The following is a 72,089-nucleotide window of genomic DNA, read 5'->3' as shown; positions in this document are numbered from 1 at the left end:
ATTTTGCTTTTGTGGCTGAATAAAACTTTTGCTATTACCGCTTAACGCAAATATAGTTTATTGTTGTTTTTTTGTCCTAATAACGATTAGATTCGGTGCCTCCGACTGCGCACCACAGTCAAAGCATATCATGCTTAATTACAATTGATATTTACCGTAACTGGTGCTTTACAAAACGACTTGTGTTTGATCAGTATGCGAAAGCGAATAGCTATGGAGCATTAGATTGCTGGAGCACAAAGATATCTGTTATTTTTAACCGAGTCCCGTTTTGTACTTTGTCATTCAAGCAAGCTGGTAAACGAGTTCCGATTCCCCGTTGGATAGTATGCAATTAAATTGTTCATTACTTAAAGAATAACAATGTAGCAACATGGGCTTATTATGAACCCTATCAGTATTAAACTACTTTCTGATTTCAGCCATTAATTACTGAATAATCCATTAGAGATTTCACCAAGGCTTCAACTGATGTCCCTGACTAATTGTCAGAGAAGATTATGTAAGAAGGAAGACGGAAACCAAAAGTTGCAGCTCGGGAGCACCTGATGATTTCATGAACGCAGGGAACGCGTGGCTGCAGGCTGAGGATGGGGAAAGAGATAAGGGCCCGCGTCGTACACTAATGCCACGTTTATGAAATGTCAGCCAGAATGTCAGGTACAGCCCTTCCGCTCCGAGGAGGACATGGCGATGAGGCGACGGGTTGCGATTCTGATTAGATTCTGTCAAAAAATAATTTCTAAAGAATAGAACGTCTGGAAAGCAGAACGCGGAGTTGTATAAACTAAGTCCTGGCTGTCAGATGGGGCACGGTGATCGCCGTATTACACTTACAGTTGTGTCATGTGCATCAGCCAAATAGATTATCTTCTCCTCCGCAGCCAGGTTTCAAATAAAATTTAATTTGTTTCTCAATGCCCCCCGTCTGCGCATCCGTAATTTACCATCCCTGTCCTCTTCTGCTGCCCATGAAGCTCCTGGGTGAGTGTGAGACCTGATAACTGAATGCGGAGGCAGAGTAAGGTCATACGGTGCCCAGGTTCTGCTTGTCCCAGTGCCCCCACATATGATCATGTGATGCTGTATGATAACTGCTGAGTGATGGGTGTAGCATTAAATCACATTGGGCCCTATTTACTACAATCCGCATATTGAATGCGGATTGTAGTGTGATATTACCGAGTGAATTCGCATTGCGAATTCAGGCAATATCACAGGGATTTACTATAAATCCCTTGCAGGGACAGAGCTTGCGATAAACCTCTGTCCCTGCGTATCCCATCCGCACTCTAGTCGCGGTACTTTCGGAAAAAATACCGCGACTAAGAGCCCGCGCATGCGCCGACCGACCACCACTACTACCCCCCCACCGACGCTAAGCCCCGCCCCCGTAATCGCGGACCCCCGCGACCCCCCCTCCCTTCATTAGACTTACCTGCATCCTCCTGGCCTCCGGTGATCTTCTCCGGGCTTCCCGATCAGGTGATCTCCCATACTGCACTGGGGCCCGATCACCTGATGACCGGGCCCCAGTGTACTATGGGAGACCAGCTGACCGGAGAGGAGCTATCACCGGAGGCCCGATCACCGGTCCCTGGATTCAGGTAAGTAAAAAAAAAATTTTTAATTTTTTTTTTCTTTTTTTTACAGTAATCAGCTTGCGGTCTGCTTAGACCACACAGCTGATTACTGGTACCGGCTCCCGCCTCTGCTCTCCCCGTTAGAGCAGAGTGGGAGCCCGGTAACCGGGGGAGACCCTGGATAACGCCACCTCCAGGTGGCGTTATTATCACAGGGCTTCCCCCGGTATTTTTTTACAATTTATTTTTAGTAACTTAGGTCGGATCACATTTCCTATTACAATTATGGGAAATGCAATCTGCTTTACTAAAAATAAGTGATACTTAGGGGTTGGAGTAGAATTTTACCAGTTCTACTCCAATTGCCCTGTAATAACTACAGGTGAAACTAAAATAATGTGAAAAGGGTGTGACAACACAAAACAGCCTTTATCACTTTATTTTAGTAAAAATAATGTTAATAAATAGAGCCCATTGTAACTTCCCACACAGTGTAAGCATCAGCCAGTGCTGTGGAGATTGCACAAGTGGAGATAAGTATTGACAGCTGCTCCACCTGTCACAGGTCACGGCTATTGGCAGAACCTATGGTGTTGATAGGTGTCAGCGCTGTGATGGAGGTTAGACCACATGATGAAGAGCTTAACCAGGGATTGGTTTGTTAACCAGGTAGTAGAACACAGGATGCCACTCAGCACATACAGTACAGTATGACAGATCCAGCCAGGAGCTGGTTAGTGCAGGTGGTGTGTGATATCTAAAGCAGAAACCAGCACACTTATATACTCACTGGTGGCAGTGGCATGTATAGTACACCCAGTGGCAGTGCCAGATTAAGGTCCTCATGGGCCTGGAGCTGAAATCTATGAAGGGCCTATTGTGTACTATGCAGGGGGTGTGACCAGTGATGTGGGGGTGTGGTTTGTGTCATGGTGCATAGCTACCCACCTACATTAAACCATCTTCATCTCCCTCCCCTCTTTGATTATATGAAGCATACACTACCTTTATTTTTTTTTATTATTGCACACACACACATATATATATATATACTGACAATAGTGTTACTAATACCCCTTTTAGACCAGAGCTAAAACCAGGGTTATTGCAGGGTTAACTTGGTGAAAAAGGGACAGGGTTGGATTCCTTGGTTGAGTGACCCGGCAATCCAACCCAGGTAACTGCAGGGTTTTACACGGGAATGACCCGTGAAACCCTGCAGTGTAAATGGTGCAATCCGGGTCACGATGACCTGGAGCGCGCTGCATGCCTGCCGATTGGCCAGCTTCAGTGGCAATTGGAGATTACATCAACTCCAAGCGTCCACTTTCACGCCGGAAGAGCCGGGTCTCTGCAGACCTGGCTCCGCTGTGAACGGCGCTGACTCGGAAATATCCTGGGTCGGCACCGGCTAAATTCTGGGTCTGATCCAGTTGGTAACCTCCGGGTCAGACCCGGAACATACAGTCAGGTCCATAAATATTGGGACATTGACAGAATTTTCATATTTTGGCCTCTATTCACCACCACAAAGGCTTTGAAATGAAACAAACAAGATGTGCTTTAACTGCAGACTTTCAGATATAATTTGAGGGTAATTACATCCAAATCAGGTGAACGGTGTAGGAATTACAACGGTTTCTATATGTGCCTCCCACTTTTTAAGGGGCCAAAAATAATGGGACAAACTAAACAATCCTAAATCTAACTTTCACTTTTTAATACTTTGTTGCAAATCCTTTGCAGGCAATTACAGCCTGAAGTCTGGAACGCATAGACATCACCAGACGCTGGGTTTCATCCCTGGTGATGCTCTGCCAGGCCTCTACTGCAAATGTCTTCAGTTCCTGCTTGTTGTTGGGGCATTTTACCTTCAGTTTTGTCTTCAGCAAGTGAAATGCATGCTCAATCGGATTCAGGTCAGGGGATTGACTTGGCCATTGCATAACATTCCACTTTTTAGCCTTAAAAACTCTTTGGTTGCTCTTGCAGTATGCTTTGGGTCATTGTCCATCTGCACTGTGAAGCGCTGTCCAATGAGTTCTGAAGTATTTGACTGAATATGAGCATATAATATTGCCCGAAACACTTCAGAATTCATTCTGCTGCCTTTGTCAGCAGTCACATCATCAATAAATACAAGGGAACCAGTTCCATTGGCAGCCATACATGCCCACGCCATGACACTACCACCACCATGCTTCACTGATGAGGTGGTATGTTTTGGATCATGAGCAGTTCCTTTCCTTCTCTTCTCTTCCCATCACTCTGGTACAAGTTGATCTTTGTCTCATCTGTCAATAGGATGTTGTTCCAGAACAGTAATGGCTTTTTTTAGATGTTGTTTGGCAAACTCTAATCTGGTCTTCCTATTTTTGTGGCTCACCAATGGTTTGCATCTTGTGGTGAACCCTCTATATTCACTCTTGTGAAGTCTTCTCTTGATTGTTGACTTTGACACATATACACCTACCTCCTGGAGAGTGTTATTGATTTGGCCAACTGTTGTGAAGGGGTTTTTCTTCACCAGGGAAATAATTCTTTTGTCATCCACCACAGTTGTTTTCCGTGGTCTTCCGGGTCTTTTGGTGTTGCTGAGCTCTCTGGTGCGTTCTTTCTTTTTAAGAATGTTCCAAACAGTTGATTTGGCCACACCTAATGTTTTTGCTATCTCTCTGACGGGTTTGTGTTGATATTTCAGCCTATGATGGCTTGCTTCACTGATAGTGACAGCTCTTTGGATCTCATATTGAGAGTCGACAGCAACTGATTCCAAATGCAAATGTCACACCTAGGATCAACTCCAGACCTTTTACCTGCTTAATTGATAATGAAATAACGAGGGAATAGCCCACACCTGTCCATGAAATAGCTTTTGAGTTGATAGTCCCATTACTTTTGGCCCCTTAAAAAGTGGGAGGCACATATTGAAACTTGTAATTCCTACACCGTTCACCCGATTTAGATGTAATTACCCTCAAATTAAATCTGAAAGTCTGCAGTTAAATCACATCTTGTTTGTTTCATTTCAAAACCATTGTGGTGGTGAATAGAGGCCAAAATCTGAAAATTCTGTCAATGTCCCAATATTTATGGACCTGACTGTAGGTGTAAAAGTAGTATCACACTGAAGCTTTCATTATAGCCGTTTGTCTATGCCTGTTATTGCACTGAGTGCTGCTCCTTACTCCGTGTTTTGTGTTTTGGTTTTGGATCTGGATCTTTCTTCGTGTTTTGGATCTGGATTGGTTTTGCCAAAACCACCCTTCCGTGTTTTGGGTTCTGGGTTTTGGATCTGTATTTTTTTTTTTTAAAAAGCATAAAAACAGCTAAAATCACAGAATGTGTGGGTTTTTCTGCTCCTATGCTATTATTAACTTCAATAACCTTAATTTCCACTCATTTCCAGTCTATTCTGAACACCTCACACCTCACAATAGTGTTTTTATGTCCAAAAGGTTGCACCAAGGTAGCTGGATGACTATGCTAAGCGACACGAGTGGGCGGCACAAACACATGGTCCATCTAGGAGTGACACTGCAGTGGCAGACAGGATGGCAGTTTGAAAAATTAGGCCCCAAACAGTACATACTGCAAATAAAAAATGAGGTGCAAGATGGAATTGTCCTTGGGCCCTCCCACCCACCCTTATGTTGTATAAACAGGACATGCACACTTTAACAAACCAAGCATTTCAGCACCAGGGTCTGCCACACGACTGTGGCTGAAATGATTGGTTCGTTTGGGCCCCCACAAAACAAGCTGGCAATTAATCTGTCCCTGCACAAACTGGCTCTACGGAGGCAAGATGTCGTCCTCATCCTCCTCATCCACCGATTCTTCACTCTCTTCAGTGTTGTGTACATCCTCATCCTCACAGAGTATTAATTCGTCCCCGCTGGAATCCACCACCACAGGTCCCTCTGTACGTTCTGGAGGCTGGTCTCCCTGGAAGAGTTGATAAATAATTTTTATGGACATCATCTTCTCCACATTTTGTGGAAGCAACCTCCTACGCCTTTCCCTAACAAGGTTCCCGGCTGCACTAAACACTCTTTCGGAGTACACACTGGAGGGGGGGCAACTCAGGTAAAATAGAGCCAGTTTGTACAGGGGCCTCCAAATTGCCTCTTTTTCCTGCCAGTACAGGTACGGACTGTCTGACATGCCTACTTGGATGCTGTCATCGATGTAATCCTTTAACAGACAGACGCACGCTTGTCGCTGCTGCATTGAGGATGCAGGTGCGGCTACAGCCCACACAATTCACAAAGACAGAAAAAAAAAGGAGAATTATTTATTTTTTGTGGAGCGCACTTTGAGGGTTACACCACCCTTTAATAGACAGACGCACGCTTGTCACTGCTGCTTTGAGGATGCAGGTGCGGCTACAGCCCACACAATTCACAAAGACAGAAAAAAAAATAAGAATTTATTTTTTTTTGGAGTGCACTTTGGGGGTTACAGCACCCTTTAACGGTCAAGCCAGCACCCCTGATGGAAAGAGCACCCCTTGGACAACACTACAGCACCCCTTTAGGACTGGGACACTGCACAGGACTTTGGAGTGGACACAGGCCCTATTGACAACTGACTACACAACACAGCCCAGCCATCCCCTATGGACTTTGGAGGAGTGGACACAGCCCCTATGGACAACAGCAGCACAGCACAGCACAGCACAGCACAACACTACACTGCACTACACTACACTACACAGCCCAGCCAGCTAACTCCCACCCTCCCTCTTCACTGTCCACAGCCGAGTGAGAAAATGGCGCCGACGCGGGTATCTTATATAGAATATATAGAATGTGTTGTTTGGATGCCTTGTGTCTTGACAAAGGTCCTACTGGACCGAAACGTTGACTATGACATATATTAAACATGTGAGCTAAATAAAACATTTCTATTTTTTGCATGGAGAGTGCCCATCCATTTGCATGTCCTATATATATAGACAAACACTGATGGCTGTCACTCCTATGAAGAAATGGCCATATGGCCCGGGTGCAAATCCTGGTAGCCCACAAGATGACCCCTTAAATCACACGCACTAAAAGGACAGCACTCCAGTATGTGTGTATATATATATATATATATATACACACATATACACATGCACTGGAATACATATGACAGCGTGAGCCCGGCAGGGGTGAAAATCCTGATCGTCCTAGGTAAGTATTTCCTAACCTAATTTTACCCCCTAACCCTCCATTAGAGGTGCCTAACTCTAACCTCCCCCCAACTGCCTAACTCTAATCCCCCATCTAAGTGCCTAAACCTAACCCCCCTTCCCCGCTGCCTCAACCTAAGTCCCCCAGGGGGGTGCCTAACCCTAACCCCCTCTTTCCTTAGCCTAAACCTAACCTCCCAGGGGGGTGCCTAACCCTAAGTCCCCCCGAGAACCCTAAACCTAACCCCCCCCCCGCGCGCGGCTGTCCGTGCCCAGCTTACCTTCGATCAGTAAGCCGGGTGTCGGGCAATTAGGCCACACCCCTCCCCTGGGCCCAGGCCGGCTGTCTACAGCTCTGCATACATATGGCAGTTAAACTTCAAACGTGGCACAAGGCTCACACTGCGTGGAGTCACAGGGCTTATATATGCACGTGAACAAAGCTCAGTAGGCTAAAACGCACCAAACAGTACAGACAATAGAAGAATATCTTTATTTTTCACTTTTTACTGTAGTTCAACTCTCATTGCGGCAATTCAAAGGGGTTTTATTATGTACGTGAATAATAACGCACAGGGGTACAGCGCACACAGTTTGTGCAAACTTAAAATAATCAATATTATTTTAAAAAAAAATCAAATTTTTCCGTACACAGCCACTTGTTATGAGTCTGGAATCTGGGCACAGCACAGCCAATACAGCAGAGTACAGCGCAGCATACAGAAGCAAGCCCCTATCTGACTATACAGAGCACAGCCACTTGTGAGTCTGGACACAGTGCAGCACACAGCAGCAGGGTAACAGTGATGAGCTGCTGCTGGCTTGGGTCCCGGCACCTGCTCAATGAATCTTGTAGTCGTCTGGACCGCCGCATGTGCATGAGTGGTGGTGGCACCGCGCATGCGCACACTTAACACCAGCTTCTCGGGGCTACATTGTTTGCTGCCCGGAGAAGCCCTGTAGGGCTGGCCGAAAGGCAGAGCAGTGCCTTCCACCGGAAGCCGCTCTCTCCTGATCGCTGCCCAGACTGGCAGTCCCAGGGGGAGGAGACACCACCCCCTAGCTGCCTGTCTTCAGCGTGGCTGGCAGGAGGCACCCGCCCAATAGGAAGCCACCTCCAGTCATAGTGAAGCCAGTGCGCTCACTAAAGTGGCGGATTTTATTGGGGGGGCTGCAGCTCGCTGCCCCTAGGTAAGATCCGCCACTGGTGATGAGAATGCGGCACCACGAACACCCCGCCCAACAGAGAGGGTTGCCCCTCCGGGCATTATTCTCTTAATACTAATTAAGCTTCATAGAAAAATACCACATCCAATCAGTATTTTTGCTGACCATGTGCCTCCCTTTAGGTCTCCCCATCCCGTATTGGCCGCATCCAGCAGGGTAGCTTATTTTTAATTCCTTCCTAAGAACAATTTCCATCTCTGCAGCTATATATTTTATGGTTGTTTCTATGGCACAAAACAACAAATGAAGCAGCTGCACCACTTCGTAGAAATTCATTTAAATCCCTGTGTAATCAGGACGTTATCACACTCTGAAAGCAAAAAGCAAATACAAAAACAAAGACAAATTAAAAGCAAACATTTTTTTTATATGTTCGTTTTACTTTGAGCATTTGAATATTTAGCAAACAGGTCACAGATGAGCTATTTCCATTTAACACCGACTTAAACGCACACAAGAGTGGAATATATAAGTGCTGCGTCTGTGCGTGGTGTATTTAGCGCCATACGTATCAGAGACAGCAAAGAATCAGCCGCTGCTCTTATAAGGCAAAGCGGGATCTCATCCATAGTCCTGATTTGTGCGGGACTGTCGTGAGGTTTCTGCGCAGAGTGGGCACGCAGCTGCAGTTCCGGATCCTCTGTTACACTTTCCCACCAGCATCCTCCTCTTTACTATCACCTGTTCCGGGATGTAGTCGGCAGCCCGGCGTGTAGGATGCTGACCGTCTAAATACTGGCACCGGAATCCTGACAGCGCCGGATCCAAGCTCATATATCCCGACCGCTGGCATCCCGAAGGTAAGTATGGGGGTGTTAAGGGAAGGGTTAGTTTAATGGATAAGGGTTAAGGTTAGGCACTAAGAGGGTTAGGGTTAGGCACTAAGGGGGGAGGGTTAGGTTTAGGGTGTGGGGAAGTTAGGTTTAGGCACCGGGGAGGGAGGGTTAGGATTAGAGGTACTATACTAACAGGGGCGTTTCTAGAGAGGAGGGGGCCCATGTGCAGTCTCCGACATGGGCCCCCTCCTCTCCGCCCGGCGACCAGCAGCAGAGCTGTGCGCTGCCACCGTCGGAGTTATAGACTCTAGGCACTAGAGTGTGCCCAGAGTCTATAGTGTATGCACAGGTCACCGGGAAAATGGCCACGGTGGCGATTTTCCCTGTACTGCGCATGTGCAAACGACGGGAAAATGTCCGCCGTGGCCATTTTCCAGTCGTTTTACAGCGCCGGATCCCCGCGCAGACGGGGGACTCCAGAGAGGTAAGTAATATTATGGGTGCAGGGTGTGCGGTGCGGGGCCCCCCTTGACCCAGGGGCCCGTGTTCCCCGCGCACCCTGCACCCATTCTAGATATACGCCCCTGTATACTTACCTATGGGAGTCGGGATTCTGACTCTCGGGGTACCGCTGTCGGGAACCCAACCCCCGGTTCCTCGTGACTTCTCTCTTTCCCTTTCCATCACATACTATTCCATACTTTCCTACTGCCCTGGCAACTGCAGGAGGCTCACAAATTTTCGGGTAGCATCCCACACCCCTGGAAGAGTAGGTACTCCTCCCGCATCTCACCCACTTCCTAGTGAAGTGGGCAGAATGGGTACATGCTTACCAGGAATCCGCTCTCAGTGAGGAGGGTGGCGAGACCTACTGACGCAATTTTATGATAATCGCGTCATTTCTCCTCGCCCTCTATTCAGATATGTGTGATTCACTGCATTTTGCAGCTAGGGGCGGTAAACGCCGGCTTTGCCTCCCTCACCGCTCACCTGTGTCTCCTCTTTGGGTTTCTCCCAGAGACGTAACTATAAAAGTCGACAGGTATGTACATCATTAGCCCTAATGAATTACTCCCAGCTAGTAAGGTACAGTAGGCAGCGAGATCAGTGACGCAGGTACCGGGAGGGGTGCCCAGGGCTCACACCGACTTTGCCAACCTTACACATTTCTATATTATTTTTTTATACGTGCATGTTCATTTTCTTGTATAGCTGTTCTATGTACCGCGCTCCAGAACGTTGGTGCTATATGTATAAGTAGCTGAAATCCTTCCTAGAGCCATCTGCCTATCCTGTATTTATAATGTGCTGTTTATTTATTTACCCGTTTCCACCTCATTCATTCACCTGGCAGTAACTTTGTGTGTTGTGAACATACAATTCTAAATATAACATTTATAACATTGGACACTTCATTCCAGCAGTGCATCAGGTTAGTGGCATATGGACATATATTACAGCAATCATTACCCTTGGGTAGAGTAAATGTAGCTTAATACGTGGTATTGATGCTATAGGGCAGAAACGGAAGTTTTCCCGGTGGGGGCGTTCATTTTTGATTAGCCTAATAAAATACAGAGGTTTACTGCCAGTTGCAAGAGCGCTGTGGCAAATCTGGCTGGGCTCCCGGCTCGGTCTTGCACCTTGGGCGGCGGCACAGATGGCACACCACTTGTTACAGCCGTGCCTCTCAGTTGTAGTGGCAATATGTTTTTTTTATTAAATTGCAGTGGTGAATGATATTTATCACCAACATAAAAATATATAAACATACAACACCAGGCACTATTTTAAATATAAAATAAAAGTTGTTGGTAAATAATGTATGTATAATAATAATAATAATTAATAATAATAATTATTAAAAAAATAATTTAATAATGCAATAGCAAGATAACAGCAGCATTTTGGACCAGCATTGCCCCTACAGACGTAAGGGAGAGGAGAGCTGGGTAAATATACCAAGACTGTACCACTAATACCCCTTTTACACCAGAGCTAAAACACGGGTTTTTGAAGGGTTAACCTGGGCAGCTCCCTGGTGTAAAAGGGGAGAGGGTTGGATCGCCGGGTCGAGTGACCCGGCAATCCAACCCAGGTAACTAGCAGGGTTTAACACGGGCGTAGCCCGTGAAACCCTGCTATGGGAACAGCGCACTCCGGGTCACGAAGACCTGGAGTGCGCTGCTAGCCGGCCGATTGGCCCGGCTTCAGTGGCGCTTGGAGATGACGTCATCTCCAAGCGTCCACTTTCACTCCGCAAAAGCCGGGTCTATGCAGACCCGACTGCGGTGTGAGCGGCGCTGACTCGGGAATATCCCGAGTCAGCGCCGGCAAAATTCCGGGTCTGATCCGGATAGGAACTTTGTTCCAACTCCGGGTCAGACCCGGAATTTAAGTGTAAAAGGGGTATAAATCTTCACCCTCTTTGAAATAGCTACCTTGAATCACCTGTTGGTTGGCTGCAGAGAGTGTTGATTGGCAAACTTCAGGTATTACTGGAGTGGACATTTAACAGCTGAAACTTGCTTTGGAAATCTCATTACCCCCCTAATAAGGAGCATAATTATTGACTGGACGTGAGTGCAATATTGCTCTATTTGGACATAATTACAACCTTAAAGGAGATCAATATACTTATTTATACATGTGGACATTTGATTGTTCACACATGCTATTATTGATCCATTATGATGAACATGTGAGAATGGCCATTTAGATGCTGATTTATAAATGTTTTTTATATGTTAATACTGTGTAATTTTAATAAAATATTTTATTGTATTACATGTATCCTTATGTCGATGTGAGCGCACCCTGAGGTGAATAATTTCAGATACCACCTCTTATTAATTTAACCAACATAAAAATGACTAACAAACTTATTGCATCGATAAATAGACCCCTATATCCAATAACATTTAGGGTCTGAGCACCGGAACATGGGGGCAAGGAGGCTGCTCATGTCAGTCTTCTGTGCAGGGCTGGGCCAATACTTACTGAGTGTTTTATTTATTTCCTGTGGGGGCCAATGTGATTTATTTATTTTTTTCTGTTGGAAACAGTGGGCCATATTCAATTTGAGGCGAAAAGTCCGAGGTCGGACTTTTCGCTATCATCATCACTGTTTTTTCCTGGAATAAAGTATCAGGCGCGTGCCAGCTTAACCCCGTGTTCAATTAGGATCCGGTGAAAATGGGACCTGGCGGAAAGGTAAGTATCATAAAGTCCTGTCACTTTAGGGGAAATCAGCCTGTCACCCCCAAAAGATGGTCTGACATGGGGGTCACTATGGGTACCCCCGATTTGGCCTGCGGAAGGTAATCAGGGTTTTTAATTAGCTGCGGCAGGTGCATAAATGTGCCTGTGAAGAAGTGGTGAAGAATAGCATTTAGCTTTTTTTTTTTTTTTTTTTAATAACTAGTCCCATCAAATTTGGGATACATGAAAATGGGTGCAAGCATATTTTGAAGTCCCTAAAGTGATTTTTTACAATTCTTCAAAAATCCACCTGCCGCTGCCACCCGCATTCTAGAACACACCTGCCGCATACTTGGGGGCTCCCCCTGAGTCAATTTCGCTACTTTTAAAGTTTGTCCCCCAATATTTTTTTTTTCACCCCCAGAATGAAAGTACATTTTTTGGGGTGTCCTGAGGAACTTTTGAAAAAATGTTTTACACACATTACTTTAAGGGGACATTACAAAAGGCTGCAGGCTATTTTTCATTATTCTGCACCTCAAAACCCCGATTCTGCACTTTATTTCGCCAACTAAACAGTGGTGAATACTTATCCCTGTTTTTTTTAAAAGACTTTTCGCACCTGCGAAAAGGTTTTGTAATTGAATATGGGGACAAGTGAAACTGGCGAAAATGACGTCATCGGCGACTTTTCGCCTCTAAATGAATATGGCCCAATGTGTTCTATCTATTTATTTATTTTTTCGGCAAGGGCCAATATTTTTGATTGATTTTCCTGTAGGGAACAATGTGGGTTTTTTTCTGTAAGGGACAATGTATTATTTTTTTCCTGTGGGGGAAAAATGTGTTTTTGTTTTTTTTCCTAAAGGGTAAAATGTGTTTTCATTTTTTCCTGTCTGAGATAATGTGGTTTATTTTTTCTTCCTGAGGAGAAAAAAAGTGTTTTATTTTTTTCCCTGAGGGGGAAATATGTATTTTATTTTGTTTTCCTAAAGGGTTAAAATGTGTTGCATTTTTATCCTGTTTTTTTCCAGCTTATTTTTTTTTGTGGGGGGACACTGCGTTGTTTTGTTTTTTCTGCAGGGCCAATAATAATAATAATAATAATTATAATTTATATATTTACACACACACACATATATATATATATATATATATATATATAAAGAGAGAGAGAGAGAGTTATGGCAATAAAGGAAAGACTATAGCCACAGGCGCTTGAGGAAAAGGAATATATAAAAAACAACGACTGCAATTGTGTCAATGTATATGTATAATATATATAAAATTCTAATTCATGGTGGGGCAAGTACTCACTCAGGGGCCTACTCATCAACACTAAAATAATGTTTTTAAGGCCATTTTCCTTAATTAACGTTATTTTAGTATTCATGAAGAGACATAACACAGGAGATATCACTGATATCTCCTGGTTAGGTCCCCCTGCATTCATTTCCACACTCCCCATACATTAGTACATTAGTATGGGGATGTGGAAATTATGGTATTCATCAAATTCCAAAAATTATGTATTTTCGGAATTTGATGGTGTTACCATACGCCACTGTGAGGTGGCGTTTAATAGGTAACACTTACCTGTCTCAGTGTGTGCAGGTCCCCCGGCGTCTTCCTCCGGCGCTCTGGTCTCTCCTCTGGCTCCGTCTGCTATGCTGTCATGTGTTCTCCCCAGCAGAACACAATAAAGTTTAGAAAAAAAAAAAGTGTTTTTTTTTTCTAAACTACTGAGTTCTGCTGGGGAGACCACATGACAGCATAGCAGACGGAGGCAGAGGCTGCTGCGCGGGCAGGTAAGTGCGTAAACGGGGGGGAGGTGAGCGGAGGGGGGCAGGTGAGCTGAGGGGGGGGACACAAAATGACCGCAGCTGTAGGTAGAGCTGCGTATGCGCTGGGTTTACGAATGTAACAGCGCATGCGCAGCACTGATTACAGCTGCGGTAAGTTAGTGTAGAGAGGAAAAGTATCTTTCCCGAAAAGCTGTCATCGCAAAAATGACAGCTACCGGAACAGATAGTTATGGGGAGAAGGAATGATGAATTCCTCTGGTAATTAGATAAAACTCCATGCGTGTTCTATACCTAATTACCTCCTGAGAAAGTTTAGGTTTGATGAATAGGCCCCATTGTGAGGTCTGGCAACCCGGCAATGCGGCTGTGTCTTCTCCGACTTATGGAGCTGCAATCGCAATAGTGATCCTTAAGGAATCACAGCCTCCACAGATCTCAGCTGTGCCTCCCAGTGCTGGCAGCTCACCCTACTCTGCACTACGCTCCTCAGATCCTCCCGGTCTCCACTGCGCATGTACAGCCACAAATACACAGTCCTGTTGTTCACTTGTCTCAGTTTTGGCATAATGGTTCCACCTGGTGGCAGCCTCCTTGCAATGTCCAATGGCTCCTATCAGACAGGGTCAGCAGTAGTGGGCCACCCCTGTTATCAGCACCAGCAGTGGGCCCCCTTGTCATCACCATGGGCAGCAACGGGCCCCCCCGCTATCATCAGTGGCAGAGCAGGGAATGGTTCGATCTCATCTCTCTGAGGGCACCTCCAGACCAGCTGTACTTCCTCCTCCCCATATAACTCAGCTCCCAACTCTCCTCCTCATACTGCTTTAATTGGCCACACCTTGAATGTGCACTGCAAAACTCATAAGTAATAGGAGGCTGTGATTATGAAGTGAGTTATCATAGTTAAAAGAAAAATAAGTAAAAAGAGTTCCTTAGCAGTGTCTCAGCCTCTCCCCTCCCCCCAGTCAGTAGTGCTTCTGCCCCTTCACCAGCTGTCCCTCTGCTCGCCTTCCTTGGCTGTCCCTCTGCTCGCCTTCCCTGGCTGTACCTCTGTCTGCCTTCCCTGGCTGTCCCTCTGCTCACCTTCCCTGGCTATCCCTCTGCCTGCCTTCCCTGGCTGTCCCTCTGTTCACCTTGCCTGGCTGTCCCTCTGCCTGCCTGCCTTGACTGTCCCTCTGCTCACCTTCCCTGGCTATCCCTCTGCCTGACTTCCCTGGCTATCCCTCTGCTCACCTTCCCTGGCTATCCCTCTTTTTCTTGCCTCCCTTGGCTGTCCCTCTGCTCACCTACTCTGGCTATCCCTCTGTCTGCCTTCCCTGTCCCTTTGCTCACCTTCCCTGGCTGTCCCTCTGCCTGCCTTCCTTGGCTCTTCCTCTGCTCACCTTCCCTGGCTCTCCCTCTGCTCACCTTCCCTGGCTGTTTCTCTGCCTGCCTTCCCTGGCTGTCCCTCTGCTCACCTTCCCTGGCTGTCCCTCTGCTCACCTTCCCTGGTTGTCCCTCTGCTCGCCTACCCTGGCTGTCCCTCTGCTCACCTTTCCCTGGCTGTCCCTCTGCTCACCTTCCCTGGCTGTCCCTCTGCCTGCCTTCCCTGGGTGTCCCTCTGCTCACCTTCTCTGGCTATCCCTCTGTCTGCCTTCCCTGGCTGTCCCTCTGCCTGCCTTCCCTGGCTGTCCCTCTGCTCACCTTCTCTGGCTATCCCTCTGTCTGCCTTCCCTGGCTGTCCTTCTGCTGTCCTTCCCTTGCTATCCCTCTGCCTGCCTTCCCTGGCTGTCCCTCTGCTCATCTTCCCTGGCTGTCCCTCTGCTCGCCTTCCCTGGCTGTTGCTCTGCTCACCTTTCCCTGGCTGTCGCTCTGCTCACCTTCCCTGGCTGTCCCTCTGCCTGCCTTCCCTGGCTGTCCCTCTGCTCACCTTCCCTGGCTGTCCCTCTACCTGCCTTCCCTGGCTGTCCCTCTGCTCACCTTCCCTGGCTGTTCCTCAGCTACCTTCCAAATCTGTGCCTTCCCTGGCTGTCCCTCCATCTGCTTTCCCTGGCACCCTTGCAAACCTGCTTCGTGCTTCCTGCTGTGGATCAACTCCTGCGCCTTCTACCTACCCACTCCCTCCCTGAACCTAAAATCCCAAACCTACCCATTCCTTCCTAAACCTGTTATTTCCAATTACCCTATCCAGCCTGCACCTGAGTTCCAGACTTTGTCACACCATTTCTGGATTACCATGTTTAGCCCTTGTCTCTGCATTACCTGATTTCCCTTCAGCCAGTTTCACGTTATTCCAGTCCAGAGTCAAGTTCTAAGTTCTTCAGTTCAATCCACGTTATTCCAATCCAGGGTAAAGTTCCAAGTTCTTCAGTTCAATCCACGTTATTCCAGTCCAGAGTCAAGTTCCAATTTCTTCAGTTCAATCCACGTTATTCCAGTCCAGGGTAAAGTTCCGTTCTTCAGTTCAATCCACGTCATTCCAGTCCAGTGTCAAGTTCCAAGTTCTTCAGTTCAGTCCATGTTATTCCAATCCAGGGTAAAGTTCCAAGTTCTTCAGTTCAATCCACGTTATTCCAGTCCAGAGTCAAGTTCCAAGTTCACCAGTTCAACTCAACAAGTCTTCCTGCCGGTCCCAGTCTGGTTCCTGTCATTTATCATCAAAGGCAGTTCTCACTGCTACATAAATCTTGCAATAGTGCTATCTACGTCATCTGTGGTTCCAGTCATGCCGGTCTCCGTTAAATCCCACTCATCACATGAGACAGGTAACTCACAGACACCATTCATGACAATATCTAGGACCATGTGGGGAGGTCCTGGGGGCATGTGGGAGGTCTGATGGCATGAGAAGATATCTAGTGCCATGTGGGGAGGACCTGGGGGTATTTGGCACATGCCAGTACTGTAGTAGAGACCTCAGAGTACACATGTGCTCTGGGCAGGAGGGCTTCATACCAAACATTGAGGTGGATGGAGGAGGTGAGGGGCCCTGTCTGTATAACATGTACTGGGCCCTACTAGTTCTGATGGCAGTTCTAATCACAGATGTAAAAATGCAGGTGGTTGAGGCTGGAGAGACGCAGGGAGGATTAGGCTGGAAAACTACATGGGGATGAGGCTAGATCATTGGCGTCACTGGGGCTGGTGACAACCAGAGCAGCAAGTAAACTCGCCAAAAAAGGGGCTTGGCCTTGCCAAAAAGGGGGCATGACACACCCTCTGTTTAATCACTCTGGGGGTGTGCCCAGCACTCCTGGAGATGCCAGGCTGCCCCTAGAGACTCTTCCCACACTGCCGGCTCCTCCTGAGTGACCGAGAAAAACATCACATAACAATAACATCACAGTGCGGTGCCCAGGTCCTGGTCACTGAGGAGAAGCCGGCATTTTAGTGTCAACCCCTTGGATGGTGACACCTGGTGTGGTCCGCACCTCCCAATGGGCTAGACAGTGTTCACACTTGGTAGAAATAGAAGGAAAAGGCCGGTGAAGGGCACTGTGTGTGGCACCGTCACTGCCCCACAGCACCTGCATGTGCATTACATGGTGTCTAGCATATCACCCTGCAGCCACTAGCAAATACTGCAGAGTTGTCCGAAGTATCCAAGGGTCCCTCCGGACAGGAACCCTGCAGCCTGTGAAACTGCCCGGAACATCCTTAAGAGCGCTCTACTTACCAGAGTGGGCAGCCTTGCCACCTTGGCATGAGGTCAGGACATCACAGGTTAATGGGCAGGGAGAGGCAGACGGCGGCATAGACCCCTGATACAGCACTGAAGGCATCAAGGGACCGTTCTTTCCTGTTTTATGGGTGTTATAAGGTAATAACTAATGAGGAGGCAGACAAAAGTATTTGTGTAATTAAATTCAGTATAAACGTGTTATAATTAGGATTGTAGCTCTCCTAGATCCACTGGGACAGTGCAGCTCACGACGCGCTTAAAGGCAGAGGCTCAGTTGCAACATTACCTACTGTAGAAAACTATTTTACAATGCGAGCAGCAATGTGTCAGCCTGTAGGACGCTCTGCAATCCGACTGTCAGGCTGCTCTGCCTGCGCTGATGACCTTCAGATTGCTGAATCCAAAGGTTACTTTACCATTCTCCTCTTATCTACTGTCTCCTCTCAGTCTCCATTGTGCGCTTATTTCACAGACGGAGAAGGAAAACTTGTTTTCTGATTCCGGGCCCTGTGAGGCTCATTAGCTAACACTGCATTTAGGAGCAGCATTTGCACTAATACACTGCAAGTTAATCTCGGCTCTCAGCTGACACAGTCATACATTTTCTTATGGCAAACACAAGTCTGTAGTTACAGTCAGGAACCTTACAGTCACGCGCAGGACTTCCGGGTTCACTTTGCTGACGAGAGCGAGAGGTATTAAATGATTTTTGCGGAACATCCTCAGAAAAAAAGCAGTATTATTAGGGTCCGCATCAAAATAAGTCCGATATCGGCGCATTTATCAAACACGAGGTTAACCTGGCTCACGGTGCGGTGTGAACGGGTAACCCGGGTCGTGGCGCGGGTCCCATTCACTGCATAGGGAGAGCCGGCACTTGGAGATGTAATTACAATAAGCAGCATATTTCTAGGGGTGGGGGTGGTAATGCCACAGCCAGGTGAACCCTATCACCGCACCGGGTTCCCTGGCCAAAGCATTACCCCTGACCGATAGTCAGCGCAGGATCCCTGGGGAGTTGGTGACCCCCTCTCCAGGGCACCCCAGGCCTAGGCTGATAGCCCGGGGCTATCCCCGGCACCCCTGGGCCGTGGGTGCCGGGTTGATTGTGTAAAATGAGTTTAAAAGTATGAGTGTAAACATTGTCTTTAAAAGTAGAACTGTAGGTCCCAGCAAGCCTCCCCCGCATGATGGCACTTGGAGAACCACAAGTACCAGCAATTGGGGGATTAAGGGCCCACTGGTACCTATAGTTAACCTGTAAAGAGCTAACTAGTGGTCAGGGGTAATGCTTTGGCCAGGGGACCTGGCGACAAGGGTTTTCCTGGTAGTCGCATTACCCCCCCTCCCCCTGCTAGAAATATCCAGGTGCTGGTTATGGAATTTACAGGGGAACCCTACGCATTTTTCCCCTGTATTTCCAGAGCCAGGACCGGCTCAGAGCCTGGTGCTGGTTGCACTAACTACAGGGGAGCAAAATTTTTTGTCCCCTGTATACACACAACCAGGACTGGCTATGAAAAGTCTGGGGCTGGTTGTGCTTTTAGGGGGGGGGGGGGGGGAACACGTCATTTCTTTTTTAGAATTAGCACTTAACAAGCTTCTTACACTAAAATATGTGCAAGCATCTCACTGATATATGCATGGATCTGTGTCAAATAGAACTGCTCATGCTAAAATCAAAAGCATGAAGCTCTTATATTCATTTGGAGTTCGTTTTACTGTCGATTTGCAAATCGAATGTTAGTAAATGAAGGGATCCTATATTCCTCTATGGGAAACATCGATGTTTTGCAGAAATTCGATTTGACATGAAATTCAATTTTCTGTTCGATTTGTCATTCGATTTGGGCTTTAGTAAATCTCCTCTAAGAGAGTCGACCCAAAAGCGAATGGAAAATCGAACAGAAAACAAAATTGAACTTTGGTAAATAAACCCCCCAGTCTGAAATGTTAATTAGATATTTTTGGCATGATCTGCCTCCATTAAACCCATGCTGTTTTGGATTCTGTAAATTGTTGGATTTCAGATGTTCAGCAACTTTTTCTTTTAATAGTGGTCCCATTATTTTCCCTACTACGGATGTCGGGCTCACTGGTAGGTAGTTACTGGCCTCTTCCTTGCTTCCACTTTTGTGCAGTTGGACTACCTGTGCTCTTTACTAGTCCTCTGGAATTACTCCTGTAGCAAATGGTTGAATAATTCTGTTAATGGTACCAGCACCCATTTAAGCTCTTTTAGGGGCATATCTATCAATCTTTTTATTACTAAAATAACGTGAAAACGCATGTTTTCACATCCTTTTCACATTATTTTAGTATCACAGAAATGTGTGGAGGGGCAATTGGAGTAGAATTCGTAAAGCTCTCCACCATGGGGTAAATTTACTAAGGGTCGATTTTCAGTTCTATTCTATTTTGTGGTGATTTTGAGGTGAATTGGTGATGATTTTGACAATCAGGTGTTTACTAGAGACAAAACTGACTCAAAATCCCCATAAATTTGACTTCACACACAAATAGAACTTCAAATAGACCATCGGTACTTCCCCATAGCCATCAGTAGAAAATTATTTACTAATAGTCCATTTGAAAATAGATCAAAAATAGACCAAAAATGTATCCAAAATCACCATTTTCAATAGAACCATGAGAAACAATTCTATTTGATTTTAAATCATGTAGAATTGTCTGAAAACTCAATTTGATGGGAAAAAACATGGGAGAGAAGCATGTGGGGCACTCGGGATGTGATTAAATAGCCGGGGCACGGGATGCCGGCCGGCATAATGCAGACGCCGATATTCCAAAAGAGATCAGGACACTGGCGTTGGCATCCCGAAATGCCAGAATCCTGAACGTCTGGACCCCGCTAAGTATCGCAGTTTATCCGGGATGGGGCGGTTAGGTTTAGGCACCCCCGGGGGAAGATTAGAGTTAGGCACCCCCCCCGGGGAGGGTTAGGGTTAGGCACCCCCGGGGGGGAGGTTAGGTTTAGGGTGTGGAAAAGGGGGGTTAGGCACCCCCAGGGGGAGGTTAGGGTTAGGCACCCCCTCTATAGGGTTAGGTTTAGGGTGCGGTAAGGAGGGTTAGGGTTAGGTACCATCGGGAGGAGGTTATGGTTAGGCACTAGGGGGGGTTAGGGTTAGGCACCAAATAGGGAGAGTTAGGGTTAATGATGAGAGAGGGGTAGGGATAGTATACTTACCACCCCTGTCGGGATCTTCAGCGTTCGGGCTTCCAGCGTCGGTATTTCATACCGGATCCGGGGCACTCTGGCTGTATAAATCAGGCATTTTTAAAATGTCTTTTTAAAAATCATGGATATGCAAATTAGCACTGGGATGAAGGTGATTGTGGGTAATGTAGTGCATGTATTATCTAATAGGAATGCTTTTGTATAATTTTGTGTCTATTTTGGGTTCTGTTGAGGATGAATAGAACAAAAATAGAACTTCAAATAGAAACCAATGCAACATCGACATCAGAATGGAACCCGAAATCAACTGTTAGTAACTGATCTATTTTGAATAGAAACACTGTGGTCGATTTTGTGGGGTTGTTGGTTCTATTTTGGTCGATGTTAAATAGAAACAAAATCGACTTTTAGTAAATATACCCCCAAGCCCTTAAATACACATTATTTTAGTAAGCAGATTGTATTTCTTGTACTTGATCTGCTCAAATTTACTAAAATAAAATTGTAAAAAAAATGCTGGGGAGCGTCCTGTGATAATAGCATTGTCTGGAGATGGCGTTATGCAGGCCTGCCTCCATTTCTTCATTTCTCCTGCTCCAGCTTCAGCCTTCCCTGCCTAATGGTAGCAGGGAGGGAGATCTGATGGGCGGAGGCGTAGCCAGTGGTGCATACGCAGCACAGTCTTAGGGTATTTTTTGCTGAAGAATACCCTGAAAAGTGCTTGAAGAGGAATCTCAGGGACAGAGCAAACTCTGGACCTCATTCAGAGTCGATCGTTGCGGCCGCACGGTCGTAAGGTAAAAGGGGCCGGGATATGCAAATGAAGCGCTCGCAAGTTGCGTCGTTAAGATGGGATCATTAGCTGGACGAGCGAGGGGAGGATGCAGCCGCAAGACTAAAAAACGCCCCCTTCTCGTTCCCATTACACGTCATCTCCGGGCATATAAGGATTAATCGAGACCATCGGGAACCATCGGAACTGGTCGTAGAGCTTAAGGCTGACCATACCCTCTCTTAATCACTACGATCCAGTGTAAAAACCTCCCATGTCACATATGCCATGACACTATTTAGTTAATTATGCACTCCCATAAAACGCCATTTGCATAGTCAGGCACGCCTGCGTTCGGATCTCCACACCCCCGTTCACAAGCACCTTCCCCTGTTACCACCCACAAACGCCTCATCCTGTCACTCAAACTAACGACCTGGCCAAGTTGAAGGAGAGATAAATTTCTGATCGTAATAGCTAGTTTGCGCACGTGCATTGCGAATTTTACGCATGCACAGGTTAGCGAACATCAGTGGCGTACGACTGTGTGGTCGCAACGACCGACTCAGAATGAGGTCCTCTGGTTCTCTGGACCTCATTCAGAGTCGGTCATTGCGGCCGCACGGTCGTAAGGTAAAAGGGGCCGGATATGCAAATGAAGCGCTCGCAAGTTGCGTCGTTAAGATGGGATCGTTAGCTGGACGAGCGAGGGGAGGATGCGGCCGTAAGACTAAAAAAAACGCCCCCTTCTCGTTCCCATTACACATCATCTCTGGGCATATAAGGATTAATCGAGACCATTGGGAACCATCGGAGCTGGTCGTAGAGCATAAGGTTGACCATACCCTCTCTTAAGCACAACGATCAGGTCAGTGTAATATCCTCCCATGTCACGTGTGCTATGACACTATTTAGTTAATTATGCACTCCCATAAAACGCTTTTTGCATAGTCAGGCACGCCTGCGTTCGGATCTCCAATCCTACGTTCACAAGCACCTTCACCTGTTACCACCCACAAATGCCTCATCCTGTCACTCAAACTAACGACCTGGCCAAGTTGAAGGAGAGAGCAATTTCTGATCGTAATAGCTAGTTTGTGCACGCGCATTGCGAATTTTACGCATGCGCAGTTTAGCGAACATCGGTGGTGTACGACCGTGCGGCCACAACGACAGACTCTGAATGAGGTTCTCTGTCCCTTCATGCGATATTCGATACATTCCTGAAATGTATTCAAAATCAAATATCACATTGTGAATTTGGGCGAATTTATCACATCCTATCCGAATGTGAGATGTGGACTGTAATAAATATGCTCATTAGGGTCCTGGGTAGGACTCGTGTCTGCGCAGGCTCAGAGTGGGGCTGCAGGAGGTGGGGCTGTATCATCCAACCTCCAAAAATGGAGAAAATGCAGAGCTTGGATTACACAAGATTGTAAAATCATATATTATAAATGTTTTTCAGGGGTCTATGTACTAAGCCTTGGACAGAGATAAACTGTAGAGAGATAAAGTACCAACCAGTCAGCTCCTAACTGTCACTTTACTGGCTGTGTTTGAAAAATTACAGCTAGGAGCTGATTGGCTGGTACTTTATCTCAGTCCACTTTATCTTTGCCGAAGGCTTAGTACATAGACCCCTGTGTCCCTAATTGTGTGACAAAGGACGCACATCATACTGTATGTTTGTTTCCTATGATACTGTATCTACAATAACTATACCTACCCTATGTCTACAGTAGGGATGTGTGCCGACCCCCGTGTTTTGGTTTTGGATCTGTATCTCTTTCAAGGTTTTGGATCTGGATTTGGTTTTGCAAACCGCCCTCAAGTGTTTTGCTTTTGGTTTTGGATCTGTATTTTTTAAATAAAAAATAGATAAAAAGTTTTAAAAACAGCTAAAATCATGTAATTTATGCAATCCAAAACACGGAATTCGGATTTAGAATCCGAATTCCGAACCGCAAAAAGATCAAAACCACGACCCGGATTTACCCGCATATCCTCAGGAGATTAGAACCGCGACTCGGATTTACCCGGATTCACGAAATTCGGGTGGATTTGGATTTCTGGAGAACCGAACCGCACTTCTCTAGTCTACAGTGTTATGATAATACAGTATTACTTACCATGGCATGGTATACATCAACAATAGATCATGGTGTGACCTTTTATAATCCCTTTGGGTAGTTCTGGGCTCCGGAGTCCGCCTGGGGAGTGTATGTTTCTTTGAATCACGTGAATGATAGATGAGCGAGCTGCCTGCATCCTACAGAACTGCCAAAAGTTACAGAAGAAGCTTGAAAATTATAAAGTGCTCACATCAGGTTACACATCACCAGCGTTTGTGCAATAATAAACTAGTGTTTCAGAAATCCATATAACCACAAGACGGCTCATCCGAGAGCGAATTCCGCCCTGTGTTCTGCTCTGAGAGCTCTGAAGTCATCCAGGGGAAAACAAACTCAATAATTCAGCCACCCATTACTGTAAGTACAGTAACAAGCTTAGACCGCCAGCAGGAGAAATCACGCGGCTGCATGACGGGCACCTGCCTGGAGATAATGACACTATGGACCTCATTCAGAGTCGGTCGTTGCAGCCGCACGGTCGTACGCATACGATGTTTTTCTTTCTGCGCCTGCGCACGGCTAGCAGTGCGCATGTGCGTACGAGCTCTACCGATCAAAAATACTGTCGGTCGTAGGGCTTCCGACACGGAAGTGGATTGCTAAAGTTGATTGACAGGTAAGACCGTTTGTGGGAGTATACGGGGGTGGTGGTCTGCAAACGGAGGCGTTCTTCAGCGTTTCCAGGCGTTTTAGGGGAGTGCATAAATTACCTGCTTCGTACGACCAAGAATTGAGGATGCATGAAAACGTCACTCTATGAACAGGCTGATCGTCCAGGCTAAGGTAGGCAAGAAGCGTCCGTAAGCCACAACAGTACAATCGTTAATCTGATGTTACCTGCGATGTTTCGATTGGAACCACACAGACCAAGTAGCTAAGATTGCTGCATTGTAACTATTAACACTGCTAATTACCTTGTAACTCATTTCACTTGCGTGTGCATTAGGGTATTCGTAACACAAATGTTTATTTGTGCTTTTTAAACCTTTTTTTTGTAAAACAGTTTTTAAAACATCTAGCATTGTGTTTTGCGTAGCAGCCTTTTCACATACCACACTTTTTAAACCTTGTATACATTGATATAGTTAAAGATAGACATTTTTGGTATAAAAATTTTTTATTTTTTTGAAATTTGCCTTTCAGCACAATTTAAATAATTGTTACGGCAACATTTGCATATAATTGAAATAATGAAAAAAAAAAAAAAGAGCTTGAGACATTGGTGACAAGAAATATGGGGACTGGCCAACAGGTGAGGGAGGAGATATCCAGGGCTGCTTTCGTCGTTTGGGCCGGCTCGGAGGAAGAGGTAAGCTACGGACAGCCGACTGGCGTGTAACACGCCGACTGGCCTGGCCAGAGGTAGATGGGATTTCCTCTGGCCTAGGCATAGGGCTCTCCATACTTGCGGGGGTGGCTGTTGGGCTGCCAGAGGTGGTGGTCCTGGGAGGAAGGGAGTCTCGCTCCATCATGGCAGGTGGGTTGGCCTGCTCCTGGGTATTGGCCAAACGATCTAGGGCCCCAGCAATGGTCTCCAGGGCCACCGCCACCCTCACCAGAGTGGTCTCCATCCTCAGAAGAACACATGTGTTCTCCTGAGTTTGGGAGACCAACCTGGTGAGGAGAGGCACTGCTCGGTCTGATGGTTGCCCTGGAGTAGACTCCACAGGGACCCCAAATGGAGTACTTGGATCCTTCCCTGCAGAGTCTCCATCTGTGCTGGACCCAGACCTGACCTCAGGAGCAGGCACTACCTCCTCTGAGTCTGGAATATTAAAAAAAAAATTTTTTATTTGATTTACTTAAAAAAAAATCGCATAGACGTTTGAGCTTTATACTTTTTGGCTACCAAAAAAAAATTACCTTCATGCACATGTGGAGCGTTGAAGTCGGCCATGTCAGTGTCCATAGTGGACACGCTGACTATCTCCTCTTCCGTCACACATCCCTGAGCCAACGTCTCCAACCTTGTCAAGGCCAGCTCCTCAGGGATGGGACCACCACCTGTCCCCGCAGCATGGTCCACCCTACTCCGTAGCTTCCGATTCAGTTGGTACTTGAAATCCGTCCTGCTGTTAATGTGATTTTGGAAATTTTAAGGGTTAGTTTATTTAAATAAGATCAAGCTTTGGACTTCAGTACACTCTCAATATCATTTTCTTTCCGTTTTTTTAACGACTTTCAGGGTTCTGTAGGTTGTCCCCACAGAATTAACAGCCCTGGATATCTCCTCCCAAATCCTGTCTTTGGCTCCAGCCCCCATATTTCTTGGGGCATTGACAAGGTTCTCCATTGTCATGGTCACCAATGTCTCAAGCTCGATCCGTGAAAATGGAGGGTTTCTTGGCCTTGGCCTGTTTGGGCCCGCCTCCTCCTCCTCTACTGGAGGACTTTGATTCCCAGCACCTACAACATTGTTTAAATTAGATAAAATTAGAAACATTTTTTAAGGGAAATATGAACAGTTCTTGTATTGTCGAAAAAATGTGATTGGCACTTACCTGGCTCAGTTGGCCTCTGCTCACCATGCTCCTCGCTTGACATTCTGCTAACCTGTGAGAGAGCATGAAGAATACTGCTTGTGCAGACTTTTTTATAGAAGTGAGCACATCCCTGGATTGGTTACCTGTGCATCCTTATTTCCCTAACTACAAAAGCACACCTTTCCTGCATTCCGTAATCACTGCGTGGGTTGTGCTAGATGTGATCGCATCCCTGGATTGGTTACCCGTGCATCCTTATTTCCCTAACTACAAATGCACACCTTTCCTGCATTCCGTAATCACTGTGTGGGTTGTGCTAGATGTGAGCGCATACCTGGATTGGTTACACGTGCATCCTTATTTCCCTAACTACAAATGCACACCTTTCCTGCATGTTTCAATAATTGGGGTTTGGTTTCTTTATTTAAGGCAAAGCCAAATGTTCCCTTACTTGTGGGTTGTAGTTGGAGTGTTTTGTGGTGCAGGAGGTGTTTGATAGTAGTTACATTGTTTGAAGTTGTTTGAGAGGTGCTTGTGTGAGTTGGTTGAGAGGTGCTTGTGTGTTGTTGTTTGAGAGGTGCTTGTGTGAGTTGTTTGTGTGTTGTTTTTTTTGGTTTTTTTATTTTGGTTGTGGGTTTTTTTTGTTTACTGTTTTTGTATTTATTTATTTTTTAGTTCTTTTTTTTTTTCCTTTATTTTTGTTGTTTTTTTGTGTTCCTTTCTTTTTGGTGTTTGTTTTTTGTGTTCCTTTTTTTTGGTGGTTGTTTTTTGTGTTCCTTTATTTTTGGTGATTGTTTTTTGTGTTCCTTTATTTTTGGTGGGTTTTTTTGTGTTCCTTTATTTTTGGTGGGGTTTTTTTGTTTACTTTATTTTTGGTAGTGGTTTTTTGGGGGTTTTTTTTGGTGGTGGTGGTTTTTGTGTTCCTTTATTTTGAGTTGTGTTTTTTTTTTTAGTGTTTTGTTTTTGGTGGTGGTTTTTGTTTGTCAAATTTGATTGGTGCTGACATTTAACAAACCCCGTTAATTGTTGTGCTTGAGCCGGTTACTTGTTCTGTTTGGGTGGCCGGGCTTTTGTATCCTTAAAAAAACAACGTTATTTGAAGACTCAAGTAAGTGTGCCAGCCTACTGCATTTGTTTTTTATTTTTTTTGGATCAACAATCCTAAAAAACTTACATTTTTTGGTACTAATTTTTTTATTTTATTTTACAATTTATTAAAGGTGTTTAACAGTCCATTTTGTACTTGAATCAGGTAAGTGTCTATTTATTCAAACCTACAATTATTATTTTATATTTTGTTAAAAATTTTAAAATTAATACTTTTAATAATGTTTTTTGATCTATTTGGTAAATGTAAATTCGTACATTTAGCAACAATTCATATTGGCGATTTTAAAAGTTAAGCTTTGTTTTAACAATAATAGTAGTAATATTGGTTTGGACTAAAAAAATCGAATTAATTTTTTTCTTCCCTAAAAAAAAAAAAGTACAACAAATACACATGTAGGGATTTCCGAAGATGGCACTGCCCGACCCTGTAAGAATATGCACCATTATTATAAAGCTAAGTATTTTTGAACAAATAATCAAAAAACACTCAGTAGAACCAATTTTAAATATAAATTTAACTTTACAGAGCGATGTTGGACAGCTAATAGTGGCCATGTTGCCCCCCACCAACCTTCCTCAGCCTCCTCCTGGACGTAGGCATAGGAGGCATGCAAGAGCCAAGATATATAGAACACGTGTCACATATTATCCTAGATACTCTTTCAATAATAAAGAATGATCTAGAAAGTCAGATTAACATTCCTACAGCAATCTCACCACTTACACAGTTGTTGGCGGTGTTACATTTCTGCACCTCAGGGTCCTTCCAAACCACTGTGGGGCTGGTGGGTGGCCTCTCCCAGCCCTCATTTTCACGGATCCTGAGGCGTGTGCTAGATGCATTTTTCAATCATCTAGCATATTTTATTAGTATGCCTTTGGATACAGAAGCCCTTGATGTGGTAAAGCAGAAGTTTTTTTAAATTGCAGGCTTTCCACATGTCATAGGGGTAGTGGATGGCACTCACATAGCACTTCAGCCCCCTGCATGCAGGGAACAAATATATAGGAACCGAAAACATTTCCATTCCCTAAATGTAATGGTGCTATGTGATGCCTCCCTCCAGATCCTCTCCCTGAATGCCAAATTCCCAGGCTGCAGCCATGATGCGTATGTGATCCAGCATTCAGGGATTTGGCCAAAATTAAGCACACTGCAAGCTGGTGATGCGTGCATTCTTGGTAAGTAAAAATCCAGTATGTATCTCTAGTAATAGTGTAAACAGGTTTTCATGGTAAATGTATGTATCTTTTGGTGTCCCATTTCCATCAGGTGACAGTGAATATCCTTGCACGCCCTGGCTGCTGACTCCTTATTTGACTCCCACACCAGGGCCCCAAACTCACTATAATGCCGCGTTTACTGCCACCAGGTAGTTGGTGGAGCACTGTATTGGCCTTTTAAAGGGCCGGTTCCTGTTTCTCCATCACTCTGGTGGTGCACTCATGTACTCGTCAGATATGGTTTCTCGCATTGTGGTCCTGTGTGGGATTTTACACAACATTGCAATAAGGAGTTGAATACCCATGCAGCCAGAGGAGGACTTGCCAGAGGATGGCCCCCCGGAGGAAGGTGTTGTGATGCTGTCGTGGGGGGCAAGACGCAATTATGTTGTTTCATGTTTTTTAGGTAGGAATATTTACATTTTTTTTATAAAACAAAACACTTTTTGCAAATGTATTTTAATGTGTACCTTTTTCTTTTGTTTTCTTTTCCTACCAACCAAATCACAACACTTTCCAAAAACCTGCAAAAATAATGGAACCCATTGGCAATACCCTGTATGTTTTTGGACAACTAACACATTTTGCACGGATATACCCCAACATGTTTAGTTAATTTGCCTTTTGCTTTATTAATTTGTATGTTTCCCATTCAAAAATCTGTTTGTTTTTTACTATAGTTGTTTATGTTTGACTAAGCCAGATGTTTTATTTGCCCAAACCCTGAGGACATTTGTTATGTGTGAATCTGTTATGAAATTATTTTTATGAATAAAAGCCTGTTGCCAACATGTTTGTTATTTAATAAATGTTTGCAATTAAATACAAATGGTGTTTTTAAAAAAAAGAAAAAAAAAGAAAGCCATTTTGAGGTGGATAATGTATGCCAACCCCTAAATAAAAAATATACAACATTACTGCAAATGTTCTTAAGGTTTACTAATACATTTTTGCAGTTCTTACACTATGGAAAGGCACCCACAAAAAGTGGTTAAACACAATGATGTTACGGTGTGTTTGAAAGTATCAGCCACACAACATTATTAATAGGTTTATACTTTTATGTTGTTAAAATTATTTGAAACCCTAACTATGTGGCATAAGCTAAAAACCACTATGATGATGTTAAAAATAATGGGAGGTGTATTCTTAAGTCATGATGGCCATATCCTTAAAAGACAATGCACGTATTCACTTCTAGAATGTTCTTGATAATCCTAAAATACAATGTGTTTGTTTGCTATGGCAAACATCACTTTTCCTAAGTACATTAGTACATTTTAAACACAGTGTACACAACATCAACAAGGGTAGTCTGGTTCCTAGCACCTTGCCAAGTTGTGTGACATGTATTTTTACATTGTAAAATACTAATCCTAATGTAATCATTATTTCCTAAAAATACAAAACATTTTTAAAAAACCACAAAACCTATAATTTTGTGGTCCACAATAAAAAAAAGGCCCAGGCACAAAACCTAAGGTCATAATTGTGAAAAACAGCATTACTGCGCAATGATTTGGACCACCATACTGAGATTTTTTAAACAAAAAAAAGGTCATAAATTAGTACAAATACATGGATAACAACAACACCCAAAAAAATAAAAAATAAAAATACAAACTTACCCTCAGAGTGGTCGGACACAACCACAGATGTCGGTGGAGATACTTCCGGAGAAGGCGAATATTCGGGAGTTGGGGGAATGGTGGAAGGGGAAATGGAGCAGGAAAGATCCAAGGGAGGGGAGATTTGAGAAATTTGGGATGAGTGGGCAGGGGAGGGAGGAATACTTGGGGAGGATTGGAAGAGGGAGGGAGGGTTACTGGGGGAGTGTGGTGGTGGGGAGGGAGGGCTGGGTAGAGGAGATGCTGAAGGTGGGGGCTGCAGGTTGCCACCAGCATGTCTTTGCATTCTGCGTGTCCTTCTCTGTCTCCGCTGTGCTTCTAAAATGTAAACATAAAATAAAGAAAAAATTAGTTTTGAATTTCGGCTACACAATACAAGTACACTTTACACATTCTGGAGAATAGGAACAATATACAGGAGGGTTTTTTAACATTGACTAAAATAATTGGCAAAGGAACATACATTTTTAACAGTACACTAATTATTACTTTTAAACAAATGCATACTTACATCTGCGTAGTTGCGCCCACAAATTCATCAGGAGCGCAGGCGACCGGCGGTGCAGGTCAGACCAGCGCCTCTCTAATTGCGCAATATTGCGCCTGTAATCCGCTGATCGGAGGGTTCGCCTCACCTCCGCATAGGCCGCCCACTTTATGGCCGGCACAGCGTGTGTAATCCGCCTGTCCAGGATATTTACCAGGACAAGCAACTCTCTCCTGGTAAAGGCCGCGCTCTCATGATGGCAATGGCCGATTTTTCAGAAAACATGAAATATACATGGGGTACAAACAATATGATTGGCTAAAATATTTACACTTTCCTCAAAAAAAACACTATTGGCCAATCCTTTAATCATGTGTCCCGAAAAATAAGGTCACATTTGATTGGCTACAACACGCAGTGTGCAATTGCAAACATAAGAGTGCAAATGATCCTACCGCAAAATGCACATGCATTTATAAAGTTAACACAATTAGCAAACGTACATTCACAGTTAATAAACCTTACTTTGTTTTTCAAATTGTGTGAAAAAAAAGAGAACGGAGAAAACACCCACGAAATGAACAATAAAGTTTATTGACACATGATAAAAAAACTTGTTTTAAAGAACAGCAACAGTTAAACACTTAATTAGATAATTGACAACAAGCTAATAACAAGCTGATCGATAGTCCATGTAAACATGACATGTGACCATCAAAACAGCACATACGGCCGCAACCATCAGAGCATAATTAGCATATAGCGACTGACAGCGCCTGACTACGATTGACTCGTTCGTTCGTTCAGATCAGTCGGTAGCTAGAGGAGGTGCAGTGCTAATGAATGGGCGTCACTTTGTTTACGATCGCCCTGCCGTACGATCGGATTTTGCGGTCATTGGCCGTACTACCGTGCGGCCGCTACGACTGACTCTGAATGAGGTCCTATGTCCGGTGTCATTGAACTGTTATATGAATAGGAAAGTTACTGTACAGTCGCTACAAATAAAGGGCTCCATTTACAAACGAGTTTCAGCTGTTAAAACTCGTTGCACATGATAAACAACACTTCGTCCTATTTAGTAATGCACGTTTAGGGTTTGGGCATAATAGCGCTATTTGTTAGCGTTTTATCATGAGAACAAATGGCAACCTTTATTTACTAACGAACGCTAATGATAACTTACCATTAATTTTCCTTAAATGAACTCGCCAGGTGCTGGCTTCTGATAAACAGCGCTCACAAGCGCTGTGGTCCATCCCGTCCAATCAGTGTACAGGACCCAGCACACGCCCCCTCTCTACTCCCCCCCCCCTCCCGTTTAGTGTACAGCACCCGGCACCTGACCCCCCCCCTCTCTCTCTCTCTCTCTCTCTCTATACCTGCCCCGTGGAGTGTACAGCACCCAGCACACGTCAATAAAATGAAACCCTCCTGCATGCCCATCAGACCTCCCACACATGCAGAGAGACTCTGTCTGACTGGTCTGAAGCCGGCGGATGAAGTGAAACTGGCACTGAGGTGAGTACTCGTCACATGGGAGGGGGGATGGGTGGGGGAGGTTAGATCAGAATACAGTGCACCAGCGGCCAGCTTATAAAAATATCACAAATTTACCAACTGCCCGCAGCTGCAGGGGGGCGGGTTGGCGGGCCCCTACAAGCTTCGGGCCCTAGGGCAACTGCCCAACAAACCCAATGGAAGAGATGGCCCTGTGTCAGTGTCAACATTCTGAGCATGTCAACAGCCTGTATGTTGACATACAGAACATGGCAAAAATATGGTGTAGACATATCATACCACTCCCATACAAATTGGTTGATTCAATTCACTAATACCAGTGGTGTCTCTACCTCATTAGGCACCTGGTGCGAGCAGGCCTGCCAAGAGCCGTGCTGGGCCCGGGTAAAGGGAGAGTGACCTAATTGTGGGAGGCGTGGCCACGCCCACTTAGGTTAAAAAAAACTTTTGCTGTACCGCGCTGATGAGGGGGGCGCAGTGAGCCTGGGCCCCTCCAGCAAGCCCGGGTAATTAGTACCCGCTCCCCCCTCCTCTTGGCACCCCTCGGTGCGGGGAGTATTGATGGGTGAGTTTGTAACTCGTGCGGCAGGGCTGCGCGCCAGGGAGAAGGGGGCGTGGCCTCGTGGGAGGGGGCGTGGCCTCCTGGTCTGAGTCCCGTTTTTGCCACACCGGGGGTACCGGAGGTGTGGGCTGCCCCCGGGGTCCAGCCTATCTGAAGTGCCGGCTCCCTCTACAGTGCAGCACCCGGCTCCTGTCACTGAGTGGGAGTCTGCACCTTGGTGTCACCCCTCAGTGGGTGACACCCGGGTGCAGCTCGCACCCCCCGCCCTCCCCTTGTGACACCATTGACTAATACACTAATGACCTGTAAACCTGTAATACTACAGCCAATGGCGTCACCAGGTCTGGTGACACCCAGTGCAGACTCTGGATACCCCCCTCCCACGTGTCGTAGGTGCGTCTGACTAAAAAGGGGGCGTGGCCTCATGGGGGATCCCGATAACATAACTCTGTGGGCAGCCCAGCATCACTGGAGATGCTGGGCAGCCCCTGGAGACTGGGCAGTCTGCACCATACTTGCTTACAATTGGGCACCTATGGGGGGCGGGCCCTGATGTGTCATTAAGCACCGCCCCCTCATGGTAAATTGCCACGATTATCCCATATTTAAATAGAGGGGTGGGGCCAAATGACCCGATTCTTGTGGAATTGCATCAGTAAGCCCCGCCCTCGGTCAGCACTGCGCAGTGACAAACACACACCCGCCGGTGCCGGCAGCTGTGTGTTTGTTATAATTAGCAGCCAATGAGAGTCTGTCAGACTCTCATTGGCTGCTGCGCCCACTGCCGGAGCCAAGCTGGAGCTCACTCATGAGCTCCATCATCTTCCGGCTCCCGCAGTGGGTAATGGGAGAGACGTCATGACGTCTCACCCATAATGTAGAGCAGGCCGGCCTGGAAGGATGGACGGAGGAGCAGATGGCGACGGCGGGAGCCAGAGCGGGGATTCAGGGATTCTGGTAAGTGTTTTTGGCTTTTCTGTTTTTATTACATGTGTGTCTATTAGGGGGGACTACACGGGGGGGACTACTACTAAGGGCACTGCATAGCGGGGGACTACTACTAAGGGCACTACAAGGGGGGGGACTACTACTAGGGGCACTACAAGGGGGGGACTACTACTAGGGGCACTATAAGAGGGGGACTACTACTAGGGGCACTACAAGGGGGGGACTACTACTAGGGGCACTATAAGAGGGGGACTATTGCTAGGGGCACTACAAGGGTGGAACTACTACTAGGGGCACTACAATGGGGGGCCACTACTAGGGGCACTGCATAGGGGGGGGACTACTGCTAGGGGCACTACAATGGGGGGACTACTACTAGGGGCACTACAAGGGGGGGACTACTGCTAGGGGCACTATAAGAGGGGGACTATTGCTAGGGCCACTACAAGGGAGGAACTACTACTAGTGGCACTACAATGGGGGGGCCACTACTAGGGGCACTGCATAGGGGGGGACTACCACTGGGGGCACTGCATCGGGGGACCACTACTGGGGGCACTATATAAAGGGCAATACTGGGGGTACTGCATAGGGGGGAACTACAACTGGGGCCGCAATTTAAAGGGCACTGCATAAGGTGTACCACTATTGGTGGCACTACGTGGAGGGACTACTACTGGGGGCACTATATAAGGGGCACTGCATAGGGGTACCACTACTGGGGGCACTGCATAGGGGGGACTCCTACTGGGGGCACTATACAAGGGACACTGCACAGGGGGGGACCACTACTGGGGGCACTGTATAAGGGGATCCCTACTGGGGCACTACTGGAGGCCTGCATAAGGGGGACCTCTCCTGGGGTACAAGGGGCTCTGCATAGGGGGGACCACTACTGGGGGCACTGCATAGGGGGGACTACTACTGGTGGCACTATATAAGGTGCACTACTGGGGGACTGCATAAGTGGGACCACTCCTGGGGCACAAGAGGTACTGCACGGGGGGGACAACTACGGGGGGCACTGTATAAGGGATAGGGGGGATAACTACTGGGGGCCTGCACAAGGGCGACCACTACTGGGGGCAATGTATATGGGGCACTACTTCGGGCCTGCATAAAAGGGACCACTACTGGGGGGTACTATATAAGGGGCACTACTGGGGGTACTGCATTAAGGTGCAAATGGAATGGAAAGGACTGTTCCCAGAGTGACGAGGAAAGGGTGTGTGTCATGGTTATGGCTTTTTCCATGAGACCACTTAATTTGTTTGGGCACGTGCAACAATATGCCTGGGGGCACCAAACAATATACTCGCTTACCAAACAATTTGGGCTAGGGCCGGCCCTGGTCCACCGCAGCATCCTGCTCCTGTCACTGCAGAGGAGCCGGCATTTTGGCGTCACCCTCCTCACAACGCCACTAACTACAGCACATTGGAGGTGTGTAATAGACTTATAAGTCATCGGAAATCGTGGCGATTTTCCAGAAATGTTGGCCTTCGAATGACTGGGGGTAGAAGCCAGCAATCGGGGTGTGAGAAACCAAGCTGTGGGCGCCAGGGTGATAAAGGCAGACAGACTGAATGGCTGCCCACATTGTATTCCCATCATGTTGAGACCTGGATCCCTATGAGTAAACTTTCTAAATGCCTGCGTGCCACATCAACCGGCCCATTTACCAAAACAGGAGGCCCAGATATAAGATGTGCGCTGCACCATTGCATCACATAGCGCTGACTGTAAGGGGGATACTTACTAAAGTGCGGGGTTTTAGAAGTGCAGTTGTTGCCCATAGCAACCAATCAGATTCTAGATATTATCTTCTAGAAGGTGCCAGGTAAATGATAAGCAGAACACTTCTAAAAACCCGCACCTTAGTAACTATACCCATAATTTCCTGCCTTCAGCATTGTTTTCTCATATGCATTTTGTTCTGTATGAGCTCCATCTTGTGCCCGGCCTAATATCAGCTGAAACTGAACCTTTCATGAGGTCACCATCTTAGATCGCACACTAAGGGGTATATTTACTAAGGTGCAGGTTTTTAGCAGTGGTTTTGTTGCCCATAGCAACCAATCAGATTCTACTTAACATTTATCTAGCACCTTCTAGAAGGTAATAGCTAGAATTTGACTGGTTGCTATGGGCAACAAAACCACTTCTAAAAACCCGCACCTTAGTCAGGGTTGCCTACCTTTAATATTCTCTTCCCGGGAGAAGCCCGGGTAAGAGAAGCAGCAGGGGGCCGACGGGGGCGGGGCTTGATGATTTGCGTCATTAAGCCCCGCCCCTTTGCGGTAAAATTGCCGCGATTGGCCATAATTTACATAGGGGGCGGGGCCAAATGCTGTGATTCATGCAGAATCACAGCTTAAGCCCCGCCCCCTTCACGGAGACCCGCGATTGCCGCGGGTATTCTCCTAATTCTGCCCACTTCACTAGGAAGTGGGCAGAATGCGGGAGAAATGCCTACCCTTCCGGGGGTGCGGGGGGTTACCCGAAAAATCGGGAGCCTCCTGCGAAAACCGGGAGGGTAGGCATGTATGACCTTAGTAAATATACCCCTATGGATGGATGGCCATCAGTGTGGTTTTCATCAACACATCGTGGGTGTCGGGGCGGAGCTATTCTCCGTGTCCCGGCCATAAACCATCTATGATTATATATCATCGATGGTCGATGACCATCCCTATCTCACACAGAGGTCCAGTATACAGTATTTCTCCCCTCAGCACAGCATTGTTGGTAAGATCCTCTGACAGGTTATGCAGTTATGTTATGTTTTATATTTGCATTGCATCATATCAGTTTGTATTGTAATTGCATCCTATTGTTTGTTTTACGGTAGTTTTACCGATATCTTCTACTGTTACAATAAACACCATTCTGTTAGAAATGATGTGCAGGTGTTGTAATCTGCAGAGTAGTTAGGCACACACCAGCAGATCATTTAGCTTATAAACAGTCCTTGTACTTAACCAATGATTGTGGTTCATTCTGCAATAGTGGGTACAGCCGTACTCACTATTACATATTCACTGGTCAGGAGCGTAGTGGGGCTTCATACAGCTCACCAGCCGGTGAGTGTATGACTGTTGTGGGTAGCGGTGTAGGACACTGGATCAGGGTCTCACACCTGCTAAGTAGGAGACGTCCATCCCCCACCATGTCACTCTACAAACTGGCAAGATGGCACACGCGCATGTGCAATATTACATACGGCAGCCATCTTGGTACTGTACATGGTATGAAGCCTCCCTGGAGGGACGGTGAGATGGAGTCTGCACAGTAGGACACACACCTCTTTCAATACATCCTTCTTCACATCAATATTGGATTATAGAACTGTAGGAGTGTTTATGCTGTCTGTCTAATTATACAAACCAAAGGGAATTATAGTGAGGACAGAACAGAGATAATTCCACTAGCCAGCAATCCTGTCGCTCTCTCCTTGTTTCTCCTGTCCACTAGGGGGAGATGTATCAAACGTTCTAAAGACTGGAGAAGTTGCCTCTAGCAACCAATCGGCTTCTAGCTAGCATTTATCAAGTATATTCTATAAAATCATATGTTGACTGGTTGCTAAGGGCAAATTCTCAGCTTCTCCACTCTTTACGTTTGATATATATCCCCCCTAATCTCTTATTTTTCACAGTGCCCTTAGCTCAGGCAGCTTGCCCCTCGCTGGCTGGTCTGGTATCTAGCTTCAGAAGTCTTGTTCTGGTCCCTTGAGGCAGTCGGGTCTCTATCAGCATACGGACAGTCCGGGCCTTTCCTTCATCTCTCCCGTTATAGGGCCACATGAGTCTGAAAATGATCAAGTGTTTATTGTGCGAAGCGAAGGAGGTGTGACTAGTGCTGTGTGGGTGTGGCCAGTGCTGTCTGGGTGTGGCCAGTGCTGTGTGGGTGTGGCCAATGCTGTGTGGGTGTGGCCAGTGCCATATGGGCGTGTACACCCTCTTCACTATCAGCCCCAATGTCTCCATAAGGATGTACTAAAGGCGAAAATGCGGTAAAACCCCCAAAAATGCAGTTTAACCACATTCCCCAAATGCTCTAAGCACCAGAATGCGATGCATTCCGGTGCTTCGGTGGCGGAACCCAATAGAGGCCTATGGGCTTCGTATCGGGACGCTCCCCCATAAAAGGGATCCGATCGGATCCCTCCCATCACCCCCCACCGTCCGCGTCCTTCAGTGTATGCGCAGAAGGATGCCTGTAGGACTTCTGAGTGTTAAACTCGGAGGTCCCTCTGTCCGGAGCCATCGCAAAGGACAGTTGTTATCGGGAGAGCTGTCCTTTTTGATATTCTTGGTACATATCGCGGTATGTACCCAAGGACTGGGGGGATGTACCAAATCGCGTATGCGATGCTTAGTACATCCCGCCCTAAGTATGTAAAAGAAGAAATATTACATTATTTTATGAGGAAATTCAGGTTTTAATATATAATGGCAGACTGTGTGGGCAGCTGGGCGTCTGGTCATCACCATGCTGTCATGGTGATGGGCCTAATTATTTTGAAGGCCTGGAGATGCAGCCCCACCCGCAAGATACATTATGCAAACATTCATCAGCCCCTTTCTATGTATCTGCAACTACTGAACGGCCATTTTAATGCTTATGATAAACATTTACTTTTATATCCGTTTCTTATATCATGTGCGCATGTGCGCAAGCCCCGTAGCGAGTGAGAAATTCACTCGATCCGGGGCTCGCTACAAATGGGGCAGATGTGGATGTTGATCGACAGCTCGCCCCGTTTTGTAGGCGGGGAGGGGGAGTGGCTGGACAAACTGAGGCGTTCCTGAAGGAACGCCTGCCGTTTGTGGGCGGCCCTGCTGACATCACTCGTGATGTCAGTAGAGAGCTTCCTGCAGGAAGCTCACTGGGGCTTGCGGGAACGAGACCCTACCACAAGGGTCTTGTCGCAAGCCCGACGGTCGCTATGGTTGCGACCATCGCAACCTTCACCTGGCCACCCGCTAAAGAAGTGGGTGGTCAGCTTAGCGAGTGGCCTGGAGGCCGGGCAAAAAAAAAAGGGGGTGGCGTGGGGGGGTGGAGAATGGGGGTAGAAATTGGCACATTCTGAACATTACAGGAAGTGGAGACAAAAATGCACAATACATTTTATTTACACTTGGAAAAACAAGATGTTTTCAGTGGGCTCCGCTGTGTGCGATAAACAGATAACTACCTGAGCGTCTCAGAGCCTTTCCTATAAAATCTCCCCGCGAAGGTAGAAAGCTAGATATAAATGAAGCCCCGGTGACTCGTAGATGCTGTCAGAGCTTACAGGGCTGTTTAGCTGAAGAAAGACTCATCAAATGTGCAGCTAAAGTCAGCGCGGACGCGCCACAAGCCCCGCAACGCTACCTCGGAGAATCATAGCGAAATAGCTACAGCTTCCCTTACAATTGCTTTCAAACAATGGCCTTTCCATTAAAAATGGATCGTTTTGTATATTCCAAGGTTACCGTGAAGCTCAGAATTTCAAAATAAACTGTAGTAGATTTGAATAAATACAACAGAAATGGCGCCGTGCAGTTTATCAGCACAATAGGCTCAGTACGCTGGGAGGAATTAGAGCATAGAGAAATACAATATAGCGCATTCTGCGGTTAATGTACAGCAGGCTTTCCGACTTTCTGGCTGCCCCCGCCGAGAGGGAGTAGCCAGGTCGGCACTGCAGGGGGCATGGCAGTGACAATGGTGAGCAGTGCGGGGCCGTGGCAGTGCGATTACGTCACCGCAGCCCCGATCCTGCTATACAATGGCGAGATTTATAGCATTGTAAAGCAGGGGGAGGCGATACGTTGATGCGATTCAGAGAGAATTGCGTCATCGGATCCCTCCGTCTGCCCACTTTTGATAGGTATGTGCAGGAGTTGGGTGTGGGGGGGGTACAGGGGAAAGTGGGAGGGTGCGGGGGGGGTGTTTGGCTCGGACCACTTTTGGGGTTCCGAGTAGAACGGCTCGATTTAAAAAATAAATCTCGTATTTTGGATTGCATGTAAACAGGTCCACATGACAAGACTAAAACACCCCCGTGTTATGGTGGCCAGAGCCATAGCACGGGGGTCCGCGCACATCTCCAAACGCGAATGGATCCCAGGCCATGGCTATCTGGAAACTGTCCACGAGGGAGTACAGTACATGTGGTTAGCTGCTCAGTCACTTCAGTAATATCACGCAGGTGTATGTAAGGGAGGGGTTATTCTACACAATAAACAGCAAAAGATATCCCCCAGCACTCAGAATGATATCAGTAATACGATATAAAAACTACATGGTGGTAGATAATTCAGAGATCTCGGTTACATATATTTGCAAAAATATGGCTAAGCCTCCAGGGCACGTCACGGCTTCTCTGATTACTAGAGGTCCCTAATACTTAGTCAAAGTCTGGGGCGTGGAAGCCCAATGAGCCGGCGAAGGCCAGTCACCCCAGGGCAGGCCTCTGAATTATCTACCACCATGTAGTCTTTCATTCTGAGTGCTGGGGGAATACTCTTTGCTGTTTCTTGTATAGAATAACCCCATCCCTCACATGCACCTGAGTGATATTACTGAAGTGACTGAGCAGCTACCAACATGTATTGCTGTTCTGAGAGGCATAGAATCAGCGTTTGGAGGGCATGCTGATTCCTATAGTGCCATTAGGAGGACCTAAGGGTGAGTCCAAGGTGATAAAAAATGTATATGTCTGCACTTGTTATGTAAATAAGCAGCTCTGTAAAACAAAAAGTAATTCTAATACATGCAGAGCGCTATGGGTATAAATGATTAGTGCAATAACATTTATTAAAACAATAATTAAAAACAAAAAAAGAGAAGTGTGACACTCACTTTTTGTGTTTATAGGTCTCGTGTGAAAAATTGCGGTTCCGGTGTTATTTGGGAAATGATTCCTAATTAAGCTAGGTAAGGAGGTGCGTCCACGATGTACTAGTCTAGCTGTCCCTATACTCCTACCTGGATGTCTTGCAGCTTTACGGCCGATCTCCCTCCAAGCTGGTTTCCACGCCTGTAGCACTGGTCTCAGTCTAGGCGCTTCCCGCACTTCCAGTTTCCGGCTTACGTCAACCAACGCGTTTTGTGCATACGCACTTTGGGCCTGATTCAGAGCCGGACGCTCTGACCAGAGCGCTCGCTCTGAATCAGGGCCCTCCTCCATTAAAATGGAGCGTCCTCCTGGACGCTCGTATAGCTGTGGGTCACCACCCACAGCATATACGAGTGTCCAACAAGATGGACTTGCGAAGGAAACCCTGCGGTCGGGTTTCCCAGCCACAAGCCCTGGAGTGATTTTGGCTCTAACTGAGCCAAAATCACTCCCACTGACATCACTAGTGATGTCAGTGGGGCCGGCTTCAGACGGTAGGCGTTCCCTAGCTTAATTAGGAATCATTTCAATCAACATCGACAGCACGCCCCCTTTGGTGCGAGACCCGGAGTGATGGAAAGTCCTTCGCTCGCCGGGTCTCGCGCATGCGCACGACGGAGCTCCCTCCGACGTGCGCATGTGCAGTGGGGAACATCGACCCACTTGCGAGCGTACTGCCGCTCGCGAGTGGGTCTGAATGACCCCCTTTGTCAAGCAGCCCACAAATGCTGGACAGCTTGATTTCCACACTACAATTTAGTTTTTCAGTTTGGACACGTCCCTCCCAAATCTAAGGGGTCTATTCATCATTACATAATTATCACTTGTGATAATTATGTTTTAAACTCGCTGTGAGTTTAAAGACTGTTTGTAGGCATTCACCATGCCTCATTCCTCATGCCTCATGCCTCATGCCTCATGAACAAAAGTATCACTTCTGAAAAGCTGCTCTTTTTGTGGAATCAACTTTTCAGAAAAGTGTTACTTTTACCCCTACACCTGCCATTCCCTGTGTATTTCCCCCAGGTTCTGCTTTATGCGCCTCTAGGGCAGGGATAAGCAGGGAGCCTGGGGGGCGTGTATCATGGCTCTCTATCTCCCAGGTACCCCACCCTGGAGTTGGATCTCTAAGGATGGATCTCCAGCATTGATACCGCACCAATGTACATAACAGGGACATGACAGAGCCTGGAATGCGCAGCCCCTCCCTCCTTTTCTGTTTTATCTCCCTCACACCCGTGGGACCTGCTTCCTCTGCTGTTGCTGTGGGAGCAGTGAAAGACCTTGATAAGCACCAGGTAGTACTTTTGTGCTGGGGAGTTGGTAGTTAATTGGGATTGGAGTGTGTGTCTGGGTGCTGTTGCTAAGGTGTTGGCATGGCAGTTAATGCAGGGAGAGAGAGTTTGGGTTTTGGGGTGTTGGCAGTGAAAGCAGGGGACAGAGTGTGTGACTTGGTGCTTCTGGAGCACTAGTAGTGAATGCAAGGGGGAGAGTGTGTCTGGGTGCTGCTGGGGTGTTGGCAGTGAATGTAGGGGAGGAGAGTGTGTGACTAGGTGCTTCTGGGGTGTTGGAAGTGAATGTGATGGGGTGCGAGTGTGTATGTGGATGCTGGTGCGGGGTTGGTAGTTTATGGAGGGGGAGGAGATTGTTTGTCTGAGTGCTGCTGGGGTGTTGGAAGTAAATGCAGGGGGAAGATAGTGTGTCTCTGGGTGCTGCTGTGTTGTTGGCAGTGAATGCATGGGTTGTAAAGTGTATCTGGGTGCTGCTGGGATGTTGGGAGTAAATGTGGAGGAGAGAGGAGGTGAGAGTGTGTCTCTGTGTGCTTTTGTGTTGTTGTCAGTGAATGCATATGGAATAGAGTGTGTCTGGGTGCTGCTGGGGTGTTGAAAGTGAATGCAGTAAAATGATAGTATGTGACTAGGTGCTGCTGGAGTATTGGAAGTGAATGCAGTAGGAGGAGAGTGTGTTTGGGTGCTGCTAGGGTGTTGGAAGTGAATACAGGGAAAGGAGAATGTTTGGCTGGGTGCTGCTGTGGTGTTGGAAGTGAATGCAGTAAGAGGAGAGAGTGTGACTAGGTGCTGCTGGAGTTTTTGAAGTGAATACAGGTGGAGGAGAGTGAGTGTCTGGGTGCTGCTGCGGTGTTGGTAGTGAATGCAGTAGGAGTAAAGAGAGTTAAAGGGTTAGAGTGTGTGTCTGGATGCTGCTGGGGTGTTGGCAGTGAATGCAGGTGAAGCAGAGTGCTGCTGTGGTGTTGGAAGTGAATGCAGTAGGAGGAGAGAGTGTTACTAGGTGCTGCTGGGGTTTTTTAAGTGAATTCAGGTGGAGGAGAGTGAATGTCTGGGTGCTGCTGCGGTGTTGGTAGTGAATGTAGGGGGAGAAAAGTGTGTGTCTTGGTGTTGCTGGGGTGTTGAAAGTGAATACAGGGGGAGGAGAGTGTGTGACTGGGTGCTGCTGGGGTGTTGGAAGTGAATGCAGTAGGAGGAGAGAGTGTGGCTAGGTGCTGCTGGAGTGTTGGTAGTGAATGTGGTTTAGAAGGAGTGTGTGAGTGCTGCTGGGATTGGGATGTTGATAGTGAATGCAAGCAAAGGGGGGGGAGGCACTAACAACTATCTCACCACCGGACTCCTGCTATGATGCATAATATCACAAAAAGAAAGAAGAAACCACATCCCCCCATATCTGTATTTCGCAGACAATACACGACCCTTATTATTGCTACATTATGGTATGAGTTAGTAGAGGCAGTATTGTGCAGACTATCAGTGTGCCGATGCTTTTCCTCATCATGCATATGATAAATAGAGAATAATTATGTTTTTATAGACTCCCTTTAACCTTTGATGATTCCAGCTCATTTCGAGCAACCCAGATCGTGTGACTGCTCCAGCGTTACGGCGAGCCATGCCGCAACTACCAGCAAGCAGCCAAATCTAAATGGAGTTACTTCCAAACCAGCTAATAATTAGATGCATCATTCAGAACTTATTTACCTGACATGCCCCATTAAATACCCCTAGAGAGATGGCTGGGAAACTGATAAATGATATCACTTTAATTAATATAACTAAAGCAACAATCTTTGGAACATATTGGGGGTCATTTATCAAAGCCAATAAAATCCTGAACGTGTGTTTCAAGAAAACGCTGTTTGCCGTATAATTTATGTATCTATTACCAGTTACTTATATGCTGCAGATACAGCGCTTTATAGAGAATATTTCACTCATTCACATCACTCCCAGCCCCAGAGGAGCTTGCAATCTATATTTCCTACCACATGTATACACACACAGACATACACACTAGAGTTCATTTCTTTGTCAGCATACAATTAGCCTACCAGTATGTTTTTGGAGAGTGGGAGGAAACCATGAAAAACATGGGGAGCAGGGGTGTATCTAGGAGTCCAAGCACCCCTGGCAAAGTAAGGGACTGGCGCCCTTCCCTGTTGGCAGTTAGTAAACAGACAATGTGGTAGCTGTACAGGCGGCGATCGCCCCCTCACCTCCTCTCCCCTCCCCTCCCTTGTCGTCCGGCGCTGATGCTCCTGACTTAGAGATCAACAGCAGCACAGACTTTTAACAGACAGACAGAGCCGTAACTAGATTTTGGTGCCCTATGCCAGATAAAGTATCAGCGCTCTCCCCGCCCCATTTTTTTTTAAAAAGGGACATTAGTCACGTTCCATAGATGTGCGCCAGGCTTTCCCCCGCACTAATTCCTTTATGCAGCCATCATCTCCCCTCTACCACTCTCTATAGCCTGCGTCCCACCTGTACCCCATATACAGCCTGCATCTCTCCCCATACCCCCAAATACAGCCTAGCACAGGAGACACTGATATCACTCCGCCATCCACACCCCCATCCACAGCGTTACTGCCCCCTGTATCCCCCATATAGAGCCTTCCTCTCCCTTGCACTGCCATATACAGCCTCCCCCCCATATTTGTATATACATATACTATATGTGTATTTATTTCCTTCCCTATATACTATATATGTATGTATATGACAGGTTAGCCCCTTACCAGAATGAACAGCAGTAGGGAGCTGAGATAATGGGGAGCGCTGGGGTCCAATGAGAGTTAGATGTATCTGTCTGAGAATGCCCCATCCCAGGGCAACACACTGGATGTGGCAGGACTCTTTGCAAGACAGACTGCTGGGGGAAGGACTGTCAGCGGTAGAGCTACTTTCCTACCTCTGGGTGCCCGCGAGCTCGCGGTGCACTGCATGCTGGGAGTTGTAGTCTGCTGGAGCACAGCACTAGGAAGCATGACAGCCTCAGCAACTACAAATCCCGAGGGGCCGTGCTGCTTGCTTGATGGCTGACCCACTGCGAGGAGCCTGGAGATAATTGGCTAGCATAACATCGCAGCAGGCGCGGGTGATATAGTTTGCAGCAGTGGCAGGTGAGATCGGTGGGTTCTGGCCTTGGGGCGGCGACAGTGCCCACCCTTAGTTACAGTCCTGCAGACAGAACTGGCCGCGGGTGGCACTGCCGGGTGGCGCCGGCGCCCCCCAACCACCCAGCGCCCCTGGCGAGTGCTATCCTGACCAATAGGAAGATACGCCCCTGATGGAGAGAACATACAAACTCCCCACACATATCTGTCATAACCAAGAATGGAACTCATGACCTCAGTGATGTGAAGCAGTAATGCTAACCGCTTCTGCTCTACTTTATAATGCTATGGGGGCAAATCCATTACATGCGATGTTAGATATTAGATTGCATGTTCCAGGGCGAGGTACGGGCGACGTACAGTGTGAACATAACCTGTACATACGGTAGCCTAATATTGCCCATTTTATTGTGCACCCCACTGTAGGGACAGTGTAGATTCCATGTAGGGTGACTTTGCCGGCATTTACATGATCTCGCAATGGCGCATCGCCTGTATTGCCTGCTATATAACATTTCATTTAATCGCCCCCCCCTCCCCGATATATCAAACACATTGGGCTCTATTTACTACAATTCGCATATTGAATGCGGATTGTAGTGTGATATTACCGAGTGAATTTGCATTGCGAATTCAGGCAATATCACAGGGATTTACTATAAATCCCTTGCAGGGACAGAGCTTACGATAAAGCTCTGTCCCTGCGGATCCCATCTGCACTCTAGTCGCGGTATTTTCGGAAAAAATGCCGCGACCAAGAGCCCGCGCATGCGCCGACCCACCATCACTGCTGCCCCCCCACCGGTGCTAAGCCCCGCCCCCCGCGATCGCGGACCCCCGCGACCCCCCCTCCCTTCATTACACTTACCTGCGTCCTCCTGGCCTCCGGTGATCTTCTCTGGGCTTCCCGATCAGGTGATCTCCCATACTGCACTGGGGCCCGATCACCTGATGACCGGGCAGCAGTGCACTGTGGGAGACCAGCTGACCGGAGAGGAGCCATCACCGGAGGCCCGATCACCGGTCCCTGGATTCAGGTAAGTAAAAAAAAAATGTTTCATTTTTTTTTCTCTTTTTTTTACAGCAATCAGCTTGCAGTCTATTTAGACCACACAGCTGATTACTGGTACCGGCTCCCGGCTCTGCTCTCCCCGTTAGAGCAGAGAGGAAGCCCGGTAACCGGGGGAGACCCTGGATAACGCCACCTCCAGGTGGCGTTATTATCACAGGGCTTCCCCTGGTATTTTTTTACAATTTATTTTTAGTAACTATGGTCGGATCACATTTCCCATTACAATTATGGGAAATGCGATCTGCTTTACTAAAAATAAGTGATACTCCAATTGCCCTATAGTAACTACAGGTGAAACTAAAATAATGTGAAAAGGGTGTGAAAACACAAAACACCCTTTTTCACTTTATTTTAGTAAAGATAATGTTAATAAATAGAGCCCATTGTCACCCTGCAGACTGTCACACAAATGATGCTCTTTATGGTTGGAGTCACTTTACTAAACTAATGATTTCCTGCACATTGTCTATAACACTGAAGATCAAGATGAATTTAGGCCCAATACTCTCCTGAGTGGGATCTGATAATGGCGACTCTCAGCAAAGAGTATCTGCATTTGGCAAAACGTAGTTACACAGTATAAGGTGAGAATATGACTGTCCAATTACAGGAAAATAAATGTAAAATCTAGTATGCCGAGGCCTGATTCTGAGCTGGGCGTGGCTGCCATGTTGGACGCAGCGGAGAGATGCTTTTCCTATGCGCATGCATCTGAATCGCGCTTTGCAGACGTCCCAATTTTGTGCGCGCAGAGCCACAGTACAGATTTTGGGGTCTTGTTACTAAGCCTTGGGTGGAGATAAAGTGGACGGAGATAAAGTACCAACCAACCAGCTCCTAATACAGCCTGTGACGTGGCAGTTAGGAGCTGACGCATACTTACCGACATTCAGCCCCCTCCTGCCTGTATGCAGTGGGGGCGTGGCCGGACAATGACACTATATTGGGGGCGGGGGCGCGAGATCACATCATCGTGGATTCAGCGCGAATTGCATCACCGCCCCCCCATCCCGCTGCGGGGGTTTCTATCGTTAGTGCAGGTGGGGGTGGGCGGGATGGCACCCAATATTCAGGAGGCTCCCGGCCAAATCGGGAGGGTGGACAAGCCTGACCTAAAGGTGAGAGCCTTTGCAATTTAAATTCCTACAGGATACCTCTCCCCACCAACTACGTTTGTTACCAAGAAAGTTTGGGAGACTCTCACCTATACCAAGCCCCTCCATTCCCCCACGTCCTGAGCTTCAGCTGTCTGCTATAACAGCCAGCACTAAACAACAGCTTGAATAAAATCAATGCTGAATATTATGGGCCACAATAACATTGCTTATTAACGATGGAAAATTTTATTAATATGACAGTGATACAGATTACCCGGGCCCGGGCTTCCTGTGGGGCCCGGCGGGGGCTGGGGCCCCGGGTCCGGCGCCGCCCCCCCTCCCTCACAGCAGCCCAGCACACAGCGTCACACTTTTTTTTGGGGGGGGGGAGGGGGCGTGCTGAACCCAGACAGGCTTTTGCTGGCGTAAGCGATGCATTGATAAACTGAGTTTACCGGTGTTTGCTAAACACAGAATGGTGTGCTAAAGGGATTACGGCCTTTATTATTGTCCAATCAGCTTCCATCTGTACGTCTCAGTTAAATTAGAATTTTTACCATATTGAGACCAACATTCAGCTATGTACTTTTCTGGGTAACCTGAAAACATTGAAGTCCTGTGTTCCTGCCAGTTGGGGGTTAGGTGGGGTATCGGTCGGAAACTCAGTAAAGATGGGGATATCTCTTAAGTGACTTCTTTTTTAAATTACATTTTAGGATGCTGCCATTAAATGTCCTGAGAGCCTTTTCTATTAAAATAAAGAAAAAAAAAAATCTAAATATATCTTAATGCAGCCCAGTCTAATTTACTACCGGCCCATGGCTATTGCGCAGATCTAGAACGATGCATCACCATCAGCGTGACCTTCAGGAGACATCCTATTCCCATCTCACATCCACCATTGTCACTCTGGGATTTTGTTTCCTCCTTTGTCACCGATGCTGTTTACAAAGGATTCAGCCAGAGCCAATGTTTTAGTTTTTAAATAAACTATCGATCCGCGTGCCAGAGGGAAGATCAGTTTAATAAAAAATGATTTGGCACCAGAAGGAGCCCAAATAGCCGGGCGATAAATCACAGCCAGGGCTCTGGAGCTTCTGTGATGATCCGTTCTCCTCCCCGCTGCTGCTGCTGTGACAGGGGCTGCATGAGGCCAGCATCACTGCTCTGAGCTGAGAGCAGGCTGCAGAGTGATACAGGCACAGGGAATGAGGCATTAGGCCGGAGGTAGGGATAAGCCGCTGGTGCTATCTTTGGCTCCGGGTGACCCACTTAATATTGTCACATTTCTAGGAGCCCCTTATTTCAGTTTTTCGTGCAAGTCTTAATCATCCTTAAATAAATACAAGGGCTTGGACAGATTAGGAAAATCAGACAAGGGAGAAGGGAGGTAGCGAAGGAGGGGTGTGCAAGGAGATTCAGAAAAGATAAGGGGGAAGTAAAAGAAACACTGGATCACATGTACAGGATGCAGCCCCACCCCTTCTCCTCCCCAAAAAACTGTGCTATTTTCAACTGCGCCCACACACGATATGCAGTCGGGATGCCGACAGCCTAAATGCCGGCCGTCGGCATCCTGACTGTCTAATCCCGGCAAGTGTCTAATGACAGGCGTCGAAATCCCGATGCCTGTCATTAGACCTACGCCGGGAGCCCGACACCTGGCTTACCGCTCGAAGGTAAGCCGGGCGCTGGCCGCGGACAGCCGCGGGGGGGAGGGTTAGGTTAGGGGCTCCCGAGGGGGACTTAGGGTTAGGCAGTCCCCCAGGAGGTTATGGTTAGGCATCCCTGGGGGGAGGGTAGGGCTAGGCACCCCCCCGGGAGACTTAGAGTTAGGCTGTGGGGAAGGGGGGGTTAGGTTTAGGCACTTAGATGGGGGTTAGGGTTAGACACTTAGGGGCGAGGTTAGGGTTAGGCACCCCTAAGGGAGGCTTAGGGTTAGGGGGGGAGGTTAGTAAATAGAAAAATACATAACTGTCGGGATCTTCACTGCCAGGCTTCCGCCATCAGGATCTGAACCTCCGGCCATGCGGCTGGGGGGTAAATCATACTGATTCCCCCACACACAACCCTGGTTAATTCTTTTACTAGAAAACTTGCAACATACAATCAATAAATAAATAAGACATAAAACCAGGGCCTATACACAACTATGGGTAAAAATAACATATCATCATCACATTAATCATAGCATAAACCAACAGAATCTTACATATATTTTTCATGGCTTAACAATTCTTTAAGCCTAACAGCCTACACTAGACCATACACAACTATATACAACATACAAATATAATCACAGCACTACAAACCACCTACATTAATTACAAGTAAAGAAAAGATGAAGGGCTTTTAGCCACATGTAAACCATTTTAAACAAAAAAAAGAAAAGCCAAGTCCAAAATCTTTGGGGAGTGAGAAAAATTGATAGCCAAAAGATGGAGAGGGAGAAGAAGTCTGCCACCCACTCAAGGGGGCTTCAGGCGGCACCAAAGCCTGGACCACCCGATGGCATCCATCCTCCCCCTATCCATTTCCATTAGCCTCTTCACTTCGTGTAGAATACTTTTCACCACCTCTGCGCAAAGGAGAACTTTTTGTCTAAGGAAAACCCGACACCGTGCTCTCCATGTGTTATATCGAACAACTAAGCTAACTATAAAAATAGTGGTCAAATCAAATATCCTATACCCCTTAAACACCCCTTAAGCCCATTCTGGGTAACAGAGCCCCGAAAGGCACGGGATGCAGAAGGCCCTTGAAACTCCCTTATAAACTTTTACATTAAAGGGACACTCAAGAAAAACATTATCTAACGTCTCTGCTTCCCTTAGACATTCCTCATGTGGGCAACCATGATCATTGACACTTTTAAACTTGAGATTACCCTTCACGTGAAGCTTCCCATGAAAGAAGAGTCAGGCAATGTCCCTGAACTTCAGTGGGATCCTCTGAGAATCGAACAGAGATTACCCATCTGAGCAAACACTGCCCGGGCAGTCTCTTAATGAAAGCAGAACAAAGAAGTGGGTCCGCAAAATTCTTCTCTCCATCTCCCTTCTGGAGAAGCTTTTGACTTCACCTGCATCCAGCCTCCTAAGCCTCGTCACCTTCAAGCACAAGATAATGTAGATCAGGAGGTACCGGACACAAAAGTTTTTCACTTGGCCACCATCAAATTAGAGCTCAAGGAAGGAAAGCACCCAGGCCTAAAAGCGCTCTACTCATCGAGGAGGAGCATCTTAAAATAAACTCCCAAGGTTAAGTTTTATAAAAGTAGTAACAATAAACACCACAGGGTTGACCATACTTAGGCCCTGTTCCCTCGACATGTACAGTAGGTAATCAGGTAAGTTTTAGTCAAGTCAACCCTCTGTATGTAAGAAAGCTGCCACTTTCTCCAAGACTGTACCTGTAACATCTACCAGTTTTTTCTCCCAGTTTTGATTAGCATATAATTCAAAAGTTAATCCATCTGGGCCTGGAAACCTCTTCATAGTCTAATAATATGACTTCCTCCACCGTTACAGCATTACCTAAAGAATCAAAAGAGGGATCAAGCCCAGGTATCTCCCTGAATGCTCCATCCTCTCTGTGATAAGTGGCTGCTCAGATAAAAGGTCGGAGTCATAGGACCCAATGACTTCCTAGATACCCTACTTATCCTTACGAAGAGTACCCCGGTCATCATACAGTCCCTGTACCTCCCTCATATTGATCGATCTTCCTCAACTCTGGTAGGGATCAGGTGAGTGGTATTTCCCATAATCCCTCTCCAGAATCAAAGAAGATAGATGACTGTACTGATATTATTTCATCCGAGCCTTCACTTGGGAGATTTTTTCTCTCTCCACATTCAGAGATCAAGAGAACAAGTCTCCTTCTCAAGTTCTGGTAGATGCAAATTTTTGACAAGTTTTACCTGGATACCAGCCTTTGGAAAAGGCTTTTTACACTCCACCACCAATTAGACCTACTCCAGCCAGCCTGTCTGAATTTCCAGGCCCTCTTTTTACACTCCCCTCACCACTTAGATCTACTCCAGCCAGGAGTGTCTGACCCTCTCCTCCTTTAAGGGCTCAGAGTTCAAACGCAAAAGGCCCCATCCTTTCTGAGGGGTTTCTGAGGCATTTATAGTAACACTCAGAAAACAGTGATCAGAGAACTCTACTGGCTTTGCCTCAGGAGGCAAAGTTTTCAAGGACTCCTTAGCAAAAATCCTATCTATCCTAGACCTACAACTACTGCAATGAACTGCAATGATAAGTGTAACCTGTGAGGTCTTGGTAATGGTGAACATGCACATCCACCGGACCTGCCTCTCTAAGGGGTCTATTCATCATCACTTTCTACAAAAGAAAGTAAAAATTTAAATTTTCAACTATTTTTGTAGAAATTAAGTGTCAGGGTTATTCATCATTCTTGTAATGCAGGAGATATCACTGATATTTCCTGGTTACAATTGTCCCCCAATAGTTTCCACAGCCCCCATACTATAGTACTATCCCTATACTATAGTATGTGGATATAGAAATGATCAAATTCATCAAGTTCCGACAAATCTATTTTGTTTGGAACTTGACAGTGATACTATACGACACCCTGAGATGGCGTATAGCATCCGATACAGCAGAAGGATCTAAAAAGATCACTCCCTGCTGTGTCCTCTTATCTTTATGATGCTGCCTCCCGGCTCCCCGAGCTCTCCTCCTGTGAGCTGGGAGCAAGGGAGTGGATGCAGCAGCATTGGCAGGAGACTGACAGCGCAGGACTGCACTGTTTCAGCAGGAGTCACTGACTCTCGCAGCAGCAACGGGGGGCAGGTAGGGTCCAAGGACAGGTGGCGGGATGAACAATGAAAAGAGCAGACGAGGGAGAGAGGGGCTAGGCTCCTTCTGCTGCTTCACAACCTGTCTTCAAGGCTGCGAAGAGACAGTGAAGCAGGAGAAATGTCCCCTTTTTATGAAAAGCTGTCTCCGCAAAAGGAGTAGTTTTTTGGAAGTTATAATTAAGTATAGGAGGCAATACTGTTCTGAATCAGAGGATTAGTCAGGGAGAATTTGGTAGACCGTAACCTGTAGGATGTAACCACGTTGCAGCTTTAGAGCCATGTAGCAACCTTGAGGGTTGGACCCTTGACAAGTTGTGGCTAGTGAGCTGTGAAAAAGATGCGGCCTTTGGGCCGTGTAGCAGCCTTGAGGACTGATATGTCTTGGCTGGTAGTGACCTGTGAGCCGTTAACAAGTGGCAGCCTTTGGGCTCTGTTGCAGCCTTGAGGGCTGGTATGACTTGGCTGGTAGCGGCCTGTGAGCCATTAGCAAGATGCAGCCTTTGGGCTGTGTAGCAGCCTTGATTGCTGGTATGACTAGGCAAGATGTGGCAGATGAAGATCTGTACAATAATAAAGTCACTGGCGTTGGTACGCCGGACAGTGCACTGAACACGCTGGAGGGTCGCCTGTGCCGCTGGGTTGACACTAACAGCTGAAGCTATAATACGCCCTGTGCCGCTGCGTTGACACAAGCAGTTGATACTGTAATGCGGCTTTGGCTGCCAGGTTGACACAAGCAGCGCAGTCTGGGCTGCGTACTCTGGACACAGAGTACTGTCTGTGTCGCCTGGATGACACGAACGGCAGAGGACAAGTATGCGAAGCGTGCCGCCAAGATTACACTAACGGCAGTTAGATGACAAGCGAACCGTGCCACCTGGATGACACAAATGGCAGAATAACACAATACAATAGATATTAGAACTGGAGCTCGATTGGGTGACAGGAGATTAAGCCAGAACTGGAAACACAAATACTCTATCACCGGTATAGAATGAAGGGCTGGCTGCGCTGTAAGGGAATCAGAGCAAGCTCCGCAAGCCTCCCTAATGACAGACTAGTGTGCACCTGGCTGTGCACACAGACAAGACAATTAACTAGTGTGCAGCTGATACTGCACACAGACAGACAGTAATTAATGAACACATGAGATCAGCACACAGACAAACAGGAATGACAGGCTATGAGCTAAACACAGATAAGACAGGATTAAATGCAGTGTCCAAGAAGCAACAAAGACTGGGAACTGCAACCAAGATGATCTACTAACTGCAGCTTCTATCATATACAAGGATTGAACTCGCAGCGAGTTCAGTCCTTAATTATCACAGGGGAAATTTGCGGCCCTATGTAGGCCGCCGATGGTAAGTGCAGGGTCTCAGCACTAGTAGAGTGGAGTCTCACAGTAAAGGAATAAGCGCCCCATACCCCTTTAGTATGGTCAAACTTAATTAATGGAGACAGAACTGTACAGTTTTGGGACAGCCAGTAGGTGATATCAGATGAGGATAGAGATTCGTTTCTCACTAAAATAGTGACTTTAATTCTATCTTGTCTTGTGATAGTATTTGTTTTATAGAATTTGTAGGGATCGCTCAATCTATTTTGCTCAAATCTTGTTGTAAACACTCGGAGGCCATTTAATGATATAAAAACAAATGTCATATTCAGGGGTCTTTCTTTACAGGGCTCCCCGTCTCCAGCCCTTCTGAACTAAAATAACATTCCTACTTTTTGCGGGCTGGCCCCCTCCTATCCTTGGATCGGCCCCTGCACTTGTTTGAACCAAACTAGAAACTTCCTTTGCATACGACACAGAACCCGGTTTTATATTGTGAGGAATCAAAGGCATAACCACCGGGGCTGGCACATTTGTTCCTAAAATACCAACATTACTACCAGTTTTATTAATCTCATTTAGTCTTATTTGATTGTCATTTATCAAATTAATCGCAGCAAGCGTCCTTGCAGACATATAAATGACCCCCCAGACAGAGGCCTTGATTCAGAGCCGCTCGCTCTGAATCAGGGCCCTCCTCCATTAAAATGGAGCATCCTCCTGGAGGCTCATATAGCTGTGGGTGACCACCCACAGCATATACGAGCGTCCAAAAAGATGGTCGCGATGGTCTTGACCATCGCGACCATCGGACTTGCGACGGAAACCCTGCGGTAGGGTTTCCCAGCCACAAGCCCTGGAGTGATTTTGGCTCTATCAGAGCCAAAATCACTCCCACTGACATCACTAGTGATGTCAGTGGGGCCGGCTTCAGACGGTAGGCGCCTCCGTCTGGCCGCCACGCCCCCGGCACGCCCACCAAAGGGGGCGTGCTGTCAGTCACCATCGACAGCACGCCCCCTTTGGTGCGAGAACTGGAACGACAGCTTGGCTGTCGCAGTCCGGGTATCGCGCATGCACACGACGGAGCTCCCTCCGTCGTGCGTATGCGCAGTGGGGACCATCGACCCACTTGCGAGCGTACTGCCGCTTGCGAGTGGGTCTGAATGACCCCCAGAGTCTGCAATCTCCACCTGTGCTGGTGTTAAACTGGCTCTCTCAGCAGCAAGGAGTCTCCTAGCCAGGGCTGGATTAAGGGGGGGGTGACAGGGGCGGTCGTCCCTGGGCCCCCACACACAGAGGGCCCCCACACTACCGCATGCAGCAGCACATGCAGTGCTTGCTGCATCAGCTTGGGGCAGGGTGGTAGTGCGGATGGCACATAAGTGTCGTCCGCACTACACAGCACAAACATACAGCCGCTGGCGCTGGCAGCTGTGTGTTTGTTTTAGCAGCCGATGAGAGTCAGACAGACTTTCATTGGCTTCTGCGCTGCGGCCCACTGCCGTAGCCTCCGTCTTCCTGCTCCCGCAGTGGCTGATGGGAGAGACGTTGACATCTCTCAGTATCATGCAAAGCGGGCCGGCCTGGGAGGACGTCGGACGGAGGAGCAGATACCGGAGCGGGGATTTTTCCTGTGTATGTGTGTCTGGCCGGCCGGGGGACGACGACTACTCCTAAGGGCACTGCTGGGGGGGAATGGACTACTCCTAAGGGCACAACTGGGTGGGGGAATGGACTACTCCTAAGGGCACTGCTGGGTGGGGGAACGGACTACTCCTAAGGGCACAGCTGGGTGGGGGAATGGACTACTCCTAAGGGCACTGCTGGGTGGGGGAACGGACTACTCCTAAGGGCACAGCTGGGGAGGGAACGGACTACTCCTAAGGGCACAGCTGGGGGGAACGGACTACTACATAGGGCACTGCTGTGGAGGGAATGGACTACTACTAAGGGCACTGCTGGGTGGGGGAACGGACTACTCCTAAGGGCACAGCTGGGGAGGGAACGGACTACTCCTAAGGGCACTGCTGGGGGGGGAATGGACTACTCCTAAGGGCACTGCTGGGGAGGGAACGGACTACTACTAAGGGCACTGCTGGGGGTACTACTAGGGGCACTGCTGGGGATACTACTTGGGCACTGCACACTGCTGGGACCACTACTAGAGGACACAGCATAGAGGGGAGATCACTACTAGGGGTACTCCTGTGGGGACTACTGTTGAGGGGGGACTGCTACTGGGGGCACGGCTGGGCTGGGCTCTGTGTGGCTTGAAGGGGGCCCCCGCAACTTAGTTGCCCTGGGGCTCCCACAAGCCTTAATCCGGCCCTGCTCCTAGCCAGTCTCCCTGCAATCACAGGCATCACTCCATTCTTCTGTGGAATCCTTGGCCATGCCCCCTGGAGTCTCGCCACCTGCTGGGCCATTGCCCGCCGCTGTAGACTCATGTATGGAGCCAGCCTAAGCACACTCTTCAGTTCTTAATAATCCTCCGGCCCGCGCTGGACCCAAGCTCACAGGCTTTTGGGTCAGTGCTGAAGGAACAGGACAGCAGAGAGCTGTAACAGTCACCAGGGACCCAGTGTCAACCATTGCCCTGGCAACCATCATGCCCCCTGCTCCGTCGCCACACAGCTACTGCCCCAGGAGAGATGCCATCCCCCCCACCATGAACCACACCATGAAACACAAGCTCTGGCTTCCTTTACTGGGACCTCAGCCACTGCAGGCTCCTGCTGTTCCTCCGCCATCTTCTCATTTTCACCAGCCACCAGGTAAGTTTACTGGAGCTTCTGCAGTCCGGATTACCAGCAACAACCACCGGGCACTCAGCACCAACCACCCAGCAGTAGCAGCCGGACCTTTCGCAATGACTGCCGAACCTTCTGCAGCCAGTGCCGCCGAGATACCGACCGCAGCTGCCGATCCTCCTTCAGCCTCCGCCAGACCTACAGCAGTTGTCACCAGATCTCCAGTAACAGCCGCCTGGCCCACATCAGCAGCCTCCCTCTGATACTGGAGCTAGGCCACCATCCTTCACAGGGTTACTGGTAAGTTTTTCCCTCACTTTCCTTCAGCATGACCTGGGCTTTCAGTATGGTAATGGATCATTTGCAGGCACACTGCTTCTCCACCAACTAAAGGAGCTCATCACGGATAATCGGCCTCTACCAAAGGTGTGACCGCATTTCTCATCTGCACCAAGCCCTGGAATGCGATACATTCCAAGGCTTGAATGTGGCAGAAAGAATAGAAGCCTTTGGGCTTCTATTCGTGACGCCCCCCTGGGAGGGATCCAATCTGATCCCTCCCAGCACCCCCCGCGGTGCGCACATCCTTTTGCTCATGCGCAGAAGGACTTCTGGGTCATAAACTCAGAAGTCCCTTTCTCACAAAGGACAGCTCTTATCAGGAGGGCCGTCCATTGCATGTTTCTTCCAGCATACCGGCATAATTAACTCCAGTATGCATGCGATGAGTGGTTTGATGCATCGCATGCAAATTGCGATGCGTAATGCAAACCTCCCAACATGACCCTCTCCAGGAGGGACACAATGCTCTGGTCCTGGACTTCCCTGGTAATTTATGATTGGTGGAGGCTCCAGGGGTGGGGCTGCAGCACAGTCCAAGATTCAAATAGGGGAGTCGCACCAACTGCCAGTGAGTCCCAGCCAGTGATGTTGGGCAGTGTGTAAGATGACAGTTGGTGTGACTCCCGTATTTGACTTTTGAACTGTGCTGCAGCCCCACCTCTTACCAGGGAAGTCCAGGACCAGAACACTGTGTCCCTCCTGGAGAGGGTCATGTTGGGAGGTATGGTAATGCATCCCTGCCCTTGTGTCACCCAGGCATTTATACTACTGTTCTCTCTAAGGGGCCTATTCATCATCAATAAATGGCCCGGTAATCATGATTAAACGCTAGTTTTTGCATATTTTAGTTACCGGGCCATTCATCATTAGTAGTCCCAGAAGGACCAACTGATATTCAGCAAACTTCAGACGCTGCTTGCTCTCGTAGCCTTCCTATGGGAAGGAGTTTCAAGGATGCGAAGAGGGATCCGAGCAGATCCCTCCGCCGCCTCCTCACTACATCCGCGGCGGCTTTGCGAATGCGTGACCTCAAGTCACCAATGCGTATCCGGGCCGACGGGAAGGAGGTAAGTACCGCAGCTATTTCTGTAGCTGAGATACTATAACCGAGGGGACAGCTGCTTTTTGGAGCAGCTGTCCCCGCACCGGAGCAATGATGAATTGCTCTAGTGTCAAATCTCTCCCGCTGCGAGTTGGATAATTAAGTATCCCTTGCAGCAAGATCATTACTTAATCATCAGGGGCCATATGGCCTCCGATGATGAATAGGTCCCTATGTATCACAAACTGCATTCCAGATGCGGATGTGATGCAATAAAATCGTCAGGATTCATAATGCAATATTTTAGTATACTACATCACAAGGATTTATCAAATATGGCATGCAGGGACAAAGCCTGTGAGAAACCTGTATCCCTGCAAATCCTCTCCACACTCTTTGCTGGGTATTTTTTTGGAAAACATAGTCATACATTGTGACCCCCCCCCCCCCTACTTCCCTGCCAATCTTCCCCCGCACAACTTACACTTACTGTACCTTTGTTGGTGATTAGTGAGCTCCTCCGTGATCCGGTCATCTGATCCCTGCAGTAAACTGAGGATGCTCCTAGGACTTCACAGCATCTCAGTCTACTAATCAGATGACCGGGGCACAGCGATTAGATCACCGGTTCACCGAGGAGCTCACCAGGTCACCGATTACCTGTGTGTGTGTTGAGGTTCTGTCTGTGATCAGTCTTTGGCTTATCAGACATGTGGGCTGATCACTAAAGATACTGGGGCTCTGATTTCCCTGCCCGCAGACAGGGAAGGCGAGTTAGTGTAGATGAAACGGAGGAACCCTGCTTAATGCCATCTACAGGTGGCATTGTTGTTGCAGGCCTCCCTCCCAGTATTTTATAACAATTTCTTTTGGTAAATTAGAAGCAGATTGCATTTTCCATTACAAGTGTGATAAATGTGATCTGCTTTCTAAAGGAATGTGACAATTAGAGCTTGGAGTCAGGCCCGGTGACAGGGGCGTACAAGAGGGACACTTGTACCGGGCCCCAAGATTCCAAGGGGCTCCGAACCCTCAGGATTTTTGAGAACCCAGTTCATGTGTCCCTTTTACCTTTGCCACCTGCCGTGTAAGTAGGTCACCCGGTACTACAATTAGATCCTCCCGAGTTCTAGCAGTAAAAGGGAAGCTGGTAACACCGGTATGTATGAAGGAATGCGCAAAGGACCGCTTTCTGAATAATAGCTGTCCTTTGCGAATGAGGGACTTTCGGGTAGTGTCATTCTGCGGACCCGGTTTTGGATCTGTATTTTAAAAAAAAAAAAATCATAAAAACAGCTAAAATCACATAGTTTGGGCCTGTTTTTGTTCCTACAGTATTATTAACCTCAATAACATTTATTTCCAGTCATATCCAATCAATTTTGACTACCTCACAGTTCACAATATTGATTTTTTTCATCTAGTTTAGGGCCAAAAGGTTGCATCCAGCTAGCTGGCTGACTAAGCTAAGCGACAGCAGTGGGCGGCACTAACGTGGCACAGAGTGGCATTGCAATGGTAGACAGGATAGCAGTTTAATAAACTATACGACTCCTAGAAATTCCTTAACTAGTCAGAGGCCCGAAGTAGTTGAAATATGTTTATGGACTGAAGACAGGGAAAGGACTGAAGGATTGATTAGTTTTTAATTTATTTATTTTAATGTTTTGATTCTTAAAAACATTTATGAGGGAAGATCAATCTAGGATCAAGTTCTTCAGTTCCTAAGCGACATCTTTGATCTGGAGGAGGTTTTTAAATTGTTTATACATCTAATAGAAATGAGGTGGCCTTGCTTGTGGAGGTGCTGCTAGAACATACTGTAAACAGACGTTTCCTTTGTACTCAGGGAGGTTGTTAGGGATAATGGGACCAAGACTTGCTGTTTACATCAGAGGAAAGAAGCCTGTAGTTCTCCGGCTGAACTAGAACTCCCAGCATCTGTGATGTTTTCTGGGCCTACTGGAAGTTATTTGTCAACAGGTGGCGTGCTTCAGGTTACCTCAGCCTGCTTTACGCACTGTATGTACCATGTAAATATGTACAGTATGTATGTGACCAATATACACAACTCATTTGTGTATTAAACATATTTACACTTTATTGCACACATCCTGGCAGGAAGATGCTCAGTGCTGCTGCCACTCATATTTGCCCACCCCATTAACCTGGTGGTTCAGAATTTTTTAAAAAAAAATGAAAGGTGCATACAGGAAATACTGTCTATGGCAATTACAATTTCTCATAAACCATAAGATTAAAAATGTCAGGGAGCACTGCCCCAAACAGTACAAACTGCAAAGAAAAGAGGTGCAAGATGGTATTGTCCTTGGACCCTCCCACCCACCCTTATGTTTTATATATGAAACAGGACATTAATAGTTTAACAAACCAATCACTTCAGCAACAGAGATTGACTCTTGTGACTGAAATGATTGGTTTGTTTGGACCCCCAGAAAACAAGCTGCCAATGCGTAGTGGACATTGGTGGCAATTATTCCATACACAAACTGGCTTTATAACATAGGTAAGATCAGATGTCGTCATCATCATCCTCATCTATGTGTACATCCTCTGCTTCACACAATATTAATTTGTCCCGCTGGGATCCACCATTACAGGCGCCTCTGTATTTTGTTGAGTGAATTGCTGGTAAAGGTCTTCCTCATGGAATTTGTAATTCATTTTGATGAACATCATATTTTCCCCATTTTGGGGAAGTAACCTCCTACGACGATAACTGACAAGGTTCCCAGCTACGCTGAAAACTCTTTCAGAGGACACACTGAAGGGTGGGCAACTTAAGTACAGCAAAGCCAGTTTGTTGTAAGGGACTCCAACTTGCCTCTTTTTACCTGCCAGTAGTGAAACGAATTGTCTGACATGCCTATTAGGATTCTATCCCTAAAATAATCATCGACCATCCTCTGAATGGTGACCGCATCAGACAAAGTCACTAATTGTAGGCAGTTCTTTCAGACTTAACCAGATGTCATTACATTTTGCTGACTGATCTGCATCACCACCAGCAGTGGGTCTTTTAGAAAAATTTAACTTTTTCCTGGCAGCCGCAGAAACTGAAGGAGGAGATGCTGCCATGCCACGTGCAGCTTGAGCTGACAATTTTTTCACCAACAGCTCTTTGCATCTCTTCAGATTTATGTCCGTCAGACAGAAAGACACAAGGTATGACTTAAACCTAGGATCAATTACGGTCGCCAAAATATTGTGATCTGATTTCACGAGATTGACGACTCTTGGATCCTGGTGAAGCGAATGAAGGGCTTGATCTACAAGTCCGACATATTTATCGGAATCACTCTGTTTCAGCTCCTCCTTCAGTTTCTCCAGCTGCTTTTGCAAAAGTCTGATTAGGGTAATGACCTGACTCAAGCTGATAGTGTCTGAACTAACTTCACATGTGGCAAGTTCAAAAGGTTTGAGAATCTTGCACAACACGGAAATTATTCTCCACTGCACTTGACTAAGGTGCATTCCTTTGCCTATGTCATAGGCCATGGCCTTGGATGGCCTCCACATAATGTACCTGTCCTCCGCATGAATGTCTTTGGCCCACGTGTGCCCAGTCATTGCAGGAGCCACCAGCCAATCAGCAGGCGTCTCCGTTGGAGCTGCTCGCTGATTGGCTGTGTGCGGTCAGCCTGTCTCCTCCATAGACTTCAATGGTGAGAAATCTCCATTGAAGTCTATGGTGGGAACCGCGACATTGTATTCAATGATGTAACCACAAGGTTACTTGAGGTGAACCTTGCGGTTACATCATTGGATACAATTTTGTGATTCCCACCATAGACTTCAATTGAGATTTCTCACCATTGAATCAGATTGTAATTAATATGTGCTTAGTAGTTGTCATGAATGCCTCCTCTCATGTGTGTTTATTTTTATAGAAGACTGTGAAGTCGCAGCTCTATCCGCCATGTTGTACACTGTGGTTTAATGTTATTCGCTGGCTCCAGAAGTTTACGTCTATGGAAACTATCCCTGACACAGGGCATACATCTTACCAGCATTGCTTGCAGTTAAGTTATTGTTTGGTGACAACTCTCATTTACATGCCGGTCGGGAGTCACACTCTCGTTACTGCATCAGGTTGCCAATGTTTTGATTAATGTAACTATTTTTTCCTAATATGTTTCCCTGCCTGTAACTCTTCATCTAGTTTTCCCATTATTAATGTGTTGTTGTAGTAGAGTTAAATAGATTGAACAAGCGGCAGAATGAAGAAAAAGAAAAGAAAAGGAATTGGAAAAATACAACCTGGTTTGCAGCGAGAAGCAGGAAGGAATTACGCCTTAAATCACTGGTTGTTTAGGCAGAAAAGTCCTAGAAAGTTCTGCCATAGTTTATATGAGAGGATTAAAGTGAAAGACAAAAAATATTATGATATGTTTTAAAAGATGATATACAGTATACGGCACTGTCCTGATTGTAGTGTTCGCACAGTTTGGTCTTTTACCAAGGGCTTGATTTAATGGTGGACGCTAAAGGCAGGTATCCACTACTAGATATACAAACGAGAGCACGATTACGACATTGCAATCGTGCTCTCGTTTGTATATCTAGTGATGTGCCTACATGGAACGTTCACTCGTTCAGTCCAGGCACATCCCTCATCCCCGCACATGCTGAACCTGACGGGATCATCAGGTTGACCAGCATGTACGGGCGATGATAGATGTCGGAAGCGACCAGCATGCACGCGCATTGCTGGTTGCTTCCGACCAAAACATGCCCGATGCATGCGCGATTTGCAAGCGATTGGACAATAACAACGTCATTATCGTGCAATCGCTTGCTAAAATCGCCTAGTGGATACCCCCCTTAATGCCGCTGCCGCAGCTGTGAATTTGTGCTCAGCAACTGTGTGAAAATATGTAAATGTCGCAGCTGCCTGTATTTGTATTGAGGTGCCCATCCATTTCTGAATCAGTCCCCAAGTCATGTAGACTTTTACCAATGCATGCTGTCATATTTCTCTGAGAGTCTGGCACACATAACAAGGCACTAACTTGCAAGAATGATAAACTGGCTGGCAGGGAAGGCAAGCATGGATTGGGCTAATCATTTTATAGCAAAGGGGTTTTCTCTTCTCCTGGTCAGCCATACATCAGAGTTAATAATGAATGTCTACCCTCCAGTAGGGAGTGACCGGAGGTGCTGAGGGCAGAGGTAGGATACAGATTACCTGGGCTATAACTTGCCTGAGGAGCCTGGCCGGGGCCCAAGACAGTGAGGCTACTCCATACTTGCCTACTCTCCCGGGACTGTTGGGAGCCTCCTGAAAATCGGGTGTCGCTCCCGACACCCCGCAAGACTAGGCAAGTCCCCCGGAAAGCCCCGCTAACCCCTGCGCCAGCTGCAAAATTGGGCGGTGCGGGGGTGTGATGACGCGATTCGCGCTAAATCGCGTCATCGTAGCCCCACCCCCTGCCTTATAATGCCAGTAATATTGGCATTATAAGGCGGGGGACGGGGCCACTATGACGCGATCGCATCGGCACGCCCCCGCTCCGCCTATTTGACCCGCCTCCATCCTCCCTGCTGGACGGACCTGCCAGCCCCCTCCCGGATTCCCCTGCCGAAATGTCGGCAAGTATGGGCTACTCCCGGCTCAGAATTTCAGTCCCTGTGAAGATTGCGCACCAATCCCCCCTCGATGTACACTCTTCACAGGGACTAGTATTCCAAGCGGGGTGTGGCCACACTTCTGTGCTAGGCCACGCCCCACATCTGCCAGATGTCTTGGTGGCCAGTGGCGCAACTACCGTAGGTGCAGGAGGTGCGGTTGATATGGGGCCCAGACCGACCCGGGGCCTGGTTCTCCCTCTGTACCTATGGTGTCAGGCTTTGGTCCACGGCCCTCCCCTCTGCACTCCCACCCACACCCTCCTCACTCCCCTCTCCTTGACTTACCTGATCCGTGGTCGCGCCCCTTCCCCCTCAGTGGTCGCATCCTCCCGGTCGGCTCCACCTCCAGCTCTCCTCATTGTCAGCATCAGTCAGTGAGGAGAGATGGAGCTGACCAGGAGAGGAGGTGTGCCTGCCCTACGTAGCGCGACCACAAAGCAGGTGAGTCAAGGAGAAGGGATGAGGAGGGTGCGGAGAGGGGGGCACAGACCAGAAGGGTGTGGGAACCTAGGTGGTCCCGTGAAAATGTTGCTATGGGGCCCCCCTAGGTCTAGTTATGCCCCTGTCGGTGGCCCTGGGGTCAACATGTAGGGAAGAGTCACTGGGAAGTGTAGTGGAATATAAGGTGGCATGCACTATCCGTGTCTCTTTGAGTGGGTATGGTTACTGAAAGGCACAAACGCATCCCATACGTGGCTATTGCAGTTATTGTGGCTATTACTTGCATTAAGAGAGTGTGACAATCTTAGGTACGGTAGCCAGGATGGGTGCAGCTCCATGTATCCCAGGAGCTGAAGGAGGATTTGACAACTAGAAGGAGAGCAGCTCCATAAGCAAGAAGGCCCCTGCAATTGCCCCCAACATGAACGGAGACTTGGAGGATCCCCTGTAAGTCCCGGGCATATTAACTTATATTTCTATTCACTGCTGTGACAATTGTGCGCAAGACAAGGGGAGAGATGCACTAAGCCTTGAAGAGTGATAATGTACCAGCCAATCAGCTCCTGTCAGTTTACAGGCTGTGTTCGAAAAAATACAGTTAGGAGCTGATTGGTTGGTACTTTGGGCCTGATTCAGAGCCGGACGCTATTTGCGAACGGTCGTTCAGAAAAAGGGTCCGGCTATTTAAATTGAGCGCTCGCTCTTTGCGGTTTGTTGACGCCTCTATGTCTGAGCGAGCGAACGAAACATGCGCTCGCTATTTTGTAAAGACACACCCCTGGCCGTTCGCATCATACGTCATCGCTATTTATTAGATTAATCGGGAACATCGAAAGGCGTCTGAACTTCTCGCAGTGCTTGTGGTAGGTTTTACTTCCCGCAATCACTGCGAACAGTTCAGGCTAAGAAACAACCAAGTGACGTGGTCGATGACGCTGCTTTGTTAATTATGCACACCCTTAAAACGCCCGTTTTGACCTTTTTGGCACGCCTGCGTTCTGATCTCCACTCCCCGTTTTCAAGCACCTTCCCCCGTTACCACCCACAAACGCCACATCCTGTCACTCAAATTAGCAGGCATTCGCTATTTTGCGATCACACAATTTCCGACCGCAATGAATGGTTCACGCATGCGTATTACAACCCAGACGCATGCGCAGTTGTGCGAATGAGTGGCCGCTTACGAGCGGCTCTGAATCAGGCCCAGTGTGCAGTATATTCAGAGTTCTGGCAGAGTATTTCATAATTATACAGTGGTGGCTCCAGAGGTGAGGCTGCAGCGCAGTCCAAAATTAAAATAGGGGAGCCACACCCACTGCCACCCGAAAAACACTGCCAGACATCGCCGGCCGGGACTCGCTTGCAGTTGGTGTGGTTCCCCTATTTGAACTTTGGACTGTCACACACTTAGCACACAGTCACTATGGAGGGACTTTCCCAACTCCCTGTATATAGTACTGTAGACATGTTATGTGACTGTTGCAAGAAATCTTTTCATATCGCATCAACTTGTATTTCAGTTATTATAACTTATTGTAATCACTTTGACCTGTGGAAAACTTTGGTGCTTTCCAACTGATCACACAGTTAATGGAGTAAAACTAAGTGACCTGCATATTATGTAATTAAAATTTCTCAATACTCCTGTTGACTGTTTGCAATCACTTAATGATCTGATACGGCTCCCTCTGTAATGAGATGGGGTGTTTAAAGAAAATTAATATTTATGCAAAAAAAAAAAAAAAACTACCTGAAACCAGGGAGATGTGAAGAAATGTAATTAAAACCTAGACCTTTTTTTCCCAGGAACCGTATGAAGGCTCATCGAGTCAGGATTCAGCAGCAAAATCAGAAGTGTTAAATAATTAACATTCATGGCTGTCGATAAATGTATTACGGATTAATTGTGAAATCAGAATTAATGTTTTATTGCAGTTGCTAATGAAATATTTAACGCATCTCCTCCTCTTTATAAAAACACCACAGTAATTAGAAAGATGTAACCCCTGGGTAAGGGCACCTCCTGCGTGTTACAGGGTGTATAGTGATAAATACAGAAGGAGCAGTCATACATATGCCCAGCTACACCCTTGCTGGCGCAGCAAATCACGCCACACATGGCACGAGACGCTTCCATAGGAATGCATGGTGCGATCGCAGTGTGCGCAATAGCGTACCATAACGTAAGTAGGCTCAGGGCATTGCATGGCTCGATGAGTGCGCATGTTTGTGATGCGATCAGCAGCAACATAACTGGGCGCATCTGGTATTTGTGGAAAACTTTCAGTGCTTGCAACCGGAAACACGACATAATACGTGTGTAAGGACACGGGACATTCGTGAACAGTTTATTCATATACCTTCAGTGAAATATAAAAAAAAGTACAGCTGCAAACCTTGTCTAAGCAATCCAAAAAATATTATTAAAAATATATATATATATTAAATGAGAATATTGTAGTTACTTGCAGGCAGGGGTTAAAGTGGGCCGAACAGGGTGGAACGCAGTTCCGTCACTTCTATTTGGAGACGGAACCAAATATCCCGGAGCCGCAGGGAGGCTCCATTTGCATGTTGCCCGCTGAGATTTTGTTACCAGCGGGTTCCTGGCTCCCTCCCCGCAGCGCCAGCCGGAGGCTCTATCTCACTTCTGAGCTCCGGCATCTGGCTTCTGCAGTGCACTATGGGAGAGACGTCGGCTCCCGCAGTGCACTATGGGTGAGACGTTATGACGTCTCTCCCATAGTTAGAGGAGCAGCCATGCGGACCAGATGGCAGCGGACATTGGAGCGGGGTTTAAGGTAAGAATTTGTATTTTTAATTTTTTATTAAGCAGCTTCACTATAGGGGGCACTACTACTGGGGGCACTACTACTGGGGGCAGTACTACTTGGAGCATTACTAAGGGGGCACTACTACTGGGGGGCACTACTCAGGGGGCATTACTATGGGGGGCATTACTCAGGGGGCACTACTACTGGGGGCACTACTACTGGGGGCATTACTTGGGGCACTACTACTGGGGCATTACTCAGGGGGCATTACTACTGGGGGCATTACTCAGGGTGCACTACTACTGAGGGAATTACTATTGGGGGTATTATTCAGGGGGCAATACTCAGGGGGCACTACTACTGGGAGCATTACTCAGGGGACTTTACTATAGTGGGCATTACTCAGGGGGCATTAATTCTAGGGGCATTACTCAGGGGCACTATTACTGAGGGCATTACTATTGGGGGCATTATTCACGGGGCACTACTACTGGGGGCATTACTATTGGTGGCATTACTCAGGGGGCACTACTACTGGGGCATTACTATTGGAGGCATTACTCAGGTGGCACTCCTATTGCGGGCATTACTACTGGGGGCACTAATACAGGAGGCTTTACTACTAGGGGCACTGCTATTGGGGGCACTATTGCAGGAGGATTTCTAATGGGGGCATTGCATAGGGGGCACTGCATTAGGGGGGCTCTGCATAAGGGGCACCACTACTGTGGGCTCTGCATAAGGGGCACTGCCACAGTGGGAACTGCAGGGGCACTACCACTACTGTGGGCTATGCATAAGGGGCACTATCACTGTGGGCACTGTAGGGGCACTACCACTACTTGGGGCACTGCATAAGGGGCACCACTGTTGAAGGCACTGAATAAGGGGGACTACTATTGGGGGCACTATTACAGGGAGATTACTAATGGGGGCATTGTATAAGGGGCACTACCACTACTGTGGGCTCTGCATAAGGGGCACTACCACTACTGGGGGCACAGCATAGGGACACCACTACTGAGGGCACTGCATAAGGGCACTAGGACTACTGTGGGCTTTGCATAAGGGGCACCACTACTGAGGGCACTGCATAAGGGGCACCACTACAGTGGGCATTGCATAAGGGGCATCACTACTGTGGGCATTATGTGTAAGAGGCACTACTACTGTGGGTATTGTGTATAAGGGGCACAAATGTGGGCATTGTGTAAAAGGGGCACTGCTGTGTGTCATACATGAATAAGGGGCACTACTACGTGGTGTAATGTGAATCAAGATTGTGCTACTGTGTGGCGTAATTTGAATTGTAAATACTATTGTGTCACCACGCCCTTCTCCTTAGAACATGCCCTATTTTTGGCGCACGTCTGCAGCGCGGGCTGTCCCTTTATTGAAAAAGCGCCAAGGAGGGGGCGGTGAGTTCCACCACTTCTCTAGGACCACTTTAAGCACTGCTTGCTGGTGTAATAACAAAGACAGAAAAAAAGTTGTTGGGGTTCTATATATAAATTTGGGAATGGGGACAGGAGAATAGGATGAGAGGGTATGCGCTCACTTTAGTATTCATAAGTAATAACATCAGAGATGGACGCTTTTGCGCAGCAGCTGCTAATGCCTGCAAGTGGTGTCTGAAGGTAAAAAACGCCTCCTGCTGACATCTCAGATACGATGCCTGTGCCCGAAGGCGCAGGATCAGATCAACACTGCGACCACCTCGTATAATATACATATGGGGCCTGATTCAGAAAAATGCAGACGTGTCTCGACCATTTCAGGGGCGTGAACCTTTCTGCGTCTGCAATCCTGTACGCAGGAAACATGGCTCCGATGCCTCAGTTACGCTGGCCATTTGGAGTGAAACATGGCTCCAATGCCTCAGTTATGCTGGCCTTTCGGAGTGACCATAGACTCAAGGAGTTGATGTTTGCATGATCTGCGGCCGACGCTGCGTATGTGTACGGACAGCTGGGATGGTTCAGGCGGGTGTCTCAGTACAAGCCCCAGCCGCTGGGGCATTAGCATATTGCCGCACAACCACAGGTGCGAAAAACGCAGATGCAGGAGCATTAGGGTACTGCTCTGAATCAGGCAGACAATCCGATGTTGCATCTTAGGACGCAGCTCTTGGATCTGCGATGTAGTCAGAAATCATTTCTTTACACCAGGCCTCCTGATGCATTAGCCTATTAGCTGTATGTTATTGCACAGTCGCTTTCCTGCAGCAGTGCAACACCGTACAGTATAACTCTGAAGCAGACCCATAATTTGAAAGCAGAACAAAATGCCTGTACGCGTTTCATAATACCACATTGAAACACCATCAGGGTCAGGAGCTTATAGTGATTTCTGAGAATGAATCATCAGTGGTATTTCCTCTTCTGTTCTATCTGCAATCATTTATGGACCAATGCAGCTCTAATTTTGGCCATTTGCAGCGACCTAGGTAACGATATATAGTATAATTGTGCAATTCTGAATGTTGTATTATAAAATGTACCAAATAATCTGTTGATAATCCCGGGATCATAAATTACTTTTCTCATCTCTTGCTGCCATGATGGCGCTTGAAGTGCTTTTTTAAGTATCTTTATATTTTTCTCTTAATGTATTATCTAATCTTCTATCTGTTTTCATAAATCTTTTGGTTAAGCCAGAAAGGTGCTGTTCAAATATTTTTCTGCAAAAAGCGACTGTTCTTCCGCTCTTAGTTTTGCAGTAACGCCTGTGAGCGGTGGCGTCTGTATCTGCCCCGGCTGCTGTAGCTGTGAAATATTGGGTATCACAACTTAGATATGATGTTTTCTCATCCCAGAACTTGCAGTATACAGATGCGCCCAAATTCATTGTGGCTGATCGTGCCACAAGCGTGCACGCGCGTCGCGCGCCGTGCGTCGCGCCACGATACACTATGGTGTGACCCCGATTGCCGAAGTGCATCTCCATTTAGAATTATGGAGACGCGAATGCGCATCTCAGGTGGCGGAAGTGCATCTCCCATTCATTCCTATAAGGAAGCAAATGCATCTCTCTGTGCGCAGAAGTCCATCTCGCACCACGCATGGTGCAATTTGCGGCGCTACAGACAAGGATGTAGCTGGGTATATCTGTATGAAGGTAAACCTCCTCGGTTCTCAACACCTCTCGCTGAGCCTGGTTCAGAGGTGGGCGCCAATGCAGCCGCAATGGCATGTTTTTACGCAGCGCAACTGCAGCTTTAGGCTAATGTCGCAGCCGATGTGAGTCGCACACAGGCACCCAACGGCTGCGGTTTTAATCCGCCGCTTTGCCTAAAAAGTCGCACAATCGATCACACATTAGCGCAGCCCTGTTTGCTCAGAATGTCTGTCAGAACATGGGGCCTGATTCAGACCCACTCGCGAGCGGCTGTCCGCTCGCAAGTGGGTCGATGTTGTGCACTGCGCATGCGCACGACGGCGGGAGCTCCGTCGTGTGCATGCGCCAGACACGACGAGCGAAGGACTTTCCTTCGCTCGTTGTGTCTGATCAAAGGGGGCGTGCTGTCGATGTTGATTGACAGCACGCCCCCTTTGGTGGGCGTGCCGGGGGCGTGCCTCCCTGACAGGGGCGTTCCCAAGGGAACGCCTACCGTCAGAAGCCGGCCCACTGACATCACTACTGATGTCAGTGGGAGTGATTTTGGCTCTGATAGAGCCAAAATCACTCTGGGCCTTGCGGTTGAAAACCTCAACCGCAGGCTCCGGCTCGCAGTTTCGATGGTCGCGATGGTCACGACCATCACGGCCATCAACCTGCATGCTCGTATAGGCTGTGGGTGGTGACCCACAGCTATACGAGCGCCCAGGAGGATGCTCCATAATTATGAAGGGCGGCCCTCATTCAGAGTGTGCGCTCTGCTCAGAGCGTATGGCTCTGAATGAGGGCCATGGTCGTGAGATGCCCCTGTCTGACTCGCCACCCTCCTGTTACTTCCCAGGAACACCCACCGAAATTACCTCTATCTGCAACAAAGATGTGTTCTGTGTCCCCTGGCAGTGAGTAACCATCGGGACGCATTGGCACAGTGTGATTCAGACACATGAGCAGTACAAAATATATTGGACGTCTGCACAAACATCAGTACTTCGTCCACCTCTTAGGAATACAATAATTTGGGAAATTATGCAGCTTGTTTAACATTTATATTCTCCTCTTGTTTTGAATAGCAGCATTGAAAAGTAGAACCAACGAGGTACCATATGGAACATGAATGCTTGGAATTTATATTTTCGCTACTCCAACATGTACAAAGTGTAATATATTAGCTGACAGGTTTACAACCCATTCGCACTTACCTGGCATACAGTGGCTTGATCCACACACAGGGCCTGATTCAGCGATGCCCGCTATTGCAGCCATGATGGCATTTTTTGCAGCAGCCTGACTGCATGTTTATACCAATTCCGCAGCCAAAGGTATTCGTACATTATCGCCCACTAGCTGTGGTGGCAATTTGCCACTGTGTGCATTTAGAAGCGTCATCAGTTGCACCATCCTTATGGAGGCGCAGAATATGTGTCTGCACTTGACCTCCAGTGTCAATGGCGAAAGAGACAGTCACTGACCGCAACATGACCACATCTGGCTCCACAGACCTCAACATGTGGACTGAACACCTGGGCCCATTGTGACGTTATGATCAGTCTTTGCTGGAAGTGTCAGGCATCCGGCTAAGGCTTCTTGTCCAATGATTTTCTGTCCTCCCCGTACTATGCAAAGGACACAATGAGTCGCTGGGACTAGTGAAGATCTTATCATTGATGGAATACATCCAAGCCCAGCAGATATCCGTCATTGCAGGGGCAAATGTGATATAAGTGTCACATATTAGTGTAGTCCCTCCCCACCCCCCAGACTGTTTATAAAGATCGGTGCAATTGTGATTAACGCCACTACAGACAGTGCTAGCCTGTCAGGGAGGTCATTATTTTCGGCTATTTCTCAGATCTTTGCATCTTTCTACGCAACTGCTGTGCAAACAATATGCTAATGCCTGCAGGGGGCATCTGAAGGAAAGATACGTCTCCTGCCGACATCTCAGATCCGATGCCTGCGTCTGAAGGCGGTCGACACTGGTCCTGGTGCTCCCAAAAAACGGGGCACACACGCCCTAATTTTCTGGATATACAGGCAGCGCACCTCTACCCCCAAATGTTGGGGCACTGCTGCGATGTCGCAGGACTCATTCTGCACATGCGCACCCACCATTGGAGTTGTACGCAGACCATCAGGTTTTGTACACAAATCTGAATAAGCCCAAAACAGCAATGCAGGGACATAGCCATATACTAGTAATACTAATAGCAAACTGGTGTTTCCTGTGGAGTATTATTATTAGCAGTTTGCGTCCAGGCTGCAGTGGTAACAAAATCCAAACGGGCCTCAATGCTTATAATTACACAAAGGATCAGCTTCAATCAAAAGCACATCCTACAATAATCAGCATAGGTGCCGAAAACCTTCATCCCCCTACCGCAGTTCACATAATCAAGGGCTGCCCAGGCTCCCACTGTACGCGATAATGATGAAGCTTCTATATACCAATTAAGCCACTGTAGACTGAGAAGTGCTACATTGTATCATCTTTAGCTTCTCACTTGTAAGATATAGCGAGTGTTGATCTGATACTGATACTTTTCCTCACTATTACAAGAAAGGATTTTGAAGGGGATTCTTTAAAGTAAGAGCAGTGAAGCTGGACGGTGGTATACAGCAGATAGATAAACATAAAACATACTGGACAGTTATAATAGCATTTCAGAGGGTACACGTTTATGATGCCGGCGGTCACAATGCCGACCGCTGGCATCCAGAATATGGAATCCCGGCGAGGGTTATCCTACGCCGGGATGCCGGGTGCCGAGCGTAGACAGCCGCGGGGGAGGGGGTTAGGTTTAGGGTTCCTGGGGGGGACTTAGGGTTAGGCA

This window comes from Taudactylus pleione, unplaced genomic scaffold (genome assembly GCF_031769625.1).
Source record: "Taudactylus pleione unplaced genomic scaffold, aTauple2 ptg000425l, whole genome shotgun sequence".
Lineage (NCBI taxonomy): Eukaryota > Metazoa > Chordata > Amphibia > Anura > Myobatrachidae > Taudactylus > Taudactylus pleione.
Note: the sequence above shows the minus strand (reverse complement) of the source record.